The sequence below is a fragment of the Nycticebus coucang genome, chromosome 1, assembly GCF_027406575.1.
Source record: "Nycticebus coucang isolate mNycCou1 chromosome 1, mNycCou1.pri, whole genome shotgun sequence".
NCBI lineage: Eukaryota > Metazoa > Chordata > Mammalia > Primates > Lorisidae > Nycticebus > Nycticebus coucang.
In genome coordinates, this window is record NC_069780.1 from 171,174,199 (window position 1) to 171,246,287 (window position 72,089).

Consider the following 72,089-nt stretch of genomic DNA (forward strand, 5'->3'; position numbering starts at 1 on the left):
AAACCTATCACTTGATGAAGTTGAGTTTCCAGGCCCCTCTTTGATTTTTTCTGACTTTTATTGTTTGAGCTAAATTTGGTACCCTAGTGACAACATTAAAGGAATGCCCATGTGTGCTTCTAAAATGGGCTGCAGCTGCTTCCCAAACTAACATCTTGGCTTAGTTTCCACATCTTTTTTTTTTTTTTTAGTTTTGGCATGAAATGTTATTGGAGTCCCAAATACTATTCATTTCTCACCTAAAATATGGTGCAACGTTAAAAATCCAAATAATTTGCTTGTAAATTTCTTTCACTCACTTCATTTGGTTAGCGATTGTTTCTTTTATGTAACTTGACCTAGAATTTTTTTTCCAGCTACTTTATAGGAAAGGTAAGTCTGCTGATACTTAAGTCCACAGTTTTTTCCACTTCCAATTGTTGGAAAGTATAGGCATTTGGAGGTAGAAAGACAAACAATGTTTCAAAAGCAACTGATGCTGTACATTGATGTGTGGTGTTTGGACATTTTATAAACCACCTCTTCTGTTTATACTGCCATTTTGAAGTGTAATATAGTTTGGAAGAAGGTTCTATAAAGTAAATTTCTAATCAGACCTAAGAAAGGTCAGAAAAATTTTGCTTATTAAAAACCTCCATCAAAGTGTAGAATGTTGATCAGCATTGATTATTATAAAGGCTATGGACATAATTAAAAGCCAGTTATTACATCAATATTTTAAACAAAAATTGTTGTTTAAGAGTACGCCATTTTCATACAATAAAATAAATACACACTATTTCATATTTATTTTTTGTATGTATTATGACATTCAGATACTACTTTCCTAGTTATATGAGCTAGAAGGGACAAGGGAATGTAAATTCTCTAGGTCGTTACAACATTGTATTTGAAGATAAATGAAAACCAGTGAAGTGATTCCTAGCTGGTAACTTTGCATGCCTTATAGAAAGAACTTAGAAGACAGTAAAAATAGGATACCAATTTTAAAGTCCTATTATTTCTATAATGATAGATTTTTCATATTTGACAGATTTTTCATATTTGAAAGTCTTATAGAAAATGCAAAAAGATTATTTGACATATTTATTCTGGAAATTCAACATTAGATTAATATTCAAAAGTCAGTCAGTATTATTTACCATATTAACACAATAAAGAAGAAATATCATATGATCCTGGTAATAGATGCAGGAAAGGTACTTGATAAGATGTAACACATTTTCATGATAAAACTTTATAGCAAATTACAAATAGAAGGAAATGTCCTAATTTCGATAAAAGATAACAATAAAAGCCAATCATAAACATCCCATTTAATGGTTAAATAGTGAAAGCTTCCCCTTCAGAAAACTGAGATAAAAATGCCACTATCACCACTTCTATTCAACATTGTCTTGGAGCTTTTGGCCAATTCTATTTAAATAAATAAATAGAAAACTATTATAAGAGGGGGGAAAAAGTCATTATCTGTGTACAATGCAATTGAATATTTAGTAAAACTTAATTGGTAAATTCAGCAATGTTTCTGGATGTAAGAATAACATATATATCAAATATATGTGTAAATATAAGCAAATTAAAAAAGTTTAGATTTATAACCTTTAGAATAGATTTAAAATACATAAAACACCTAGGAAGGAATCTAAGACAATATACTCAAGCTTTGTACAAATAAAACTATGAGGCATGAGGGAAGTTAAAGCATAAATTTTATGCTTGATGGAAAAATGGTGTTACATTCATGTACTGGATGGTCCAGTGTTGCGATGATATCCAATATGCCCTAATTGATTTACACATTCAATGAAGTTCTAATCAAAATTCTGTCACTTTTATTAACAAGCTGAATCTAAATTATATATGGAAAAGCAAAAGACCAAGAATGGAATGGAAATCTTAAAAAGAACACAGCAGGACTTTTACAATGCCAAATATCTAGACTTATAAATCACCAGTAATTGAGAGAGTGGAGTGATGAAGAAAGATTAGAAAAATAAAGCAATTCACAAGGTCCAGATACAATCACCTGGGTTCCTACCAAATTCTCCTCCACTGTAATTGGGTGAAGGTGTTCTTTTCAATAAATTGTTCCAAGATATTTGTATATTATATGGAGTAAAAATTATTTATCTTAAGCTCTATACTTCAAGTGATTGAAAAAGAAATTGTGTCTCAGTGGATTTGTACATCGAAATGTAAAGGTAAAACAATACGTCTTGAGAATGATAACAAAGAAGAATATCTCCTTTGATAAATATTTCTTAAATAAACTACACAAACAATTGCTATAACAGCAAAATACTCCTAAAGTGGACTTTATTAAAATTTATTGACAGTCTCTAGTAAGAAAGAGCTAAGTCTCAGAGTGAAAGAATTACGTACAGATACTTGAGAAAGAACTCACTTCAGGAGTATAAAATTAACTTCTTTAAGTTATTATGAAAAATATAGAAAATTCATTTTTTTTAAATGGGCAAAAGTATTAAGAGGTACTTCACCAAAGAAGATATTCAAATGTCCAATATATGTAGGTAAGGTTGCTCAACATACTTAGTCATCAGAGACATTCAAATTAAAAGTAAAATGAGATTATGGTAAAAATGAATCAGAATGAATTAACTTAAATGAAAGTAATACATTTAAAAAACTGAAAATGAAAATTCTTTTTTAAACTATTTTAATTTCAGCTTAGTGTAAGGGCACAAACAAAAATTCTTGAAGTGAAAATGAACATTTTTGATAAGGGTGTTAAGCAAATAGAACTCTTAGTTCAGGTGGTGATTATGTAAAATGAGCTAGCCACTTTTGAGGTCTGGCATTATTTCCTAAAGCTAACATTCATTAATTTTATGACCCAGCCATTCTACCATCATCGTATACCTAATAGAAATGAAAATCTATGTGCACCAAATGACATGGACAAGAATGTTCATGACAGCAGTTCCAAACCTAATACCCTGAATAACTGTATCATAGACCCACAAAGTGATTCTATACAGTGATGGGTAAGAGGGCAGCACTGATGCAGACAGCATTGTGGGTGAAGTTCACAATGTTGAGCAAGAGAGGACTCATAGAAGACCAGGCACGGTATAGACTTAGTTCCAGAAAGCTCAAACCAGGTAGTACAAGAAGATGGCCAAAGAAGGCAGCCACTGGTTAACATTTTGGGAGCAATGCAATAATTTGGAGCAGACAGGAACGAGGTTTCTGTATTACTGGAATAATTCAATTTATTCATTACAGTGCTAATTGTCTTCACTTTGTAAAAATTCCCCCAGTTATACCTGTATAACTGCTTACCTTATGGTGCATAGGACAGATTTTCATTAAAAATGTGATCAAATAAGAGAAATTGTATTTGCCATTTCTACAAAGAAGCAGCCATTGAATCTTATTTCCTTAAAATACCGCAAAGAAAAAGTGTATCTCAAACCAGAGAGTTGATATCCCGGGCTACACGCTGGAATCATGGGCAGGATTATGGGAATTATTTGGCAGATAAGCAGAGCTTTTAGGTTTGTACATCCTAACATAATTTCTTCAGTGCCAGAAACAATTCTGCTCCTTGTTCACAGATGCTGAAATAGGTTAAGGAACAAGTTCCTAATCATCTCAATCAGTGGAATATGAAAAAAAGAGACAGAATTATTTAAATCCTACAATCATTCTTTATTCAGTCAGAAACTCTGTCAGCAGCTTTTTTCATTTTAATTGACATTCAATTATTTTTTTTTTAGTTGTGATCTCAAAGAAAACAGTGCCCAAATAGGAGAACAATGTCCCACAGATCAACCTGTAGAGATTTTGTAGTTTGTAAATTGATGATGCTTTTTGAATGTCTTCTGGTTTTGAACTTCAGAATATAATTATCTAAAATCACACTGCAGACGGGGCTCTTCCCCCTGAACAGCCCCATTGTACTCAGCATTCTGTGGCTGTTCTGTGCTTTGCACTTTATGTGGTTTTAATTATTATTGTTTATTATGATGATGTTTTAATTGTTGATGTAGTACCCTAAGCATCTTGGTGAAAGCCTCGTGATAACTAAAAAATATTATTATAATAGTTCCTGGAAGGTAAAGAAATGACTAGTGACCCTCACGGTGGAGTTTTCATGAGAACTAATTGCACCAAGAATCAACATACTTCCTCAGGGGTGGTAGGAGGTGAGATTAAAAGGCGGACTTCTTTGCTATCCACTGCCCTCTCGGCTGCTCCCATTGCCTTTGTGACCAACAAGGTTTACTTTCTTGTGTTTAGATTTGATCACTCAGTGGCAGCCCTGATATCCCCACAGTCTCAACGACATTATCTCAGCCCGAGAAATGTACGGTACCCAGGCATGTTTCACTGGTGACATTTCTTTTTGATGGGCATTTAGCTTTGCGTAGCATTACTATTTATTACTATAGCAGTTTAAATTTATTTCTTAATTTATTTCACAGAGAAAAAATATTTGCAGGATGTGTAACACTTCTGTGAATTGAGCTTTGTTTATCTTTTACTTTTATGTCATAACAGTCTTCATTGCTATACAAGTGATTTAATGGACATTTGCTATCTTTGAAAGGGAACAGTTAATTAATGCATTTTTTTGTGGTCGAAGAAGGGATGACAGGTGTTTATATCCTTTAAAATACCTTTCTGCATTTTCCACTAACGTACATAGTACATACGTTAAATATTTCACAAACTTCATTGGACCGCATAGATTAAGCAATTCTTATGTTTCTTCTATTATTAAATTAATGGCTTTGCCATTAATGGCTATCATCATATGTACATCAATATTCTTACTTTTAAAATTGGTTTTTATATTATCCATAAGAAAGACAAGCTCTGTCTAATAGTTTTCATTGACTATATTTCTTATAGGATATAGAATATAAACTATCACAGCTGATCAAGTTTCATAGGCCTCATGAAAGTGAGAGTATGAGAAATAATTTCATGGTTTTTAGAAATTTTATGCTATAATCAGGTCAATCTCAATTAGAGAATTCTATGAATCTGCCAATTCTTTTTCCAGTCTTTGCATAGTGCCCAACTAAATATAATTTACTTCTATTGGTGATTACTTTGAGAAACAAAATGGTAACTCAGAATGAAATTTGCAAATCTAGAACATGGATGTCATCAAAAATCTTTTTAGAGAAAGCATTAGTAATTAATACTACAGTGCTGCAATTTTACCCTAAATTTGTTTGAAGGATTAAATCTGAGAGGTGTTGACAGAAACGTGTCCTTCACTGAGATTTAATGTATACTTTTGTGTTTTCTATTGATGGAATAATTTTAAAGCATGCATTTTTAAAACAATAACTTTTAAAGAAACTAGAATATAAAAAAGCCTCCTAAATATGACTCTGAGATGTAAAAATGCATGATATGCATAAATTTAATTGATATTCTCCTCAGCTGGCATGGTGGCTCACATCTGTAATGCATTCTGGGAGGTCAAGGCAGGTGGATCGCTTGAACTCAGGAGTTGGAAGACCAGCCTGAGCAAGAGTGAGACCCCCATCTCTATAAACAGTTGGGTGTTGTGCCACACACCTATAGTCCCAGCTACCTGGGAGGCTGAGGCAAGAGGATCACTTGGGCCCAAGAGTTTGAGACTGCTGTGAGCTATGATGAACTTTACCCTGGTGACAAAGTGAGACTGTGTCTCAAAAAGAAAAAATTGATTTCCTTCTGAATTAGTACAGCCGTTAACCATTCGCTGGAAAAATTACCTTTACTAGGTTCTGACAAGGAGATAAAACACAAAGATCAAAAGAATGGGAGTTTCTAGAACAGATACTAGAAAACAAAAGCTTTTTTTATTTCCCCAACTGAGATCAATAGTTTGCAAACTATAAATTCACTTTTTGCTTCTGGATATGAAGGAGGGAAAAGTTCTGGAGAGCACACTGAATATGTTTGTCTATGAAGTTATACATTCAGAGTTTTAGTTTAATAACACATATTTTAGTGGGATAGGATATTTTTTAACGGTACTTAAGGAATTCTTGACCATTTCTTCTCTCTAAGCAGAACTGACTGTTGTCCTTTCCTTCTGCTCAATCTCTTTCACAGTATAATATCAAATTTTGTACACATGCTGGTTTATACGTTATCTCATTACACCAGGTTGTGATGTAAATAAGTCATGTCTTCATAGCTCGTGGTCATTCGTATTGCCTCACCATAAATATTGTTCATTTAGTGATTTTAAAGTGATACAATGAATGAATAAATGTTTTTGTAAACCATACTTCATTGACCCAGAGATGTGTACATAACACCTTATCATTAATTTGGGAGGCATTTTAGAAGACTATCCAAGAACTATGTATAATCAATTACTCCTGGGGCGTTGGAATGCATCTCAGAATGCAATCCTGTGGAAGTAATCAGAAATTACTGAGAGCATTTGCATAATGCCAGTTGCAAATTAATGAGCCGCCCGTACCTTTTGGCTTTCAGAGTATTAAATTAGGAGTAACATTGCTTAGAGCCAGAGCAGTTTAATATGCCAATTCCACATAGGGACTGCGAATTGAAAAATGGATGTCAGAAATAGTAAGATTACTATGAAAATACTTATCCCAATGTATATCACAAATATTAGGAAATGCTCAATATGTTATTAATACATATAATAACATATTGGTGATAGATAATGACTGTATGGTGGATATAAAAGAACTGGGAAGTTTACTTGCGAAAAGCATCTTGATAAGAGTGAGGTAGAGGCATTTTTTTTTTGCAGATGAGGGGTTTACCAACTCTACAGGGCTAAGGTGCTAGAGTTAATGTATGCCCTTCACTATATGTGTATTTTTCTCCAGATCACCAATAATTATACTTTTATTCTGGAATTTTGATATATAACACAGAGAGATTTTTATGATATTGAAGATGCAATTTTAATATTTCTCTTTTCAATACTAAGCCAATTATTTCTTTCAAAGTCTCACATGACAGTTAAAGGAGCAACTCATTAGTGTGGTGGTTAGTAAGAGAGAGTCAGAAATAATCCCTCTGGTCTTTGGAAGTAGAGTTGGAGCATATTACAGTGGGCACGGCATCAAGGTCGCTGTGCACAATCCTTAATGGGTGTTTTGGGTTCATAGTGGTAGGAACGGGGCTGACTATTCAGGCCATTTGGACGTTCGCCTCTGCCTTCCAGTGCTGTTCTTTCAGCACGAGCTGCCAGGACTGCCAAATGCTTTCCAAGTTTGCATCTGGGCACTGAGAGGACTGTTCTTCTTATTCTTTTCCATTTCATCTTTCTCTTTATCATGGTGTTTTGGATAAAGTCTTTCTTTAGGTTCTGCAATTAAAAACTTTAATGCTCAATCACAAATGAATTTTAAGATTCAACCCAATTCCCTAACTCTCTACTACATCCTTTAAATTCTATCACTTTTTTTTTCTTATAACAAATTATGCACCATACACGTACAGAATGATAAAATCAATGGTAAAAGGGAGAAAATGCCTAGATCTGACCGGTAAAATCCAGACTCCTTCCAATTCCCTGCACTTCAGTCTTTCTCTTCACTTTGGAGACATTCCCTACATTTCATTTCACTTTTGTACTTTGGCAGGCACACGAATTCAGTTGCAGATACTTGTTCCTTTGACCTTAATAAGAATGAATCCCAAATTCCTATACAGAGGAAATCAGAGTATCCAAATTATAGGGGTTGTGTTTAGTTATGAACACACAAAGTTATAATGAAAGGAATGAAAGGAATGAGGGAGCAGGAAAAGAGAATAAAACATCTTACAGAATCAATGAAATAAAATGTTAAAGTATATGATAAAGTCATAATTAGGTGATGTTAACATAGTCAGTATAAGTTAGGTGATATCTCCCCTCATCTCTATGAGGCGGTCAGGTTCAGTTTGCTCTAGTTACTGGGAGCTGATTACGAGTTCTAAAACCCTATCCGTCATTAAACCGTCTCAATGTATTATTAAAACAGCAAAATGAGTTTTCCTTCAGGCAAACGGAATAAAACAAACTGCAACAACTTCATGCTGTGACTATACAACACAGAATAAAATGGAAATTTCTCACTTTCCACTTACGCTTGATCGGTGTGCATAAGTAAATGAGAGACCCAGAGCCACATTTGTATTTTCTGGCCTGCAGGAACCTGCATGCTTATCATATTGATCTGATCAGAACCTAAGAGTCAAACTATTTTGGTTGAATCGGGCCCAGTTGTATATTTTAGAGGAATTTTATCCTTTTAAAATTGGTTATATTTTATTTGGACTTTTTAAAAAACACATTCTCCTATGGAATAATATCACAAAGAAAACTGAGTATGTTTGGATGAAAATAATGTAAAGAAATCAATGATTAAGAGATTCTTAGATTGATAGCCAAAAAGATATGGAAGAATTATAAAGAGCCCTTTGGGGATCTATTTCACATACCCTCATTATTTGTTCATTCATAAAGATGAGAGGTATCAGGTACCCTGCAGGTACCTCTGCAGATACAAATAGAAACTATGGTTATGCGGGAGAAGACTGTCCAAGAACTATGTATAATCAATTACTTATGAGTCATTGGAATGCATCTCAGAAAGCAATCCTGTGGAAGTAATCACTCCTTTACACAGGAAGCTTAAAAGATGAGAGCGAGAAAGGGGAAGGGACATGATTGCTTATGACAGAATGGGAAAGAATGATGTATGAATCATAGGGCATCGTACGATGAAATGAGATATATACCAGGACACTTATCTGACACTTGGGATTCAGAAGTTTACCACTGAAATCAGTAATGGTAGTGATCATTTCCTGAATACCCATGATGTTCTTAGGCACTGGATTAAGCTCTTTGCATGAATTAATTCATTTATTCTCTGACAAAATTTCGAAAGGTACTGTGAGTATTCTTATTGTACACATGAATAAACATGTTTTCAGAGACTCTTTTCCGAACACCTCTTAGTAAAAACACATCTGAACTTAGATCTGTCTGCTTCTACAGCTGGTAGCTCTTAAGCTCTAGGCTTTATGTTAAGCTGAGTACTGAAGGATGACCCGTGATTTTTTTTTTTCACTGGGGATTGCACTTCAACGCATAGACACCAGGGGGCGCCCATATGCGCACATGAAGAGGCTGAGACGTGGATGTTTGTTAGCAATACTTCCGTTAAAAAAAAAGACTTAGGGGGAGACAAGATGGCGGACTGAAGCCAGCTTTCAACAAAGGCTCCCGTCCAGAAGGAGAGTTAAGGGACAGGAATTTAGTAAGTATCCTGGTGGACTTGAGCCTCACCAAGAGAGAAGGCTGAAGAACGCACATCAACACCGCTGAGGCAAGTTGTGATCACAAGGACGCAAACAAAAGGTACAAAATCCACCACCAAGCGGACGGGAGTCCCCCTCCCCCATGAGACCGGCTCTGTAGCCCCACAATTGAACAAGCGGGCAGAAATTAAAGCCCCTCCCACTACACTCCACGGGAGAGACCTTCTAAAAACTGGACCTACCTCCCCTACTGGGGTGCCGTGGCGTTCTCCTGCCGGACATAGGGCTGAATAAAACTTTGGGAATCCTTTGCCGGCAACCCTGAATCCCCGGCGCTCCCCTCCTGCCCACTGAGGTCCGGAGGCCTGTCCCCCAGGACTTCGGATCCTTGGGTGATTTCTCAAGGGGAGTGGACAGTCCCCGAGTTGCGACTGGTCAGCATTGACTCTGAGGCGCGCCGAGTGAGGAGAGGGCACCGGGCTGAGGGGGAGTCACGCCTCGCGGCACTTCCCTGCGGTGCAGTGCACCAACCCTCCCCGGGCATAGGGGACCCAAGACTGAATCAGACTCTGGCCTCCCCGTTGAGAGCTGAGAACCCCTACTCTCACTCGGGGTCTGAGGGCCTATCCCCCAGGAGTTCGGCTCCTTGGGTGATTTCTCCAGGGGAGTGCACAGTGCCTGAGCTGCGTCAGGTCAGCGCTGACTCTGGGACACGTGAGCGAGGAGAGGGCACTCCGCTGAGGGGAAATCAAGCCTTGGCGGCACTTCCCTGCAGTGCAGTGCAGGAGCCCTCCCCGGGCACAAGACTGAATAAGACTCTGGCCTCCCCGCTGAGAGCTGAGAGCCCCTACTCTCACTCGGGGTCTGAGGGCCTATCCCTCCGGAGTTCGGCTCCTTGGGTGATTTCTCGAGGGGAGTGCACAGTGCCTGAGCTGCGTCAGGTCAGCGCTGACTCTGGGATACGTGAGCGAGGAGAGGGCACTCTGCTGAGGGGAAATCAAGCCTTGGCGGCACTTCCCTGCGGTGCAGTGCAGGAGCCCTCCCCGGACCGTAGTATTGCGTGAAACTGAATGAAACTCTAGCTTCCCCCCGCCCCACTCCCAATCCGGGTCTGGGGGCCCATCCCCCAAGAGTTCTGATTCTTGGGGGATCTCTTAAGGGGTGTGGACCCAGCACAAACTGCGGCCGCTCAGTGCTGACTCTGGGGCGCGGGACAGAGGAGAAAAGGGTCGCCTGAGTGCCCACACCAGAGCAGCAGTTCCCTGGAGGTAGATCAACAGCCGTTTTTTCTTTAACGGCAGAACGCTCACTTCTGGATATTCTGAGGCCACACCCCCGTCTCCCTGAGCAACCAGAGGAGGCCACCGGTGACACGGCTCACAAACCCGGAAGCCTCCAGGGCGGGGCCGACCCAGAGAGCTGTTCAGACGCAATTCTCCAGCAGCAAAGACGTTTGAACTCAAAACAGCCCGTCTCCTGTAGGCGACGACAGGAACAGAGACAGAACCTCACAAAGTTGTCTGTTCTGTTCTGTTCTGTTAGCAGCATCCATCAGGGACGGGGCTAAGCCTGAGTGAACACCTCCTTCCCATCACCTGCATCAAACACTCAAAGATGTCAGGCCCCATCTCCTCCTGCTAGATAGCGGCAGTCTGCGGGGGCCTGGCAGACTTCCTCGCGATTCAGGCAGGTGCAAACCCCTGGAGTGTCTGTTCACTGCAGGCAACTGGGTTAGCCATCTGCAGAGATACCAGTGACTGGGTCCGACGGAGGGGCAAAGTGGGGAAGGAGACGTCAACCTTCCCAGACTGCTCTGTTTGCGGGGTGGCTCCTCCTGACTCCACGCTGCACTGGGGTGAGCTGTGTCAGAGGAGTCACCAGGCCCCTGTGATCCAGTTCCCAGAGACCTCTTGAACCCTTCCACCTGAGACAAGTGCCGATTGAGACAGTTGATTCGGACCTTTTGAACTGGGCTAATAGACTGAGGACTTTTCAGGTGGTGCCCTGGGTGTGCGATTGTAGGAAGGTTTGATTCTCCTTTTCCAACTGGGGCCAGAGGTGGGCAGGCGGGGTGACTTAATTGCTGATTTTTCCACACAGCTGAGACTTCAAGCCAGAGTAGAAGTTGCAATAGGATCGAACAGAAACCAGCTGAAAACAAGACAGAACCACTTTGCTCCACCACACCAGACAGGGCCCCAGTTTCTCAGGCCACAACACTGTACGGGCCCTCGATAAAACCCCAGGGGAAAAACCAAAGGGAGTAAACCATGGGGCGGAATCAGCGGAAAAACTCTGGTAACATGAATAACCAGAATAGATCAACCCCCTCAAGAAAAGATACGGCAGATGTGATTGAAGATCCCATTCATAAACAACTGGCTGAGATGTCAGAAGTCGAATTCAGAATTTGGTTTGCAGACAAGATTAATAAAATGGAATTAGGAATTCGAGGAGAAATTCAAAAACTGTCTCAAGAATTTAACGAATTTAAAGACAAAAGACTTAGACACACTGAAACAAGAACTTACAGCCCTCAAAGATATGAAAAATACAGTAGAATCCCTCAGTAACAGAATGGAGCAAGCAGAAGAAAGGATTTCTGACATTGAAGATAAAGTCTTCGAACGCTCCCAATCTCTCAAAGAGGAAGAGAAATGGAGAGCAAAAACGGATCACTCACTCAGAGAGCTCTCAGATAATTCGAAAAAAAATAACATAAGGGTTATAGGAATTTCGGAGACTGATGACGTGGCAGCCAAGGGCACAGAGGCCCTTCTACATGAAATTATGAAAGAAAATTTTCCAGACATGCCTAGAGAATCTGAAATTCAGATAGAAGACAGCTTCAGAACCCCAGCACGATTCAACCCCAAAAAGCCATCTCCCAGACATATCATAATTAGCTTCACTAAAGTTAACATGAAAGAGAAGATTCTCAAAGCAGCCCGGCGAAAGAAAACTATAACGTACAAAGGTAAGAATATTAGAATAACTGCAGATCTCTCTGCTGAAACTTTTCAAGCAAGAAGAGGCTGGTCATCAACTTTTAATCTCCTAAAGCAAAAAAACTTTCAACCCAGGATCTTGTATCCAGCTAAACTGAGTTTCATCTATGATGGAGAAATTAAATACTTCAATGACATTCATATGTTGAAAAAATTTGCCATAAGTAAACCAGCTCTTCAGGATGTTCTCAGACCTATCCTCCATAATGACCAACCCAATCCTATACCACAAAAGTAAACTCGCTCAGAAACCTCGGATCAAACTCCAACTTCCACACTGGCGAAAGGATTAAAAATGTCCACTGGACCTTTGAAAAACTCGATACCCAAAATTCCACCAGACGTATCAATACTCTCCATCAATGTGAATGGCTTAAACTGTCCTCTAAAGAGGCATAGGTTAGCTGACTGGATACAAAAACTTAAGCCAGATATTTGTTGCATACAAGAGTCACATCTCAACTTAAAAGACAAATACAGACTCAGGGTGAAAGGATGGTCATCCATATTTCAGGCAAATGGTAATCAGAAAAAAGCAGGTGTTGCAATTTTATTTGCAGATACAGTAGGCTTTAAACCATCAAAAGTAAGGAAGGACAAGAATGGTCACTTCATATTTGTTAAGGGTAATACTCAATATGACGAGATCTCAATTATTAATATCTATGCACCCAACCAGAATGCACCTCAATTTATAAGAGAAACTCTAACAGACATGAGTAACTTGATTTCCTCCAGCTCCATAATCGTTGGAGATTTCAACACTCCCTTGGCAGTGTTGGATCGATCCTCCAGAAAGAAGCTGAGCAAAGAAATCTTAGATTTAAACCTAACCATCCAATATTTAGATTTAGCAGACATCTACAGAACATTTCATCCCAACAAAACTGAATACACATACTTCTCATCAGCCCACGGAACTTACTCCAAAATTGACCACATTTTAGGTCACAAGTCTAACCTCAGTAAATTTAAAGGAATAGAAATTATTCCATGCATCTTCTCGGACCATCATGGAATAAAACTTGAATTGAGTAACAACAGGAATCTGCATACCCATACAAAAACATGGAAGTTAAATAACCTTATGCTGAATGATAGCTGGGTCAGAGATGAGATTAAGAAAGAAATCACCAATTTTTTGGAACAAAATGACAATGAAGACACAAGCTATCAGAACCTCTGGGACACTGCAAAGGCAGTTCTAAGAGGGAAATTTATAGCACTGCAAGCCTTCCTCAAGAGAACGGAAAGAGAGGAAGTTAACAACTTAATGGGACATCTCACGCAACTGGAACAGGAAGAACATTCCAACCCCAAACCCAGTAGAAGAAAAGAAATAACCAAAATTAGAGCAGAATTAAATGAAATTGAAAACAAAAGAATAATACAACAGATCAATAAATCAAAAAGCTGGTTTTTTGAAAAGGTCAATAAAATAGATAAACCTCTGGCCAACCTAATCAGGAAAAAAAGAGTAAAATCTCTAATATCATCAATCAGAAACAACAAAGACAAAATAACCACAGACTCATCAGAAATCCAAAAAATCCTTAATGAATATTACAAGAAACTTTATTCTCAGAAATATGAAAATCTGAAGGAAATAGACCGATACTTGGAAGCACGCCACCTTCCAAGACTTAACCAGAATCAAGTGGAAATGTTGAACAGACCCATATCAAGTTCAGAAATAGCATCAACTATACAAAACCTCCCTAAAAAGAAAAGCCCGGGACCAGATGGTTTCACGTCAGAATTCTACCAAACCTTTAAAGAGGAATTAGTACCTATATTACTCAACCTGTTCCAAAATGTAGAAAAAGAAGGAAGACTACCCAACACGTTCTATGAAGCAAATATCACCCTGATCCCCAAACCAGGAAAAGACCCAACAAGAAAAGAAAATTATAGACCAATATCACTAATGAATATAGATGCAAAAATATTCAACAAGATCCTAACAAACAGAATCCAGCAACACATCAAACAAATTATACATCATGACCAAGTTGGTTTTATCCCAGGGTCTCAAGGCTGGTTCAATATACGTAAATCTATAAATGTAATTCAGCACATAAACAAATTAAAAAACAAAGACCATATGATTCTCTCAATTGATGCAGAAAAAGCTTTTGATAATATCCAGCATCCCTTCATGATCAGAACACTCAAGAAAATTGGTCTAGAAGGGACTTTTCTTAAACTGATAGAGGCTATCTACAGCAAACCCACAGCCAATATCATATTGAATGGAGTTAAATTGGAATCATTTCCACTCAGATCAGGAACCAGACAAGGCTGCCCATTGTCTCCATTGCTTTTCAACATTGTAATGGAAGTTTTAGCCACTGCAATTAGGGAAGAAAAGGCGATCAAGGGTATCCATATAGGGTCAGAAGAGATCAAACTCTCGCTCTTCGCAGATGATATGATTGTGTATCTGGAAAACACTAGGGACTCTACTACAAAACTCCTAGAAGTGATCAAGGAATACAGCAGCGTCTCAGGTTACAAAATCAACATTCATAAATCGGTAGCCTTTATATACACCAAGAACAGTCAAATTGAAAAAGCAGTTAAGGACTCTATCCCATTCACAGTAGTGCCAAAGAAGATGAAATATTTGGGAATTTACCTAACAAAAGACGTGAAAGATCTCTATAAAGAGAACTATGAAACTCTAAGAAAAGAAATAGCCGAAAATGTTAACAAATGGAAAAACATACCATGCTCATGGCTAGGAAGAATCAACATTATCAAAATGTCCATACTACCCAAAGCAATATATAATTTCAACGCACTCCCTATTAAAGCTCCACTGTCATATTTTAAAGATCTTGAAAAAACATTACTTCGTTTTATATGGAATCAGAAAAAACCTCGAATAGCCAAGACATTACTCAGAAATAAAAACAAAACAGGAGGAATCACACTACCAGACCTCAGACTTTACTACAAATCGATAGTGATCAAAACAGCATGGTATTGGCACAAAAACAGAGAAGTAGATATCTGGAATAGAATAGAGAACCAAGAGATGAATCCAGCTACTTACCGCTATTTGATTTTTGACAAGCCAATTAAAAACATTCAGTGGGGAAAAGATTCCCTATTTAACAAATGGTGCTGGCTGAACTGGCTGGCAACCTGCAGAAGACTGAAATTGGACCCACACCTTTCACCATTAACTAAGATAGACTCTCATTGGATTAAAGATTTAAACTTAAGACATGAAACTACAAAAATACTAGAGGAGAATGCAGGGAAAACCCTTGAAGAAATTGGTCTGGGTGAGTATTTCATGAGGAGAACCCCCCGGGCAATTGAAGCAGCTTCAAAAATACACTACTGGGACTTGATCAAACTAAAAAGCTTCTGCACAGCTAAGAACACAGTAAGCAGAGCAAGCAGACAGCCCTCAGAATGGGAGAAGATATTTGCAGGGTATAACTCTGACAAAGGTTTAATAACCAGAATCCACAGAGAACTCAAACGCATCAGCAAGAAAAAAACAAGGGATCCCATCGCAGGCTGGGCAAGGGATTTGAAGAGAAACTTCTCTGAAGAAGACAGGCGCATGGCCTTCAGACATATGAAAAAATGCTCATCATCTTTAATCATCAGAGAAATGCAAATCAAAACTACTTTGAGATATCATCTAACTCCAATGAGACTAGCCTATATCACAAAATCTCAAGACCAGAGATGTTGGCGTGGATGCGGAGAAAAGGGAACACTTCTGCACTGCTGGTGGGAATGCAAATTAATACATTCCTTTTGGAGGGATATATGGAGAACACTCAGAGATCTAAAAATAGATCTGCCATTCAATCCTGTAATTCCTCTGCTGGGCATATACCCAGAAGACCAAAAATCACAACATAACAAAGATATTTGTACCAGAATGTTTATTGCAGCCCAATTCATAATTGCTAAGTCATGGAAAAAGCCGAAGTGCCCATCGATCCACGAATGGATTAATAAATTGTGGTATATGTATACCATGGAATACTATGCAGCCTTAAAGAAAGATGGAGACTTTACCTCTTTCATGTTTACATGGATGGAGCTGGAACATATTCTTCTTAGTAAAGTATCCCAAGAAAGGAAGAAAAAATACCCAATGTACACAGCCCTACTATGAAACTAATTTGGGACTCTCACATGAAAGCTATAACCCAGCTACAACTTAACAATAGGGGGAAGTGGGAAAGGGGTGGGTGGGTAGAGGGAGGGGAATCGGTGGGATCACACCTGTGGTGCATATTACAGGGGTATTTGCGAAACTTGGTAAATGTAGAATATAAATGTTTTGGCACAGTAACTGAGATAACGCCGGAAAGGCTATGTTAACCACTGGGATAAAAATGTGTCAAATGGTTTATGAAGTGAGTGTATGATGCCCCATAATCATATCATTGTATACACTTATGATTTAATAAAAAAATTAAAAAAAAAAAAAAAAGACTTATAGTAAGCTAAATGTTCACTAGTGAGGAAATATTAAAATTATGTTAGACATTTATAAAGGAGTTTGTGAAATATAGTAGAGAAGAACTGGACCATCTGGATTCAAAACCCAGCTCCTCTGTTTCCCCACAGAGTGACCCTGAGAAAATAGCTAGACTTCTCTGCGACTTTATTTTCTCATCTATAAATTAAAAATGATAACAAGAGTAAGTAGCTCATTGGAGAGAATTAAATGAAATGAAAGAATGAAAATACTAAAAATGCCTTGTACGTAAGAGTATTTAATTAATATTATCTATTATTATGTAGTGTATAGTTTAAAAAAACGGTTATGTGTATCAGCAATGGAAAGCTGTTTAAGTCATATTTCTGAGCATAACCATGTAAGTTGCAGATGATTGAAATGAACAACATATTTATGAAACCAAATGTTTTCATGAAGACATATCATGTATAAAAGCACATATTAAACAGGACACCTGGCAGTCTTTTATTTTTCTCTCTCTATAATACAAACAGCTCTTTAAAGCATCAGCTTAGCGATCACAATTATCTTGGTCTTTACTAATTGTGTTTATTCATGTCTGTCAGAGAAAAAGTGACTTGGGTTAGAGAAGAAGGAGGAACATCTGTTAAAGTTATAGTTTTCATTTGCTTTGACACAAACATGTACACATATGAATATGTGTTTGCCTTTCTAAAATTGGGGAAAGGCCAAGTTCTGTTGTTCCATTGAGAACAAAAATGTATTCTGGAAAGATTTCAAACATGCTCCTGCCAAATATGGCTTTCATCCTATTTTCAAACAAATATTGATGTTTTTGGCTAGTAGGATTCTTTAAAAGGATAATGAAGTATAAATGTTTTTCCGTTATTAAAATGATATGCCTCCTTAGGAGATATTGAAATTTTCTTAATTTCTTTGGAATTTGGTAGCATTATATGACTGTTTTTGAGTCATGGGACCGTTTCCTTCAATCTTGCCATCTTTGAGGGTACACTGCTATCATCTCCTTTGTCCAAGTGCACTATCTATCTGTATTAGTTTTCTCAGACCTCAGAGCTCAGTCACCTTGCTACACTTCCTATAAGAGGGCATGGCTGGCCTAGTGTTTTTTTTTTTTTTGTTTGTTTGTTTGTTTGTTTTTTGTTTTTGGCCGGGGCTGGGTTTGAACCCACCACCTCTGGCGTATGGGGCCGGCGCCCTACTCCTTTGAGCCACAGGCGCTGCCCTGGCTTAGTGCTTTTGATCTTCTTTTTCTCAAGCCAGGGCAATCACTTTGCTTGCACTGCAGAAGCAGTCTCAGGAGATTTTGAAAAGCACCACCTCTCCAGAAGTGTGACAGAAGTGTGAGAAATGACCAAGTTCCTGGACTGTCATGAGAAAGATTGGGCTGGGGGAGTGTAGAATTCTGGTATCATACAAACTTTTAGAGAGTCGAGCAAATGAACATGTGTCTCTTGATTCTAAATTCATCACTTTTGGGGTAAGGAATAATGCATTCTCTTTTCACTTATATTAGATTTATTTTTCAGATTTTCAAAATTATTGATTTTGGCAGAGAACGTTCACATGAATATATGTGTATATATGCATAAATGCACGTGTTTTCTATCTATCTAACCTCATCTCTTTATCAAGGGCAAAGCATAGCATGTTTTTAAAACCAGGAATACATTCTTTTTTAATTTTATAAGTTGACTTTTTCCTTAAAACAATAGTAACTTTTTTTTTTAGATGTACCTCTCTGCCAGAAAGTATTAGCACTTCCACCCTTTAGAGAGTTTGGGATCTTGCATTAATTAATTGAGAAATTCTTCACTATTTGACATCCTAAAGGAAGAACTATTCCATCTTAAATATTTTGTATACAATTGGTAAAATAAATAGGCGCAGATTTTGCAGTTCATGAAGCTCTTTCACATTTATTTTATATCTTTATCTTTCTATAAGATACATACATCATACAAAATAGATGAATTGCTTTTCATTATATTGGAGACTATTGATCATATTTTCAAGGATGGTCAAACTTGTAAAATTAAATGTGATTTTGTTCCAGTATTTTAATATTTCTAATAAATCAAGAAATGTTTTTAAATTAAATCCTGGCTATTCATGCATATGTTACTAAAACAGAATCCTTTTAGGTTTACATGAATCTACAAAGAGCACTCATTTTAGACCAAAAGGTTTGTGTTTGTATTTTCCTATAACTAGTTGTAGGCTTTTGCGAGTTTCATAACATCTTCCATTTAATAGTAATTTTTTCAATCATTGATATTTCAATCATGTTTTTAGAATCTATAGTAACATGACGTTTATTTTTGTAATTTTTATATGTCAAGCATGCAAATCTTTTTTTCTTAGAAAACTTAGAAATTATATAATAATATAATGGAAGAAAAAATTGTCAGAATTCTAGTATCCAGACTTTGTAAACAGTTAACTTTTTGTTTTATGTGTTTCCAGACTTGTTTATAGAGTTACAAACATAGTGCCTACATTATTTCAAATAATAATATATTATTACTTCTTTAAAGGTCATCAGATGCATTTTAAAATATGATTTTCAAATTTCCTAGTATTTCTTGTATGCCTATGTCAAAGTTACTTTATTAACCCACTATTCTTCATCATTTAGACTGCTTTCTGATTTACCTTATAAATCAGTGCTGCAATAAACATCTATACACAGAGATGGTCCCAGACTTACAATAGCTCAACTTACGATTTTTCAACTGTATGTGGTTCATTGAGACATAAATCTATCATAAATCAAGGAGCATCTGTATTCACCTTTTCCCATTTGTCCAATGTGATTTTCTACAAGATAAATTCCTAAAAGTTCTATTGTTGAAATAAAGACTAAGATCCTCAAAAGACATTTTTAACATATGGCTACATTATTTCTTTAGAAAGACTCCACTAATTTATGCTGTTGTCATCAGGTTTTAAATACCCTCCTCCCTTCGCCCACTCTCTCACTGGTATAATCATATTTTTTAAAATCTCGTACAGTATTTATGGGAATAACTGAATTATGCTATTACTCAATTACATGTCTTTGATCTTTACTGATTGTATTTATTGTTAATTTACTTCCAACTCAGATACTATTTTTAGTTTTTTCCTAAAAATCTTTATAATATTTATTGATGTGCATTATAACTTATTTATTTACTTTCCATTTTTCCCTATTAGAACGCACTCTGTCTTCTTCTCTGATATAGTTATTGCCTTATCAAAAACAAATCAAACAGTGCCAGACATTTAATAGTTTTTCTAACTATCTCTGTTGAATGTAAGAATACACTGTACTTTTTATGGTCTGTGAATTAATGGCTCATGCTCTTTTATGCATTTTTCTTTTGGGGAAATATTTTGGAATTCTTCATAAGATATTAATGTGTAAGAACTAATTTTATTATTAGTTATTGCTAATAATAAAATTGTTATCTGCTTTGTATGTCACCTATATTTCTATTGTTGTTTGTATTTTATTGGAACATTTAAGTTTTTAAAAGTTAAATGTTTTCAAAATATTTGCATATTGAAATATATTCTTATTTGTCTGATATTTTATTTTAATGTTTATGAATACCTTTTCTACACTAATGTGAAATTTAATTATTCTTTCTTCTAGTTCTTTTAGAGTTGGACTCATTCTATTTGGCATTTTTGTTGATATATGTTTTGAGGCATATATATTGGTAAAGGAGAAAGAAGGTGGCAAATTTCACAAGAAAGTAACTACTTGCATTAAGGCATAGGTAAAATTGATGAGGATTGGGGAAATACATTAATTATAGTTGCTGGGGTTCTTGGAAATTGGAGAGATGTGATGGATGCCCTTGGTGGATAAATAAATATTAGGACATATGAGAAATCTGTTATCTGAGAAAGAAGAGAAGAAATTATCTTGAGAAAAAGCACTTTTTAAACTGGAGTGATAAAATCATGTGACTTCTAAGTGAAGTAGAAGGTGAAAGAAAGATTTGGATCTAAGGGATCTGGACTTATGGGCTGAGTAGTTCAGAGGCTGGTATTTCCATAGTGCTATAGAAACTCCACGCCGTGAAAGAAATATGAAGACAGCAGAAAAAGGCATCAATGAGTGCAGCTTTTATTATAAAGATTAATTGATGTTATAGTTGTTCTAACAGAGCTGACGAGGATCTGATAAAAACTATAAATTCTCTTCTCAGATAAATGTGTGTTCATATTGTCTTGGAATAAGAAATAATGTTAGCCAATGAGATGGTTCCTCTGCCCTAAGTAAAGGACTATCACTGTATGGAACATGTAGGACTTTATCCCTAAATTTGTTTTCAACCTGTAGAAGCTTTACATCTGAATGGAAACATTGAATCTTAAAAAAACACAATGGTGCCATCAGTTCTAGCTTGCAGATTATAAATGTAAGGAATGAAAGAAGTGCAAATAAAAGAGGCCTGCTCACTTTCTCCGCTTACTACTTTGCTGTGTCTTCCTTCTGCTCCTCAGACTGCTCTTAGGGTATGTGATGGTTAATTATATTTCTCAACTTGACTGGGAGGCAGGGTGCCCAGATTAAGTATTATTTCTGAGTGTGTCTATGAAGTGTTTCAACAGATGATTGTTATTTGAATCAATGGACTGAATAAAGCAAATTCCCTTCCCTAATATGGATACGCATCATCCAATCAATCCACTGAGCACCAGAATAGAGAAAAATGGCTGAGAAAGGGGGAATTCACCCTCTCCGTCTGACTGCTTGATCGAGAACACTAGGCTTCTGCCTTCAAAAGGGACTTATGTGGCCCTCACCCTCTAGTTCTCAGAACCTACCCCTGTCTTTCTTTGATCGGCTTGCAGATGGGAGATCATGAGTCTTCCCAGACTCCATAATCACATGAGCCGATTTAGTAATAAACCATACATTTTAAAATCACCAGTAGGATATACAGATGACCTTTGAACAGTGTGGGGGCTAGGCGTGTATAACTTTTAACTGCTCTAAGCATAACTACTAATAGCTTACTGTTTACTGGAAGCCTTACCATAAACAGAAGATTAGCACATATTTTAATATTTATTTTATACTGCATTCTTACAATGAAGTAAGCTGAAGAAAAGACAATGTTACTGTGGAAATCATAAGGAAGAGGAAATATACTATTTACTATTCACTAAGTGGAAATGGATCAACTTGAAGGTCTTCATCCTCATAGTCCTCGTGATGAGTAGGGTGAGGAGGAGGAGGAAGAGGATGGCTTCCACTTGCTGTCTCAGGAGTGAGAGGGCCAAGGTAGAAGAGCTGGAAGGAGAGGCAGGAGACGCATGAACACTTCATGGAAATAGATCATGATTTCTATCTTACTTTTGCATTTCTCTAAAAATGTTTCTATACTGTACCAATTCTTATTCCACCATTTGCTTTAGTTTTGGTGTCTGTGTCAAGGAAGGATCCGTAAAAGAAGTCAAAAGCAGTATCAAATAATAAGATCTCTTCTGCCAGATTGTCTAACTTCAGTTTGTTTCCTGGCCCTTCTACATTTTCTTCCTCATCATCTGGCACTGATTTGGAAAAACTCATCAAATCATCTTCTGTTAATTCTTCTGGTGTGATTGATGACTAGTAGCTCTTAAATTTCTCCAAGATCCATGTAGTAAGCCCTTTGCTCCTACCTTTTTTCTTTCTTTGCCGTATCCACAATCTGTTTCATGATTTCCATGATTAGCTACATCTTACGTCCTGGGAAGTTATGGATAAGGTATGGATGCAGTTTTCTCCAGCAGGAATTTTTGGTTTGGGGTGTGGTGGCTTTCATGGATTTTTCTGTAACAAGGATAGCATCTTCAGTAGTGTCATCCTTCCAGATCCGCATGATGGTTTCTCTGTTGGGGTTCTCTCCAAGAGTATTGACAATCCTTTCTAAAGGGACCTGTATACAATGAACCTTAAAGGGTCATAGGGATGACCCCCTGATCTTGAGGCTGAATTAGAAACATTGTGTAGGGGAGAAAGTAGACCAATTTGATGACCTCAGTGCTGAAATCATGAGGGTGGCCAGGAGCATTGTCCAATAGGAAAAGGGTTGTAAAAGGCAGTTTTTTATTGGCATGGTAGATCTTGACTTCAGGAACAAATCATTGATGAAACTAATTCAGAAAGAGGGTTTCTTTGGTTCAGGCAGTCTGGTATAACCACAGCATGGCAGCTGGTATTTACCTTTTCCCTTTAGGGTTTAGCAGCTTCATAGGTAAGGTCCTTCCTGATCATAGAGCAACTGCAGTTGCACAAAACAGTAGAGTTATCTTCTTTTCTTGCCTTTAATTATAGTGTTTACTTCTTTTTCTTAATAATAAATATCTTTTATGGTATTTGTTTTCATAGAAGAGGACACTTTGTTTTGGACTAAAAACCTATTCAGAAAGATATCATTTCTCTTCTGTGATTTTCTTAATGTCATCTGAGAGTTAATCTGCTGCCTCTTGGTTGGCAAAAATTGCTTCTTCTGTTATCTTCACATTCATTAAACCAAACCTTTTTGGAAAAATTATCAAACCATCCTTTGCTTTCATTAAGTTCTCTTGCATTCTAAGCACCTTTCTTTTGCTTTAAAGTCATCATACAATAATTTCAATTTTTATCAAATCATATTGAAGGCTATAGGTGTGCTTTTCTTATAGTGATCCCACACCCACATACCAGCTGCGTACTTTTATGAGATTGAAAGTAGAAGGTTTTTGTGCTCAAAAAGTACAAGATCTTTACGCTGGGAAAGCTAGGTTTCAGCTTCACAATTTTTTTCGTACTTTTTATTTTTGTTTTACAATGGTAGGTAGACTGGATTCATTTGCTTGAAATAGCATGCAATTTCCATCTGCTGACTCAATCCAGGGTACAAGTCAAAAATCAATTTAACTTTTTCTTGTAATGTCATGACTTTTCTTTGCTTCATAAGAGCACTTCCACCATCACTAGTGGCACTTTGTATGGATCCCATAGTGTTATTTAAGGTTTATGATATTGCACTAAACATGGTGAAAAAGAGGAGAACTGAGAGAGATCACTTTCTACTGTGTATGCGATTTACTGGAGAGACAGGCTGCTCACACAGAGATGATTAGTCTCACATGGTGCTTTAAGGGGATGTTTGTCACACCTGAATTAGCAAAAGGAGATGGCTACAAAATTATGATAGTAGTCCAATATGAACTACAGTTTAATTTTATGCAATTATGATTAAATACTATATCTTTACATTTTTTACATGTCTTTCCACTGCAAGGGTTTCTATGCATATGTTTTAGTAAGTTGAACTCCTTGTAATAGATTTGTGTATATTTTATGGTACGAAATAATACCATAGACTTGTGGATACATATATTTTATGTATTCCTGATTATAGCCTTTTCTTAATATTTTTTGATATTTCTAGGCTATACAGTCAGGGAGTATTTATTTTTAAATTGTTATTGCAAATCTCCAAAATTTTTCCAGTACATTTATTGAAAAACATCCATGTATAAGTGAGCCTGCTCAGTTTAAAGACAAATTATTCAAGGAGCAACTCTCAATCTATCTATCCATCTATCTACTGACATTCTATTGGTTCAGTTTCTCTGGAGAATCCTGACTAGTACAAAGTGGGCCTTTTTTCTCTTCCCTCTTATCCATACTTCTAATACATGTGGATATATTCCTTGATTGCCAATTGTTTTCATCCTTGAAGGCTCAGTATGAAGTAGGACAGCTATAAGATGAAGGATGGACTATTTCTCTCAGGGTGTTTTCTACTAGGGGCCATAAGCAAAAGTCCAATAATGGTTATTCAGTTTCATATATGAGCTCAATCCAGATCCTTATGACACAAGTCCAAGTAGGCACACAGCAATCCAATATGGAGTACATTTGTCTCTTACATTTACTTCAAATCTAGCAACGATTGCACTGAGAATTGGTTAAAGAAATGACTCATACTGGGAATTTCATTCATGATAAATCCCTTCTCTTCACAAAGGATTCAAAGTAAATTAACTCATCAAACTGTTTACTGAAAATCTTTGTCTCTTGTCTCAGGCTGTGTCTATCCAACTGAAAAAGAACAGACTCCATTATTTTTGGCTATACTAATGCCAGTATTAATGTCAGTGTAGATTTGTTCATGGTCAATTCGATCATTTCTTTGGAGATGAGCTGTTCTTATAAAACAACTGGCAAATGAAATAAATCATACTGTATTGACAAGGTTTATTGTCTTTTCTGAAATTATTTGGGAAGATAGACGTGAATTTCACTCAGAAGGAAAAAACCAAATTTAGTTATAAAGTCCTTCACATTTGTATTATTAGAAATATGTTTTATGTATAATGTGAATAGGATGTTACATGTATTGCAGATACTCAGGTAAAAATGAAAAAAAAAACTCCATAAAATTATAAAACTAACAAAAAGAAAGCAAATATATGAAATGATAATCTCAAATTAATTACAACTGAAATCATAATTTCGAGCATCTAGGTGCTCTCTAGACATTTAGTGCTAAATCGTGTGATTATTGCACCTTAATAGAAAGTAAGACAGCCTGAAGAGATTCTATGAAAGGTGGACATGCAAGGCATAATATTGGGAGATGGGAACTCCTCTGATGAGCAGCTTTGATTTGAAGACTCACTGATAGCCTTGCCAAACTTTCTTAAAACTGTAGTGCTGCATACAACCCTTGCAACCAACTTGTCTTTCCTTTCCTCTCACTAGGGTCATATCTGCATTAACACTGTCAGCACTTCAGTTTCCATTGTGATGCTTCCCGTGATACATGTTTACGTATCTAATTCCATCTCAGTATCATCTTCTCCTTACACTACCCAAATTACACACATACTATCAGGGGTTATCCCCCAGGTAATAAGTGAGCATGTGAGACTTAAGTAAGCTTACTTACTTATTCTTGCCTTTGAATTTTCTTTCTTTCTTCCCCCCCACCTTCTTTCTTTCTGTTTTCTTTTCTATTACTGTCGTCAAATAACTCTGCTGCTCCCAGGCATATTGTGTTCCATGAGCCATTTTCACAGCTCCCTGTGGGTCAAGCTCATTGGCTGTCCCTTTGATGCTGCCATTCTTTAAAATAATTTGTGGCCTCCTGGTATCTGGTGCTTAAGCTTTCTACCACCTGGCCTCTGAAAACTGTATCTGCCTTTCCTACCATTAGCCTTGACCTGCAGAGGAAGCCTCCACTGAACTTCTTGGAGATGCTGACACCTTCCACACCAGCACGTTGATGCGGATAATGATGTGATCTCTGGGCCTTCCTGTGGAACAGAAAGATTTACTGGCTCTTCTGGACTCACACATTATACTTAATCCAGCATGCCTGCATCCCCAGTCTCTATATTACAGCTTTAAACATTTGACAAGGTGATTCAGACATTTCTGCTTCACTGAATGTTCTCTATCTCTTTGTTCAGCCTTCCAAGTATCACCCAAGCAGTGAGTTTGCCCTATCTACTACAGTCTTATGAGGATATGCCTTGTCCCAAAAAGTTAATTAATTATCCCAAGGCAACAGTGCTTGTTTACATAGTTTTACATTCTAGCTCTTTTGATCAAGCGCCTTTGAAATCTTAACCAAGGGATATGCCCATAGCTCAAGTCAGTACATGGTAACTAATTCTTCCAACTCCACCAGTGTATACACTTGCTTCTTTATTAGGCTGAAAATTAGAAGGCAAGAATGAAGAAGGAGGAATGTGAAGACAATTGAGCCAATAACAAATCCTTGCTCATTTACCCATACTTGAACCACTTTGTAGATACACAAACCATTTTCTGAATTGGAGGCCCACATAACCATGGCAAGTATACACAATGATGATCCCTCTGTCTTACCCAAAGGAATCTGTAGCTAAATGTATGACAGACTTTACACTGGGAGGGGGAGTATAGCCAGACATTTTAAGGACTATTGGACAGAAATTGGGAGTTAATATTGATACCTGGAAACCCACATATGATCATGTCCCTCTATTGGAGTGGGTACTGATGGGGCCAGTTAATAAATAGAATCCTAAGATTTTAGCATTCTAAGTAAATTTTAATATACATAGGAATGTAAAAACATTTAGAGTATCATGTTAGTGAAATTTGTAGAACTAATCCAATCACCTTCCATTTTAGACAGAAGAAAAGATATGTTATGGAATAAGACTAAATATTAGGAGTTTAGATAACCATAGAGAAGTGTACCAAGGACTATCTCAGGATCTGGTCTATGGAGAATGTAGGCTAAGGCACAGGTGAAACCATTCTATGAGCTAATTTTGATAAAAAACTGATCAGAGAGAGAGAGCGATGCCATAGCACCCACCCTAGAAATCTTACTTTAGTTAATTGAATGTGGAAATATTGAAATGAAAAAAGCTTTTCCTGGGACAATATCCTCTAGCAAACTCTAGCGTGTATTTACTTTCCTGCATTTTGGAGCGTCACCATTAGCAGTTAGCTTCGTGACATGTCGGAGAAGAATTGTGTACTCACAGAGGGCAGCGGTTTCTGTTACGGTTTTCCCTCAGGTCTATGTTAACCCTGTGGTACTCTCCTGCCTCTGTCATGATCTGGATGGCTGGGACATCGCCCAGAATCACACTGACCCATGATGATGTCATGCTGACTGGACAAGGAAAGTCAAAGAAGGCCATTGTGCTGGAAACTTTGGGAGGACTTATGCACAACAGAGTATGGTCAATAAACCTTATGAAAACTCAGAGCCCTGGAATTCACAATCTGGCAGCCTTTATGATGCTGGATGTATCAGTGGTAAGAAAGATGCAGTGTGGAACTTACGGCAAACTCTAATGGGAGATTCACTGCCCATGCTCCAGGTCACCTGAAGAAGGAAAATGTACCCCTTTGAGAAACTGCTACTTCTGTGTTAAGCTCTGGCAGGGATGGAATTCTTGAACACAGAATGCCAAGTAGCAATGCATCTAGGACTGCCCATTGTAAACCAGATTCTATCGGATTCACAAAGTCACCACACTGCACGTACTGTAAGTATGCAGTACATAGTATCCATACAAAGATAAAAATATGTTTGTGATCAAACTAGGGCAGTATCAGAGAATACCAGCTAACCATCAGCCACGTAGCCCTCCATGACACTCACCAGAATTGTGCCAGTGCCCTTCCTCTGGGTTATTCCTATTGTCACATGGTGGGTCCTGTACCATTGAAACAGGACAGAAAAGGTGAACTAGCTTTATGCTTGGATCTGTTCAGTCTCTGAATGGAATCCAAGAGTGGATAGTACCTTATTCTAGCTGCTGGAAAGCTGTGTAGAGAAAAAGTTTCCCAATGGGAAAGTCATGTGTGATGTACTTTCTGTGGGAGGCAGAGTAAGCCAAATTATTCCTGGGCAGTGGCCCATGGCCTGGTCATTTTGTCCAGGATCTAAAAGGAAAAGGATTGAATGCCAGAGATGAGGAGGTCTGGAGCAGATATATGTGATCATGTATGTGAGGCTGGGCACACATTGTGAAGAGTTTTGTTTCATGTGCTAATGTACAATAGAAAATGGAAAGGACACTGAATAATGAATTAGAAAAATAGACCTCAGCCAGCTGACTCTACCCAGCCTTCTTTATCAGCTGCTTCAGATTTGGTGTGACGGGCATGTGCAGAGTGGCTGTGAGGGCAGAGACAGAGTCTACAGACTGGCTCAACAGCACAACATCCCTACTGACCAAGGCTAATCAAGGTAGAGTGCCTTCTGAATGCCTAACCTGTCATCAAGAGACTGCTGACTACTGAGACTCCAGGGTGGCACTTACCAACTACATTGGACCCCTTCCATCATGAAAAGACCAGCATTTTGTTTTCACAGAACAATAGTCTCTTCTAGGCATAGACTTGCCTTTTGTGCTTGCATAGTCTCAGCTAACCCTACTATCTGGAGTGTCAGAGAAGCTTAATCCACAGGCAAGGAATCTTACAACGTAACATTTGGCAAGAGGGCATCTTTCACAATGAGGGAGGTGGGGTAAAGCCCAGACAACCAGAGGCCCCACTGGCTATGACACATACTGCACCATCTAGAAATGGCCAGCCATGCAGAACTCTCAAATATCTCCCCCAAATCCAGCTAAAGTGTTAGCCTGAAAGCAACATTCTGAAATTATGGGTAATAATCCTTAGAATGTGGGATATGCCTTAAACCAGAGACCACTATTGATGTTGTATCCCCAGTGGGAAGAATATATGGATCTGAGAACCACAGAGTGCAAGTTTGATTATTGCTTGTGGTCCTGAGATCAATTGCATCAAAACTACCTTTCCCAGATTTTTTTCTTTTCTTCTCTTTGCATTGTCTTCCTTTACTCACTTACTAGCACTCACAAAGACCTGCTTGGAGATCCTTGTCCCCATATACTCTGTAACTCTAGGTTTTCCAGAGTTAGAAGTCCTGGCAAGAAAAGAGGACATCCTCTTTCCAGGGAACACAACAGAGATCCCATTGAAATACATGTTACAGCTGCTGGCTAGGCACTTTCCCTTGTGCTCCGAGACCGTCAGGTAAAAGAGAAGTCATCACTCTGGCAAAAGCATTTACATGAGGATACTACTTATACAGTAAGTAGGTGTGGGGAAGAGTGCGTGTGACAGCCTAGTGATTCGTGTGGGCAGCTCCTCGTTCCCATCTGCCCCATAGTAACTGTGAATGGATGTGTACAGTAGCCCCCAGCAGAGAAGGGTATGAGTGCCACAGACAAAGACCTCCCAGGGTATGCTGCCAACTGCTCAGCCAACCACTGCGTGTTAAGGCTGTTCTGAATGCATAGTGTACACTAAAGGAGAGAGAGTCTGATTATTGCTGTGGTCCTGAGATCAATTGCATCAAAACTACCTTTCCTGAAAATTTTCTTTTCTTCTCTTTTCTTTATCTTCCTTTCCCTTGTGCTTTGCATTCTTTGATTTTGTTTTTTGTTTTGAAACATAGTTTTGATCTGTCATTCTCAGGCTGGAGTGCCATGGCATGATTGTAGCTCACTGTAGCCTTGAGTCACTGGGTGCAAGAGAACCTCCTGTTTCAGTGTCTTGAATAGCTAGAAGTACAGGCACCTACCACTATGCTTGGCTGATTTTTGTATGTTTTGTAGAGATGCAGTCTTGCTGTGTCACCCAGGTTGGTTTTGAACTTCTGACCTCAAGCTTCCTGCCTTGATTCTCAAAGTGCTGGGATTATAGGTCGGAGCCATTGCTTCTGACATCTGCTGAGTTTCTTCACAGGAAGACAGGCCAGGGAAACCACAGAGGAGCCACTTCCGGGACCTCTGAGAAGTAGCTATACATGCTGCAAAGGCAGGCCCATGACAACTATCCGATTTTGCCTCTCCTAGTTCCAATAGAGAGGAGTGTAATTGAGCAACCCCTCTAGCTGCTGAGCTCTTAAATCCATCACCACTGTGATGCTAAGACCGTCTTTCCCAGTTTCCTTTCCCAGAATATGCCAAGTTCAGTGGCAAGACAGTGGAAGATGGGGGAATCCTCTGACAGGACACTTGACTGAAGTCCATCCCATTGACTACTGACCTTGACAAACTTTCTTAGAACTGCCTTCTTCCCTCAACCTTCCCTCCTCCTCTCCTTCACAACAGTCAGGTAAGTTTCTTGGTCTGAGGGCTTTCCAAGACTCTTCCAATGTTCCCTCACAGGCATTCCCCTAATAAATCTCTTGCCCATTCCATCCTGTCTTAACATGGGCTCTCTGAGAGCCTGCAACAACGCATCTGTGCTGGCACAAGCCAAAGTGTGGAATTTAAGTAAACTGTATACTGAATCGAGACTGCTTAGTAGCAGTAATGAGGCAAGTATTTCTTCCTTTTCATAAATGCCAATTGGCTCCTCTCACCCCCATTCGCTAATGATAACTTTTGCTCCTAATCCACCCAGGAACCTTTCAATTTGTCTTTAACATAAGACGGGGAAAGTTAGCCAACAAGAGAATGTGAAGATGTACAATTTCTCCATGGAAGCATCTCAAACACATGTCCTTGTTCAATAGAATATGACTAAACCATGATCTATATTCAAAAGCAAGAATGGGATGGGGATGAGGGATGGGTAAAAACCTAACAGGTACAAAGAACACTGTTTGGGTGACACTTACAGCCCTGACTTAAGAATTATAAAAGCTATCCATGTAACAAAAACATTTGTACCCCCTTAATATTTTGGAATTAGGCTCGGCACCTATAGCTTAAGTGGCTAAGGTGCCAGCCACATATACTAGAGCTGGCAGGTTGGAATCCAGCCCGGGCCTGCCAAACAACAACAACAACTACAGCCCAAAATAGCTGGGCATTGTGGCAGACACCTGTGGTCCTAGCTACTTGGGAGGCTGAGGCAAAAGAATGGCTTAAGCCCAGGAGTTGGAGGTTGCTGTGAGCTGTGACGCCACAGCACTCTACCCAGGGTGACAGTTTGAGGCTCTGTCTCAAAGAAAATATATATATTTTGGAATTAAAGAAAATATATCCAAAAAAGGGTCCACTCTTTTGGACTCAAATTAAAAGAACATGTTAAAATTTTTTAAAAAAGGGAGTAAAATAGAGATATGTAGGAGACAAAAAATACTGAAAGTTAAGACCTCCACTTCCTTCCACATTCTGCCGTGTTCACTTTGTTTAGTGTTTTAGTTGGCTTCAAATTCTGATAATTAAAGAAGCTTACAAAACGATTTGCAGAAGGAGACTATTAACTGAAGGATTACTGAGTACTTCACCTTAAGTCTGTTGAAGAGAAAGCATACATCATATAATGCTAACTAATTTCTTAAGCAAACAGATGCCTGCGATTGGATGGATTTATAAATTCATGTTTACACAACTAATATTATTATCAGAATAAATATTTTATAGCATTCTTATAGCAGCTTTTGGTGATTGATTCCTCCAGAAATATTTGTCATATGAAATGAAAATATTCTCGAGAAATGGGTTTGATTACCTGCATGCCATAGAGGTGACACGAACTCACTAGGTGGGTGTGAGAAAGAAAGAATGACACCAGAGCATCATCCAGTGAATTCTTCTCATTCCCTCCATGGGAGAAGCACTTCACCACCTAAGCACTCTTGCCAAGGGTGATTATAACTGACAACCACATGGACCATGTGAGCACCATGTTATTGTCACAGCACAATAGAACAGTCACTGTGAAGAAGAATAGTCACTGTGAATGATTCAGGGTGCAACTCAGTCAGACGGCTCTACGAAGTTCAATATCACAGTTTCCAGCTTAGGTAGAAGGCAAATTTCTGGCCTTTGCATGTTTCGACACTCAGAGTGAAAAAAAAGTTCTCCAATTTTATCCCATTTACCACTCATCACACGTGTCCCTTACGGTGGATGTTAAAGTTAGTTACAGGGAATTTCTGTTAAATATGGGAAGAGATGAAGAATGAAAGAAAAATGATGGCACATGCCGAAATTAAGGGTACCAAAATCCTTTTATGGATGTGCTCTGAAGAATCCAAACACTTTTGCGACATTTTAGACAGGAGAAATCATTTTTATACTGAAGTAATGTAGGGTTGTGAAAGCTTCATATCAGCTGATAAAGAAAAATATTACTTTCATAGGTTCACACAAGAAGTTCAAGTATTTCATCTCAGCTTCGATTTTAAGCCATTTTCCTGCAAACTGGCAAATTTCTGCCTACAGCAAACTGATGAAAATTCATGGATGTTTTCATTCCTCCGGTTTAGGGCAGAATAGTAAAACTTTTGCCTTAGATCAAACTTTTGAATATTTGAGGGGACGAAAAAAAAACAACCCACATCACTTTTCAAATGTGAATACCCAAAGTAAAATGTGGCCGTTTCTTATAGTTTTAGATGCCTGGAAGTTTTCCACAAACTTCTATAACAGTCATTCTGCAAGCTTCTGCTATAAATGTTTCAGGAACTATCTAGGGAAATATTCTATTGAGAAGGAAGGCAGGATTATCTAGCAGATAGAGCGTGGAATTTGGACTTAGACAACCATCTGAGCTCTGCACCTGCCTCCTCCATTGCCTTATGGTGCAGCTCTGTATAAATGATTCAGACGTTCTTTGCTTATACTTTTCCCTGTGGCAATAGAGGGAAATGGGCTAAGCATTAGCCCCTTCTCAACTGTCAGAGAATAACCATAAAGGTAAATATGACATTGTCTGCAAAGTGCTCTGACCTCTAATGTGAAAAAACAGTGCAGATACCCGAGGCCAGAGAGATCGTATAAACATCACTGAATCTCGGCGTGGAAAGAGGTACAGCCAGCTCTCACTTTTGTACGCAGCAGGGGTCCCTATGACACATAATCAACCCCACATATTATCAATTGCTAATTCCCTCAACATGATTTTTTCCTTCTGTGTCTAAAATATATTAGCCTTCTTCTCAAAAACCCAGGGGAAGAAGACTAAGAAGCCAGTCACCAGGCGTCTATTTAAAGTCTAATACGCAAAGCGAATTCTGCTGAGTATTAGACCTCTGATGAGAATGTATTAGAACTATAAGGATTTATAAAACATAGTCATGACTCTTAAAATTTATAGAGAGAGCTTAGTGTGAAGAAAGTACTTAGGTATAAAGACATTTCTCTTGTCATTATGAAAGGGAAATGTCTGAATTATTAAAAATTATGTAAGACAGACATCGATGACAAATAATCGATACAGGCCATGATTCTAAGAGGTTTTAAGGAGGGAAGCTATAGCTTAAGACAGAGGATTATAGGCTGGCTGCTTTTAATACTATTTTAGTTTGTAATTGGGACAAACACACTTCCAAATACAAAAGAAAAATGTGTACATACCTGTAAGTATTAAAAAATAAAATGATGTCTATAGCGATTAACATGCTGAGAAAGTGATTCATTAATACCTCTGGCTGCTATAACTTATTTCAATATTCTAAATGATTTTCAGCAATTCTCACCCATCCTACTGATTATTTCCCTTATGTGCCAAGTTTAAGGAATGTTGATAATTCATTTGTAAACCCCAGTTCTGTCAGTCAATATAGAGGAAACTTGAGAAATAATTTCAGAATGAAGGCTCACTTGCACTGTTGGGAAAGGAAATGGTTGAGGAACACAGTAATTTTGGCCTGGAACCCTAGGCCCTCACTTCACCAGTCAAAGACATCTGTTGGCTCATTTGTAAAATAAGAGAGTTAGAGTAGATTTCACGGGCTAGTTATAAAATTCTGTGGAAAATAGCATTGCTTAAAAGCTTTACCTGTGTTTCCTGGTGCTGCTGAAAAGCTCATTTTGCATTTGTATTTTGTCAGACTCTACAATCATTTCTTGTCATTAAGAACAATATTTCAATTTTATAGACCATGGATGCTTCAGGTAGAGAAGAACCAGATGGTAATATGATGCTCTCAAAAACACACTGTCACTGTAATTCTTAGTTTAATCATAGTCAAGCCGGATGTTCCCAAGCTCTATTAAACTTTTAATATTCAACTCAGTAGTGCTTTGCTCTTGCCTATAAGTACTAACTTAGACACACAGGCTGGTTTTTGGTAATTGAACTCGTACTACAGTGAATAAGGGTTACTCAGCAGAAAGGAGGCAGGTCACCTTTTCTGGGGAGTACATTGGCATCATGCCTCTATTTTATAGAATATTGGTAAAATAATTTTTAAAATATGATAATACGTATCACCAAATGGTTTAACAATGTCAAAAACCTAGCCAAATCAGAAAGAAATAGTAATTCAATATAAAATATGAAATGTCATTTGGTTTATGAGAATACTTATAAATTTTGATTTTTCTCCAGAAAATTGTCTAATATTTAAAGTAATATATGTTTCCAAATGGCCAATGTTATGAACTGACAATAAACATTGTGGCAAGAAACAGGAACATTAACTGATTATGGACTATGTGCATTTATTAATCTGAGAATGTTTGTTGGAAGTCTATCTCAGGGTATGTACAGTCTAAATCAGTGTTCTCCTTTAGAACTATAATACAAAGCACATATGCCATTTTAAATTATGTAGTTTCTACATTCAGAATAGTAGAAAAGACACAGGTAATTTATGTTTCACAATCTAAGAAAATATTATCATTGTAACACGAAAATTATTGAGGTACTTCAATTTATTTTCTACATGGCTGTCAGTGTCCAGTGTCCTGTTTTACCTCCAGTACAGTTGAATTCAGGTTAGGCCCATTTCAAGCGCATGGCAGCCAGATGTGGTTAGCGACTGTTTGGTGGTGTGGATCTCGATGGTGGGAATAAAACAGTATGAAACACCAGTGTGATCACTACCTTCTTACGGTTTACAGTCTAGTATGGAAAACAGACTCTAAAAAATTAATCAAAAGTGTGAAATCTGACGATATAATTTTTAAAATCATTGCAGTCATGTTCTGCATAAGAACATTTCCATCAACAAACAACTGCACATGCAATTATGGTCTGATAAGCTATAAGACCACATTGTATGTATGTTTAGATACACAAATGCCATTAGGTTACAGTTGTCTACAGTAATTAGTACAGTCACATGCTGTACAGGTGCGGAGCCTGGGAGAAACAGGCTATACCAAATACCTGAGGTGCTTAGGAGGCTGTGCCATTTAGCTTTGTGTCAGGACTCTCTGTGACGTTTGCACAAAGATGAAATCACTTTAAGAGGTATTTCTCACAATGTAGCCTCATCATGAAACGATCGGTGGCTGTACGTGAAACTAATATTGCTGAATACATGCCCTCCATTTAATGAATTTCCACTTTACATACGCTAATGCATTAGGGAAATCACTGCTGACATTTTCTATGAAAATGCATCCTAAATTAATATACTTTTGAAGTCGGTTAACATTCTTTTATCTTTGTGCTTCCCGTTTTCCCCATATCAGGATTACATTGTAAGTTTGAAGTTGAATAAGCATGAATGAGCCACAGCATAATAAGCCCTTAATACAGTTGTATGTGATTTAAAAACTGAAATAGTTTGGGACCAAATAAAGTTATGAAAGAAAACTCCACTTAGGATTAGAGAAAATTCAATAATCGTTCCATGCACTTTTTATAGCTTTATAATTTCTATAAGTTCTGTTGACAGGTGTCCACAAAAGCTTCTTACTAAGCACTGTAGGTCTCTTCTAGACGTATACAGAAAAAGTTCATCTTTTATGACATCTTACAGTTATGCCTTATTTATAGAGAAAGCTTAGTGTGGAGAAAGTACTTAGGTATAAAAATAAAAGAAGCATAAAACAATTAAAAATATAAAAATAATAGTTATACATGAAATGATCTTATTTAAAGATGTGCCCATATTGATTTCAGGTAGCTCAGGTTTAATCGTGATGGTGCAGGAAATGGTTATCTATTTATTGAGATTTGAAGAATGCCAAAAAGCACAGATGAACCAAAAGTTTAGTGTTCACTCTTGTGACTAAAAATATGTCTTCTTCTATGTTGTTTCTTAAACTAAAATTGCTATAGATGTTCGTACAGACAAGATTGTATGGTCAGGGAGAATGAACTCCATGAGAGAAACTTCCTACACCAGAATTTAATGACCAGACAGAACTGGATTTTTCAGGAAGGAGTAGGCATTTCTTTCTCATTTTGAAAAGCAACATCAATAAAGTAAAAGAGTGAAAAATGACAGGATTTGTTGGGAAGCCATAAAGCAAATGGCTTATGTTTGAGACAGGAGAAATTTACAAAGGAAGAGCAATCTAAGACTAGTTAAGTGAGGCTTGGAATCTTAAATTTGATTTCAGTAGGTGAGATGTTACCGACATAGCTTTAAATCAGGAAAGTGGAATAATGAAAATGCCATTTTTGTGAGACTGGTCTAGCAAAGGTGACAGGATTGATTCAAAGACACTGAAGAAAAATATCAAGACCATTGAGTTGAGAGACCAGATCCAATAATAGATTTGGAAGCTCTGAACAAGACTTAAAATGGGAAGCTCATGCTTTACTGACAGCATAGGATATAGAGCTGGTAAAAAGGGCTAGTAAGAGAAGGATGAGAAAAAAATAGAATACATGTAGGATTACTTTGGATTCAGAGCTGTGGTGGTGGAGTAGGGTGATATAAAAAGAAGGAAAGACAACTCTTCTACTGATAGTGGATTATAAGGCAGTGCTATGCTGAACTGCAAGAGTGAGTTCTCTGCAATTTCTCTTGCTCAGCATACAATATAGGGGATTACATTTTATATTATTCATTCTACAGAGCTGAAGTAAATTGAAAGTTGGTTGAAATATTACTACGTGAACTATGACAATACTTCCATCCTTTTTCTAAAAGCATACATATTTTGGTTTGAATTATTTAGCAAGTTATGAAACAAAACAGGATTTATGTTTGCCTTATTTCTGACATATGGTTTATATTTTGAAAACTTTGCCCAAGATGACATTAGATAAAATTTTGATGATAAAATTTGGCACAGCTGAAGCAAAATCACAACATTCTGAACAGTAATAGACTTTATAAATCATGTAATTATATGAGTCAAAAGCAATAAATATTTATTATCTATTAGGTGCCAAGGCCATTGAGGACACTGGCCATACATATTTTAAAAAAGGAAAAGAAAAAGAAAAAAAAATTGTCCTTTTGAATAAGTTTACAGTCTGATAGGGAAAAAATGTTTGTCCAACAAAGGAATAAACACATGTATAATTATAAATTTTGATATGTCCTTGATACTGGTTGGCTTGTGTCTCCTAAAAATTCTTATGTTCAAATCCCAATTCCTAGCACTTCAGCATGTGTGGGATTATTACAGATGTAATTAGTTAAGATGAGCTTATCCTCATTTAGGAATAGGGAGGGCCCCTAATCTGATGGGACTAGTGTCCTTACCAAAGGGGGAGGTTTGGAAACAGACGTGCTTCCTGGGAGAAAACCGCGTGAAGCTGGAGAGAGAGGTCAAGGTGATGCTTCTGCCAACTAAGGAATGCTGAAGATTCCCCACAAACCATCAGAACAGGGGGAGAGGCTGGGAACAGATGTCTCCTCACAGCCCTCAGAAGGAGCCAACCCTGTTAATGTCTAAATCTCAGACTTCTAGTCCTCAAAACTCTGAGATGATAAATTTGGTTGTTCAAGCCCCTGGTTTGTGGTATTTTATTACGGTACTCTGAGAAAAAAAGAAAATTGTAGAGAATACTGGGAGTGGATAAGGTTATAAGGCTTACTTTAGGTCAGATGGACAAAGGAGACTTCTTTGAGAACATTACAGTGAGTCTGGGACCAGAGGATGGGCAAAAGTCGGCCATCTGAGGTATGAGAGGACAGTGATGGGGCAGAGGAAAGACCACGTGCAAAGGCCATGTATTAGGAAAGAAACTGGCCTGAGTAAGAAACTGCAGAAAGACTAGAATGGTTGGTGCACAGTCAGTGAAGTTGAGAGAGGCACAGATAAGGCTGGAGAGTTCCTGGCAAGGAATCTGACTGTTAGCGTAAGAGCAGTCAGGGGACCTTAGTGGGTTTTAAGCAAGTGGTTAAAGGACTTACCTTTTAAATCCATTCTATACTATATAGAGAATGGTATAGAGGAAAACAGTTGGAAAAGGACAGCAGTGGGGTCGGTAATCAGACTTGGATTAGGGGTGATAACTAGAGCAAATGTTCCTATTGGCCGTTAGGGTGTTTAGTAAAAAATAACTCTCAGGTTTTTGTCTTGAACTACTGGGGGGTTTTCTTTTCTTTCTTTCTTTCTTTTTTTTTCATTGAGATATTGTCTATCAAGAGGGTGGAGGAGGCAGACACTGAGGAAGGGTAGTATCGGGGGGGGGGGTGATTGTAGAACAGAGTTCAGCCCTGTGTGTGTTAAATTAGATGCCATGAAAGAGATGAGTAGAGATACTAAGAGATCAATTTGTTGCTCCAAAGAAAGATGTAATGGGGAGGTGGAGAAATGCAAGTTAAGTGTGTTGCGTTAAGTGTGTGCGAAGTTAGCAGCTCAGCTTAAACTGAAGCTGAAGGTGCCCGGGTTCTTGCAACCTCATTTAAGCTGTGACTTCATAATATCCTGTGACTTCATAGTATCCTGTGACTAAGTTGTAAGGCAGTGCTGGCTTGACAATTGGGAATAAGTGCACATGCACTATTGCTACTTGTGTAGCAAATAAAAACCACAGGTGGATAGAGAGTACTGATGCAGTGTCAAATGCACAGAAATAAGATTAAGAAGGCTTGGGGTCTGCTCTTAGCTTTGCCACAACTGTAATAGGTTTAAATGTGTCTCCGTGAAGTGAGTGTATAGTATTAGATGACCCCTAAAACACCTATTAGGTTTTAATTTATGCACTCCCCCACTATTGAACTATTAGGTACCTAATCTAATACTATTATTGCATAAGAAAGCATATGTATAAAGTTCCAAACTTACACATGGTTTAAACATAACAAAAGAATTGAAGTGTCCATCAGTAGACAGTCATAAAATATTCTGTGTTTATGTGACAAAATTCTAATTATGTTTAAAAGAACTAGATCTTGTGTGCATATATAAAGATCACAAATATTGAATGTTGGATGTCAAGAAAAGTTAGTCTCAGAAAAATACTTTAAGTAATTTATCTTTTATAAATGCACACATATGTAAAAATGCTAAAAATAAGAATGAAATTCTAGTTAATTATTGGAAGGGGAGAAGGAAACAAGAACAGTGATGGGCTATAAAGAAAACTTCAAGCTCATGTTTCATAAAATTACCTTTGAATCATACATGACAGGATTAAATATTTATATTACATGAATTTTATGACTCTAAACATAAGTCAAAATTGATTATTTTCTTTTTTATTATGTAGAATAAAAAAATTCATTTCAATATATTGACTAGTTTGATGCCATATCATTAATTTTCTATATAATTGTATACTTTGCAACATTATGTTTTCATTTTTTCTTTTTTAAATTTGCATTTCAATTTCATTTAACAAACTGTGGAGTGTATGCTTCAGGTGTGTTGGGCACTGTGGCATCCATATTCATTTTAGGTTAATGACTTTCTAAGAAAGCCATTAGAAATGAGTTTCATTAGAATGAAACTTCTAAGGGAGGGGAGACAAGATGGCGGACTGAAGCCAGCTTTCAACAGAGGCTCCCGTCCAGAAGGAGAGTTAAGGGACAGGAATTTAGTAAGTATCCTGGTGGACTTGAGCCACACCAAGAGAGAAGGTTGAAGAACGCACATCAACACCGCTGAGGCAAGCTGTGATCACAAGGACTCAAACAAAAGGTACAAAATCCACCACCAAGCGGACGGGAGTCCCCCTCCCCCATGAGACCGGCTCAAGAACCCCACAATTAAACAAATGGGCAGAAATTAAAGGCCCTCCAACTACACTCCAAGGGAGAGACCTTCTAAAAACTGGACCTACCTCCCCTACTGGGGTGCCGTGGCGTTCTCCTGCCGGGCATAAAACTGAATAAAACTTTAAAAATCCTTTGCCGGCAACCCTGAATCCCCAACACTCCCCTCCCGCCCACTGAGGTCTGGAGGCCTGTCCCCCAGGAGTTCGGATTCTTGAGTGATTTCTCAAGGGGAGTGGACAGTCCCCGAGTTGCAACTGGTCAGCATTGACTCTGAGGCATGCGAGTGAGGAGAGGGCACCGGGCTGAGGGGGAGTCACGCCTCGGCGGCACTTCCCTGTGGTGCCGTGCAGCAGCCCTCCCCATGCATCAATACGGCCAGGCATAAAACTGAATGAAACTCTAGCTTCCCCCCCACTCTCACTCGGGGTCTGGGGGCCTGTCCCCCAGGAGTTCGGATTCTTGGGTGATTTCTCAAGGGGAGCGCACAGTGCCCGACCAGCGTGACTGGTCAGCGCTGACTCTGAGACACGCGAGTGAGGAGAGGGCACCGGGCTGAGGGGGAGTCACGCCTCGGCGGCACTTCCCTGCGGTGCAGTGCAGCAGCCCTCCCTGGGCAACATTAAAACTGAATAAAACTCCAGCTTCCCCGCTGAGCGCCCCTACTCTCACTCAGGGTCTGGAGGCCTATCCCCCAGGAGTGCGGATCCTTGGGTGATTTCTCGAGGGGAGTGCACAATGCCCGAGCTGCGTTAGGTCAGCGCTGACTCTGAGACACGTGAGCGAGGAGAGGGCACTCTGCTGAGGGGAAATCAAGCCTTGGTGGCACTTCCCTGTGGTGCGGTGCAGCAGCCCTCCTCGGGTGGGCAACAGTACGGCCGGGCATAAAACTGAGTGAAACTCTAGCTTCCCCCCCACTCCCACTTGGGGTCTGGGGACCTGTCCCCCGAGAGTTTGGATTCTTGGGGGATCTCTCGAGGGGTGTGGACCCAGCATAAACTGCGGCTGTTCAGTGCTGACTCTGGGGCGCGAGACAGAGGAGAAAAGGGTGGGCTGAGTGCCCACACCAGAGCGGCAGTTCCCTGGAGGCAGAACAACAGCCATTTTTTCTTTAATGGCAGAACGGCTCACTTCTGGATATTCTGAGGCCACACCCCCTGTCTCCCTGGGCAACCAGAGGAGGCCACCGGTGAGCGGGGGATTTCCTGACACTGCTCACAAACCCAGGAAGCTTCCAGGGCGGGGCTGACCCAGAGAGGTGATTGGACGCAAGCCTTCAGCAGCAAAGAGGACACAAACCTCCAGCAGCAAAGACATTTGAACTCAGTACAGCCCGTCTTCTGTAGGCGATTTCGGCAGGAACAGAGACAGAACCCCGCAAAGTTGTCTGTTCTGTTCTGCTCTGTTAACAGCACCCATCAGGAACGGGGCTAAGCCTGAGTGAACACCTCCTTCCTATCACCTGCATCAAGCACTCAAAGATGTCAGGCCCCATCTCCTCCTGCTAAATAGTGGCAGTCTGCGGGGGCCTGGCAGACTTCCTTGTGATTCAGGCAGGTGCAAACCCCTGGAGTGTCTGTTCACTGCAGGCAACTGGGTTAGCCATCTGCAGAGATACCAGTGACTGGGTCCGACAGAGGGGCAAAGTGGGGAAGGAGACGTCAACCTTCCCAGACTGCTCTGTTTCCTGGGTGGCTCCTCCTGACTCCACACTGCACTGGGATGAGCCATGTCAGAGGAGTCACCAGGCCCCTGTGATCCAGTTCCCAGAGACCTCTTGAACTCTCCCACCCGAGACAGGTGCCGATTGAGACAGTTGATTTGGACCTTTTGAACTGGGCTAATGGACTGAGGACTTTTCAGGCGGTGCCCTGGGTGTGCGGTTGTAGGAAGGTTTGATTCTCCTTTTCCAACTGGGGCCAGAGGTGGGCAGGCGGGGTGACTTAATTGCTGATTTTTCCACACAGCTGAGACTTCAAGCCAGAGTAGAAGTTGCAATAGGATCGAACAGAAACCAGCTGAAAACAAGACAGAACCACTTAGCTCCACCACACAAGACAGGGCCCCAGTTTCTCAGGCCACAACACTGTACGGGCCCTTGATAAAGCCCCAGGGGAAAAATCAAAGGGAGTAAAATAACCATGGGGCGGAATCAGCGGAGAAACTCTGGTAACATGAATAACCAGAATAGATCAACCCCCCCAAGAAAAGATACGGCAGATGTGATTGAAGATTCCATTCATAAACAACTGGCTGAGATGTCAGAAATCGAATTCAGAATTTGGATTGCAGACAAGATTAATAAAATGAAATTAGGAATTCGAGGAGAAATTCAAAAGTTGTCTCAAGAATTTAACGAATTTAAAGACAAAACCACCAAAGACTTAGACACACTGAAGCAAGAATTTACAGCCCTCAAAGATATGAAAAATACAGTAGAATCCCTCAGCAACAGAATGGAGCAAGCAGAAGAAAGGATTTCTGACATTGAAGATAAAGTCTTCGAACGCACCCAATCTCTCAAAGAGGAAGAGAAATGGAGAGCAAAAATGGATCACTCACTCAGAGAGCTCTCAGATAATTTGAAAAAAAGCAATTTACAAATTATTGGGATTTCTGAGAATGATGAAGTGGCCTCGAAGGGCACAGAGGCCCTTCTGCATGAAATTATGAAAGAAAAATTTCCAGACATGCCTAGAGAATCTGAAATTCAGATAGCAGACAGCTTCAGAACCCCAGCACGATTCAACCCCAATAAGTCATCCCCCAGACATATCATAATTAGCTTCACTAAAGTTAACATGAAAGAGAAGATTCTCAAAGCAGCCCAGCGAAAGAAAACTATTACGTACAAAGGTAAGAATATTAGAATAACTGCAGATCTCTCTGCTGAAACTTTTCAAGCCAGAAGAGAGTGGTCATCAACTTTTAATCTCCTAAAGCAAAATCACTTTCAACCCAGGATCTTGTATCCAGCTAAACTGAGTTTCATCTATGATGGAGAAATTAAATACTTCAATGACATTCATATGTTGAAAAAATTTGCCATAAGTAAACCAGCTCTTCAGGGTATTCTCAGACCTATCCTCCACAATGACCAACCCAATCCTATACCACAAAAGTAAACTCACTCAGAAATTTCGGATCAAACTCCAACTTCCACACTGGCAAAAGGATTAAAAATGTCCACTGGACCTTTGAAAAACTCGATACCCAAAATTCCACCAGACGTATCAATACTCTCCATCAATGTGAATGGCTTAAACTGTCCTCTAAAGAGGCATAGGTTAGCTGACTGGATACAAAAACTCAAGCCAGATATTTGTTGCATACAAGAGTCACATCTTAACTTAAAAGACAAATACAGACTCAGGGTGAAAGGATGGTCATCCATATTTCAGGCAAATGGTAATCAGAAAAAAGCAGGTGTTGCAATTTTATTTGCAGATACAGTAGGCTTTAAACCATCAAAAGTAAGGAAGGACAAGAATGGTCAATTCATATTTGTTAAGGGTAATACTCAACATGATGAGATCTCAATTATTAATATCTATGCACCCAACCAGAATGCACCTCAATTTATAAGAGAAACTCTAACAGACATGAGTAACTTGATTTCCTCCAGCTCCATAATCGTTGGAGATTTCAACACTCCCTTGGCAGTGTTGGATCGATCCTCCAGCAAGAAGCTGAGCAAAGAAATCTTAGATTTAAACCTAACCATCCAATATTTAGATTTAGCAGACATCTACAGAACATTTCATCCCAACAAAACTGAATACACATACTTCTCATCAGCCCACGGAACTTACTCCAAAATTGACCACATTTTAGGTCACAAGTCTAACCTCAGTAAATTTAAAGGAATAGAAATTATTCCATGCATCTTCTCGGACCACCATGGAATAAAACTTGAATTGAGTAACAACAGGAATCTGCATACTCATACAAAAACATGGAAGTTAAATAACCTTATGCTGAATGATAGCTGGGTCAGAGATGAGATTAAGAAAGAAATCGCCAATTTTTTGGAACAAAACAACAGTGAAGACACAAACTATCAGAACCTCTGGGACACCGCAAAGGCAGTTCTAAGAGGGAAATTTATAGCACTGCAAGCCTTCCTCAAGAGAATGGAAAGAGAGGAAGTTAACAACTTAATGGGACATCTCAAGCAACTGGAAAAAGAAGAACATTCCAACCCCAAACCCAGTAGAAGAAAAGAAATAACCAAAATTAGAGCAGAATTAAATGAAATTGAAAACGAAAGAATAATACAACAGATCAATAAATCAAAAAGCTGGTTTTTTGAAAAGGTCAATAAAATAGATAAACCTCTGGCCAACCTAATCAGAAAAAAAAGAGTAAAATCTCTAATCTCATCAATCAGAAACAACAAAGACGAAATAACAACAGACTCATCAGAAATCCAAAAAATCCTTAATGAATATTACAAGAAACTTTATTCTCAGAAATATGAAAATCTGAAGGAAATAGACCGATACTTGGAAGCAAGCCACCTTCCAAGACTTAACCAGAATCAAGTGGAAATGTTGAACAGACCCATATCAAGTTCAGAAATAGCATCAACTATACAAAACCTCCCTGAAAAGAAAAGCCCGGGACCAGATGGTTTCACGTCAGAATTCTACCAAACCTTTAAAGAGGAATTGGTACCTATATTACTCAACCTGTTCCAAAATGTAGAAAAAGAAGGAAGACTACCCAACACATTCTATGAAGCAAACATCACCCTGATCCCCAAACCAGGAAAAGACCCAACAAGAAAAGAAAATTATAGACCAATATCACTAATGAATATAGATGCAAAAATATTCAACAAGATCCTAACAAACAGAATCCAGAAACACATCAAACAAATTATACATCATGACCAAGTTGGTTTTATCCCAGGGTCTCAAGGCTGGTTCAATATACGTAAATCTATAAATGTAATTCAGCACATAAACAAATTAAAAAACAAAGACTATATGATTCTCTCAATTGATGCAGAAAAAGCTTTTGATAATATCCAGCATCCCTTCATGATCAGAACACTCAAGAAAATTGGTCTAGAAGGGACTTTTCTTAAACTGATAGAGGCCATCTACAGCAAACCCACAGCCAATATCATATTGAATGGAGTTAAATTGGAATCATTTCCACTCAGATCAGGAACCAGACAAGGCTGCCCATTGTCTGCATTGCTTTTCAACATTGTAATGGAAGTTTTAGCTACCGCAATTAGGGAAGAAAAGGCGATCAAGGGTATCCATATAGGGTCAGAAGAGATCAAACTTTCGCTCTTCGCAGATGATATGATTGTGTATCTGGAAAACACTAGGGACTCTACTACAAAACTCCTAGAAGTGATCAAGGAATACAGCAGCGTCTCAGGTTACAAAATCAACATCCATAAATCGGTAGCCTTTATATACACCAACAACAGTCAAGTTGAAAAAGCAGTTAAGGACTCTATCCCATTCACAGTAGTGCCAAAGAAGATGAAATATTTGGGAATTTACCTAACAAAAGACGTGAAAGATCTCTATAAAGAGAACTATGAAACTCTAAGAAAAGAAATAGCTGAAAATGTTAACAAATGGAAAAACATACCATGCTCATGGCTGGGAAGAATCAACATTGTTAAAATGTCCATACTACCCAAAGCAATATATAATTTCAACGCATTCCCTATTAAAGTTCCACTGTCATATTTTAAAGATCTTGAAAAAACAATACTTCGTTTTATATGGAATCAGAAAAAACCTCGAATAGCCAAGACATTACTCAGAAATAAAAACAAAACAGGAGGAATCACACTACCAGACCTCAGACTTTACTACAAATCGATAGTGATCAAAACAGCATGGTATTGGCACAAAAACAGAGAAGTAGATATCTGGAACAGAATAGAGAACCAAGAGATGAATCCAGCTACTTACTGCTATTTGATTTTTGACAAGCCAATTAAAAACATTCAGTGGGGAAAAGATTCCCTATTTAACAAATGGTGCTGGGTGAACTGGCTGGCAACCTGCAGAAGACTGAAATTGGACCCACACCTTTCACCATTAACTAAGATAGACTCTCATTGGATTAAAGATTTAAACTTAAGACATGAAACTATAAAAATACTAGAGGAGAATGCAGGGAAAACCCTTGAAGAAATTGGTCTGGGTGAGTATTTCATGAGGAGAACCCCCCGGGCAATTGAAGCAGCTTCAAAAATACACTACTGGGACTTGATCAAACTAAAAAGCTTCTGCACAGCTAAGAACACAGTAAGCAGAGCAAGCAGACAGCCCTCAGAATGGGAGAAGATATTTGCAGGGTATATCTCTGACAAAGGTTTAATAACCAGAATCCACAGAGAACTCAAACGCATCAGCAAGAAAAAAACAAGGGATCCCATCGCAGGCTGGGCAAGGGATTTGAAGAGAAACTTCTCTGAAGAAGACAGGCGCATGGCCTTCAGACATATGAAAAAATGCTCATCATCTTTAATCATCAGAGAAATGCAAATCAAAACTACTTTGAGATATCATCTAACTCCACTGAGACTAGCCTATATCACAAAATCTCAAGACCAGAGATGTTGGCGTGGATGCGGAGAAAAGGGAACACTTCTGCACTGCTGGTGGGAGTGCAAATTAATACATTCCTTTTGGAAAGATATATGGAGAACACTCAGAGATCTAAAAATAGATCTGCCATTCAATCCTGTAATTCCTCTGCTGGGCATATACCCAGAAGACCAAAAATCACAACATAACAAAGATATCTGTACCAGAATGTTTATTGCAGCCCAATTCATAATAGCTAAGTCATGGAAAAAGCCCAAGTGCCCATCGATCCACGAATGGATTAATAAATTGTGGTATATGTACACCATGGAATACTATGCAGCCTTAAAGAAAGATGGAGACTTTACCTCTTTCATGTTTACATGGATGGAGCTGGAACATATTCTTCTTAGTAAAGTATCTCAAGAATGGAAGAAAAAGTACTCAATGTACTCAACCCTACTATGAAACTTATTTGGGGCTCTCACATGAAAGCTATCACCCTGTTACAACCTAACAATAGGGGGAAGTGGGAAAGGGGGGGTGGTGGGTAGAGGGAGGGGGATCGGTGGGATCACACCTGTGGTGCATCTTACAGGGGTATTTGCGAAACTTGGTAAATGTAGAATGTAAATGTTTTGGCACAGTAACTGAGATAACGCCGGAAAGGCTATGTTAACCATTGTGATAAAAATGTGTCAAATGGTCTATGAAGCGAGTGTATGATGCCCCATGATCATATCAATGTATACAGTTATGATCTAAAAAAAAAAAAGAATGAATTTCTAAGAAAGGCACCATGTTATACACAGTATAAACTCTACTTATACGAAATATTCATAATTCCTTACAATATAGATATTTCATTTACTCAACATATAGTCTAAATATACAGAAGACAGCCTCCATGTATTTTGCATATAAATGCTATAAAGATTACAGAAATACATGTTAAGATGTGGGGAAAATTAAGTGACATTCAGAAATTCCATCTTATTTTAAAAATAGAAAGACTATTTTCTAAATTGATGCTCTAGCTCTCTTTTCTAAATACTTTAAAAATACTTATTACAATTTTGCTCTTATTGAAATCTTGATAATGTGGAGTTGTTTTGAAATGGACAAAGATTTTGCTAAATTTACAAATTTTTCACTATTATAGCGTGTGGAATTTCATTGGTTGATTTTCTCATAAAGAAAAGAAATATAAGACAACTTCCCAAGAAACAATGCAATAGCTCAGGTAACCGCTGCTCCAGTGCAGCTCCCTTCCGGCCAACCGTCCTCTCTCCGCTCCCGTACCCCAGAGTCTGCACTGACCGGCTGCAGCCCAGCACTGTCTACACCCCTTAAGCAATTGCCCAAGAGTCTGGACCCCTGGGGGACAGGCCTCCAGACCTTGGAGCAAGAGCAGAGGGGAGTGTAGGGAGCACGGGGAGCCTGGGGTTGCGGGCAGAGAACACACACAGCTTTACACAGTTTTATGCCTGGCCATACTGTCACCAAAAGACAGCTGTCGCACTGTGCCTCAGGGAACTGCTGCTCCAGAGTGGTCCCCTCTCCACCTTCCGGGACTGGCCTCCAGACCTCAGTGTGAGTGAAGGGGAGCGCTGGGAGCTCAGAATTCCAGGTAGAGACTATATACAGTTTATACAGTTTTATGCCTGGCAGGAGGACGCCGTGGCACCCCAGTAGGGGAGGTAGGTCCAGTTTTTAGAGGGTCTCTCTCATAGAGTGTAGTGGGAGGACCTTTGAACTCTGCCCAGTTGTTTGTGGGGCACTCTGAGCCGTTCTCATGGGGGAGGGGACTCCCGTCCGCTTGGTGATGGATTTTGTACCTTTTGTTTGTATCCTTGTGGTCGCAGCTCATCCCAGCGGAGTTGACGTGCGCTCTTCAACCTTCTCTCTTAGTGCAGCTCAAATCCACCAGGTTACTTGCTGAATTTTTGTCCTTTAACTCTCCTACTGGACAGGAGCCTCTGTGGAAAGCTGGCAGGTGTGTGGCCTTCAGACATATGAAAAAATGCTCATCATCTTTAATCATCAGAGAAATGCAAATCAAAACTACTTTGAGATACCATCTAACTCCAGTGAAACTAGCCTATATCATAAAATCCCAAGACCAGAGATGTTGGCACAGATGTGGAGTTAAGGGAACACTTTTGCACTGCTGGTGGGAATGCAAATTAATACATTCCTTTTGGAAAGCGATATGGAGAACACTTAGAGATCTAAAAATAGATCTGCCATTCAATCCTGTAATCCCTCTACTGGGCATATACCCAGAAGACCAAAAAGCACATCATAACAATGATATTTGTACCAGAACGTTTATTGCAGCCCAATTCATAATTGCTAAGTCAGGGAAGAAGCCCAAGTGCCCATTGATCCACGAATGGATTAATAAATTGTGGTATATGTACACCATGGAATACTATGCAGCCTTAAAGAAAGATGGAGACTTTACCTCTTTCATGTTTACATGGATGGAGCTGGAACATATTCTTCTTAGTAAAGTATCTCAAGAATGGAAGAAAAAGTACCCAATGTATTCAGCCCTACTATGAAACTAATTTAGGGTTTTCACATGAAAGCTATAACCCAGTTACAACCTAAGAATAGGGGGAAGGGGGAAAGGGAGGGGAGGGTGGGGGTAGGTGAGTAGAGGGAAGGGGATTGGTGAGATTACACCAGCGGTGCATCTTACAAGGGTATATGTGAAACTTGGTAAACGGTCTGTGAAGCTAGTGAATGATGCCCCGTGATCATATCAATGTACACAGCTATGATTTAATAAAAAAAAAAAAGAAAAAAAGAGAAACAATGCAATAAACATATTTGACAAGGAGTTCACAATGTAACTTTACTGTTGTTAAATGTTTGCTTCTTTCTTTCTTGTCTTAGTCTATTGTTCCCATTCTTAATCTTATGATCCTTTTTTGTTACATTTGAACCATGCACCCAAAGCGTGAAAGCTGTTGTTTTTAACCTTTATTAATGTTTCCCAACTCATTTCCATGCTTGCCTGCGGACAACCTGCCAAAATCACTCTCTGGTGAATTGTGGAAAGATTGGGGTAGCAGTTGGGGAACCCAAAATCTGTTGCAGATAATTAGAAAATCAGAACTTTATCACACCAGATACTTTGCTACCCACACATCTCTATTTTTAAGCCTTATGTGTCACGTGGTATGTGCTCCTCGTGTTTTCTAGTGTGAGTAGCACATCTTTGCCTTGCGCAGCGGACAGCTGAGTTGAATAAGACATTTTATTATCCTTTTGTCATTTGGTATTGTCACTGGTTATACATGAGATATACATATTTGCTGAATAACGGAAGCCACCAGTAGGCTTTTAAATAGCTTTAGACAAGAGAAGAATTGCTTATTCTGCTACTAACTAAAGTAATCCAATCACCATAGTCTTTATTTTCTAAAAAAAAAAAAGGCAAGAAACAAGAATCTCCTTAGATGATCACATTTGCTATCATGTTAATTAATTGATTGGCAAGAATTCAGGGTCGGATTAGCTCTTGAATTGCCAAGAATTAAAAAGCTTTTATCGTGTGAGATAGGAGAGGTTAAGTTGAGGCAAAAATAGATTTTTGGATGATGAAAATGATAGGGTTATCAGTAGGCTTTCATAGGCATCAACTGGTGAATTGTAGGTAGCGAATTATTATCTTACAATCTGCTCTCTTCAAAATGTTAATGTGTGTACACATGTGCATGTGTGTGTTACATTAACAGATGCACTGAATCCCCACTCCATTCTCTTAACTTTCAGCCCATAAATCAGATAGATGAAAAGTCACGTATGAGAATATGCACCCAACTCTGCTGGATCAGAGGCAGTTTACCCATTTGCAGTTTAAGTGACTGTGGTCTCAATGTATGGGTTATGTAGCCACAATGAAATGGATTGCATGATTGTAATATTACAATCAGAGATGACTGATTCTTAACAGAGTAATAACATCTGTCTTAAAGTTCAAAAAATGTGAAGAAGATAATGCTTCTTCTCATACCTAAGAAAGTTGACTTGGAGAACATACACACAGCATCTGTTTTACAGATACAGCATCTAAAATTTTCAGATGCTGTATCTGTAAAACAGGCAAAAAAAAAAAAAAAAAAAAAAACCCCTGCCTACCTGGTAAGATTCTTATTAGGTAGAAATGATTAGATATAGATAAAATCCCTTTGAAATTTCTGAGATATTTTTATGTTTAAGACATCATTAAGAGTAAGCTAAATATTGACCATTCTTTAGGAAAGAAGAATCTTCTCTAGATCAGAATTTACTCATTTATCAAATGCAAATATGTCCCGACTATATTTCAATATGGACTATTCTAGGCATTCGAAAGTTAAAAAAGGAAATTTTGGATTGACCTCACCCCCACCCACAAAATGAATGCACCTTATAGTAACACAGGTTCCATAGAAAGCAGATCTAGAGGTAACACCTTATATTGACACAGGTTCCATAGAAAGCAGATCTAGAGGTAAAACCTGTATGCTAACATTTCTGTAAGGAGAGCAAGCGCAAGCAAGCAGAGAAAGGGAAGAAAGGGGAGTGAGGCAGGGAAGAAGGGAGGGCATTACCAAATTTTCCACAGTCTTAGGCACAACCAGTGTTTTCAGGACATATCTTCGGCTACTGTGTATGAATTTCCAAGAGTTCCCATGATTCTATTGAGGTGGAGGGTGGAGAGGAGTGAATATGTTCAAATTAGGAACTGAAGAGATGTTGAAGTATAGGCCAAAGTGACAACTTGGCTACTGGACAGCAGGGCCCTTTGCATGAGAAGCTGCCATGTGTTGCTTTTGAGAAGAGAAGGTCAGTAGCAGATGCTGAGGAACAGAAATTAACACTCAAGACACAGTGTCTGTCAAGACCTCGGAGCTAAGTGGAGGTCTCCCACCAAGCCATCAGATCATGGAGGGAAATAGAAGAATAAACAAAGGGGATGAAATTTTGGAATAATGAGAGTGAGCTAATGTAGAATGATTCAGCTAATCAGAAGCATTTTAATCACCTTAAAATGGAAAGCTCAAATTATTTCCACTATGAATGTGAAAAGGGAGATTTGTGAACAAGTCCAGTTATACAGAAATAAATTCAAAGACCTTCCCCTTTAAGTGGGGGCATTAAATTTTAAAATACTTTATATATATATGTGTGTGTGTGTGTGTGTGTGTATACTATAAGCAAACAGAAAGCAAGTATATTAAACCAAATGCCAAATGTTAGGAGTAGTAATCTTAAGTACTGAGTGTATGGAAGCCTTCTATTTCTTTAATTCTTGCATATTTTCCAAACATCCTCAAATGAACATGGATCAGCTTTGCAATGAGAAAGAAATTTTATATTAGAACAGATGCATTTGTGCCTTCATCCATTCTGTGCTTGCTGAAGCTTGTTAATCTGAAAATGATTCCACTTGCAAGTGTTAATGGGCTGGTAAGTCATTTTGGGGTGAGTTACTTTTCAAAACTGTTGAAATCACACCTCTAACTGCACTTGGAGTCTGTGTCATGTTAGGGAGGGCCTGGCTGTAGCTGATACAGCATAATAGAAGGAAACAGTGTAAATATGCTTTCTGTCTGCACAAATTCTTATAAATATCTAAGTAATTGAAATAGTCTCATTTTAAAAAGTTGGTAACTACCCTTTGAATCCATCATTTCTCTATATGAGGTCTTTATAGAATGGAGCTTAGTCTTTAATAAAGTGGCAATAGAGTTCAAATACTTTCGTTTATTTTTAGAAATTTTTCCAGGTGTTAGTGCAGAGTTTTAAATCTATTTGATTAATTAGAATTTGAAAACATGAAATATAAGCTAAACTGTGAATAACTGTACAGGAGAAGCTTGCAGTGAACTGAGGGTATAACATCATATGTGCCTGATTCCTGCCATATAAATCTTAGACCTAGCCATAATATTAGAAAACACATGCAGAGTACGAGATGTACAAAATACCAGTTGATGCGAACATTAGCTTTTGGAATGAGTTAGCTGTTTGGAATGAGTAACTTATGAACTGGTGTCTGCCCATGCACACACACAAGCAGACGTACACACACAAGTAGCTATATTAATTTCAGACAAAGTAGATTTCAGAACAAGAAAAATGATGAGATAAAGAGATATGTTGCACAATGTTAAAAAGTGAATTATTCAAGGAAATATAATAATCCTTAATATGTATGCTTATAGCAACAAAGCATCGACATACAAAAGAAAGAACTGATAGAGCTCCAAGGATAAATGGGCAAATCTACTATTGTAATTGGTAACTCAATACCCTTCTTTCAGAAATCAGTAAAGATATTGGCACTAAAAATCAATTTGATCTAATTTGCTTCATAAAATAATCCATCCAACAACAGCAGCATACATCTTCTCAAGCTTTAGTGGAATATTCATAAATGTAGATAATATTTTATGCCATAAATACACTTTAACAAATTAAAAACAAAATAGACGTTGTAGGAAGTATGTTCTCAGACTATAATGGAATACAATTTTAAATCAATAAAAGAAAGATAGCTAAAATGATAAAATCATTACCAAATATTTGAAAATTGAAATAAACATATATATAACACTTGGATCTAATAAGGAGTTTTAAGAGAAATATGAAAACATTTTTCACTGAATGAAAATATTATATTCCAAAAGTTAATAAACAAAACCTAACTGATTACTAAGGTACATGTATAAGAATAAATAAGTAAAGTTTGGAATTATAACAAAATGCCATTTATAATTCTACCAATAAAAAACATATCACACCTGTGGTGCATATTACAGGGGTATTTGCGAAACTTGGTAAATGTAGAATATAAATGTTTTGGCACAGTAACTGAGATAATGCCGGAAAGGCTATGTTAACCACTGTGATAAAAATGTGTCAAATGGTTTATGAAGTGAGTGTACGATGCCCCATAATCATATCATTGTATACAGTTATGATTTAATAAAAAAATTAAAAAAAAAAAAAACACTTAGGTATAAATATAACAATGTATGCATACTACTCATATGTAGAAAACACTAATAAAAGAAATGAAATCAAATATAAATAATAGACCTATATTCATGGATTGATTGAAAGATTCATATTGTTAAAATGTAAATTTTTCCAAATTTGGTCAATAACGTAATTTTGACCTAACTCTCAGCAAGCAATTAGTTACTTATCAATAAACCAATTTTCGTATTTTATATGAAAAATAAAGGACCAATAGTAAATAAACTAATTCTAAAAATGAATAAGTTAAAGACTTTTATTCTCCTTTTTCAAACTTACTGAAAAGCTACAATGAAGACGGTGGTATTGGAAATAGAATGGTAACATAAAACAACGGCCCTGAACATACATCCCAGAAAGAGTTATACACATATATAATCGAATGACCTTTAATGATGGAGGAAATAAAATTCAATGGAAAATAGATAATCTTTTTAACAAATGGTGATGGAAAAAATAGAAATCTATATGTGAAAAAATAGATCTATACACAGACCTAGGATCTTTCACAAAAATTAACTCAAAGCGAATCATAGATTTATATGTACAACGCAAAATGACAAAAAACAGGCAGAAAAAATATAGGAGACAATTCATATGACTTTGGTTTGGTACTGAGCTTCTATTTTTTAAATTAAACATTGTTTTTCTTTTAATTATTATGAGTGATACTAGTTGTATACCTTTATAGGGTACATGTGACTTAACACAGGCATACAACGTGAATTAATCAAATCCGGTTATTTGAGGTATTTTTACTAACTCAGCTATTTATTATTTCTTTGTGTGAGATATATTCTAATCCCGCTCTTTTATTTATTTTGAAGTATACACTAATTTATTGTTGGGTATAGTTACTTTGTTGCCTGATTAAATATTGTTCATACTATCTATCTAACTGTATTTTCTTACCTTTTAACATTCCCACTTACGCTCTCTCTCCACTACTCTCCCTCTCCTCTAGTAACCATCATTCTATTCTTTGTCTCCATAAGATCAATTGATTTTCATATTTTTCTTCCACATATGAGTGAGAACAAATGAGATTTGTCTTTCTCTGCTTGGTTGATTTCACTTAGCATAATGTTCTCCAGTTTCATGCATGTTGTTGTGAAAGGCAGCATTTCATTGTTTTTATTGTGGCTATGTAATATTCCATTGTGTATATAGACCACAATGTCTTTATCCATTCATCCATTGACAGCCACTTAGGTTGATTCCGCATCTTGTCTATTGTGAATCATGCTGCAATAAACATGATGCATCTATCTTTTGGGTATGCTGAGTTCCCCTCCTGTGAACGTATACCTGTGAGAGGAATGGCTGCGTCTTATAAATAGCTCTGTTTTCAGTTTTTTGAGCAGCCTCCCCACTGTTCTCTATGGTGGTTACACTAATTTACATTCTCACTGACAGTAATATCAGAGGTCCTCTTTCTGCACATCCTCCTCAGCTTTTATTATTGTCTTTTTGATACAAGCTGCTAATTTAATCCCCACCAATAGTGTAGGATTCCCTCTTTTCCACTTCACCAGCATGTCTCTCCTTTTGACACAAGCCATTTTCACTGAAGAGAGATATCTCCTTTGTGTTTTGATTTGCATTTCTCTGATAACGAATTCTGCTGAGAATGTTTTTATACACCTGTTGTCCATTTGTATATCTTCTTTTAAAAAATGCTTATTCAGATTCCTTGCCCACTTTTAAACTGGATTATTTGATTTTTTCCTATAGAGTTGTTGGAGCTCCTTATACATTGTGGCTATTAGTCCCTTTCCAGATGGGTCATTTGCGAATATTTCCTCCTGCTCTGTGGGCTGTCTCTTCCTTTTGCTGATTGTTTGCCATGCAGAAGCTTTTTAGCCGGATTGATCCCACTTGTCCGATTTGATTTTGGATGCCTGTTCTTCGGGGGTATTATTCATAAGTCCTTGCCCAAACCAATGCCCTAAAACATTTCTTCAATGTTTCCATTAAGATGTTACATAGTTTGGGGTCTTAAATTCAAGTTTTTAATCCATTTGGTTGGATTTTTTTATATTGTAAGAGATAACGGTCTGCTTTCATTCTTCTGTATATGGGTATGCGGCTTTTCAGCACCATTTATTAAAGGAACTGTCCTTTCCCCAGTGTATATTCTTGGTAACTTTATTAAAAATAAATTCCCATAAATGTATAAATTTATATCTGTGTTCTCTACTCTGTTGGTTTATGTGTATTTTTACACCAGCATCATTTTGTTTTGATTACTGTAGCTCTGTAGTATAATTTGAAGTCAGGTAACGTGATTCCTCTAGTTTTTTTTTTTTTTTTTTCTTTTATCTTTTTTCTTCATAGAATGGCTTAGTCTATTCTGGGTCTTTCGTGGTTCCATATATATATATATATTTTTTGCCGGGTCTGGGTTTGAACCTGCCACCTCTGGCATGTGGAGTCGCTCCCTACTCCTTTGAACCACAGGCACCGCCCAGTTCCATATTAATTTTAGGACTGTTTTTTCTATTTCTGTGAAGTATATTGTGGTTAATTTAATAAGAGTTGCATTCAATCTGTAGATTACTTTGAGTAATATGAACATTTTAAAAATATTGATTCTTATAATCCAAAAACATGGAATATTTTCCTATTTTTTTCCTCTTCAATTTCTTTCATAAGTGTTTTATAGTTTTCCTGATAGAGATCTTTTACTTCTTTGATTAGGTTTATTCTTAGGTATTTTATTTATTTGTAACTACTGTAAATGGAATTGAATTTTTGCTTTCTTTTTCAGATATTTGCTGTTAGTGTATAAAAATTATGTATTGCTTCTATAACCTGAATCTTTACTAACTTTATGATTTATAATAGTTTCTTTGACGTGCAGTCTTTGATTTTTATCTTACTAACTGCAAATAAGAACAATTTGAGTTCTTTTAAAATTAGGATGCCCTTTCTTTCTTTCTTTTGTCTAATTACTCTAAAAACAAATAAAATATCTCAAAACAAATGAAAATTAAAGCACAAGGTATCAAAAATATGGGATACAGAAAAAACAAAACAAAACTGTACTCTGGTAAATAAAGTAGATTCCCATCTGGAATCAGGATTAACCACTTTGCTATTGGTATATATGTGTATTAGAAGTACACAGGTAAGCAAGTAGGTGGTAGATGGTAAGAGCCAAGTTTCTTTCTGTTAGTGAGTTTACAGTGTACAGACGAGGCTAGAAATCCATGCAGAAATCCATTAGTATTAAGACATCAATATAAACTCATGTTTAGCTTAATATAGATACAAATATTTGTATATGGAAATATGTGTAGATACGTGCACGTACACAGGTAAGTATACACACGTGTTTCCTGTCTCCATCAGCTAAGAAGGTTAAGTAGCAACAATACCCTGAGAGTAACCAGCATATCAAGCACAGAGACCTTGGTTTCTATTATCAATCTTCAATAAAAAAGAAACAAGTCTCTGATAAATAGGAAGTTCTTCAACTGAGGCAGGAAATATGGAAGATGTGCATGGAATAGCTTGTAGCAGAAAGTGAGAAAGTGCTTAAGAAAGAAAAAGAAAAAAAGCATAGTGATGAGACAAGTTAAGGTAACACAGGAGCCAACTGAAAGAGCTCCCTGTGGAGCTCCACCCCTGGAAAAACGTGGGCACTAAAATGAATAAATAAATTTTGGATAATAATCCAAACTGCAAAATAAATATCCATGAGAATATTCTGAAATAAATAAATAATTGAGTAAATAATTAAGTGGTAGAAAAGAGACAACTCTCATACTCAGTAGAATTTAAAATAGGGAATGTAGATACTCCGCCTTCTAGGTGGTGAGGCATAACTCTCTACTACCTAACCATGGACTGCACATAAAAGATACCTTTCTAAAGGGTGTGGTAAAAAATGGTGGAAATAGAACAATAAGTTTGTGGTGGTGGAGAAATCTGACAAGCACGAATTCAGCTAGGTGTTGAAGGTCAACAACAACAATGAGAAATCTTGTTGATTGACTATGTTCTTGTTATGATGTTATGAAAATGATATCTTAATATTATGGTCTTCCTCTCCAATCTCTCTCTCTCTCTCTCTCTCTCACACACACACACATACACTCATACAAACTGTAATAAATATGCTAAAAAATGCTTAACTACCCCTCCTTGAAACTGTCAAGATCATCAAAAACAAGGAAAGCCAAGGGGAATGTAAGGAGACATGACAACTATTGTAATGTCGAAGAGATGGTGTAACAGTAAAGGACATTATGTAAAACTTGAAGAAATGTGAATAAAATATGGACTTTAGTGAATAATAATATATTGGTATTAGTTCATTAATCATATTAGTACAGTATGTTAATAATAGAGGAAACTGGAACTGGAATATTTCAAATTGTTTGCATTATCTTTGCATTTTTTTCTGTTAATCTATTCTAAAAAATAAAGTTTATTTAATTGTCTTAAAGCAAATAACTCTGAATTTAGAGTTCCTAATTAGCATTAAAGAGTGGGGTAATAACAGGCATATTTCAGGAAAAAAGGACCTCAGAGAATTTAGCACTTATGAGCCCTTTTAACATGTTTTACTTGAAGATGTTCTTAGTAAAATGAATTAAAATAATTCAAAATGCATAAGCTTTCAATATAAAGAAACAGTAGTGTGTGAAGAAACAAGCAAGCTCAGAATTGCAAATAATTTTTGATAATGTAAAAAATTAACAAAAATGTCAGATGTCCTAAAGTGCTAAGATGCTTCTGATATTTTCTAGAGATTTATTACATATTTTAAATATTAAGGTTACCAATAAAAGAATAGAAAAAAAGAATATTTACTTCTAAAAAAATAGAAAAAACATAAAATCATAACAACAGAAAACTAATAGATCAATCAGAATATTGAAAGAGAAAAAGCATGAATTAAAATAATTGTCAAAAATAGAATATATAAATTAAATGACAGTGCTATATACATGCATTGATTACTCAAAAATATTCCACTAAATTCCACTTTCAAAATTCATATATATATATTCACCTTAAAAATTCCTCAAGCAAAATCCTCAAGCAAAAGCCATACTTGAAATTAAAATACACAAAAAAGATTGAATGCAAAAGGTAGAAAAATGTAGTGCTAACAAATATTAATCAAAAGACAGAAGCTGAAGAAATGTTACCATCAGACAAAATATAATTCAAAGCGAACAATTTATATGAGGCAATGGGAAATATTTCACGGTGGTAAAATAACAGTACACAAGGTGATATGACAGTCATGAAATTTTATATATAGCTAGGTGTACAGTTGTTAGAAAGCTAGGAGAAATTTACCAATACTAATATAAAGAGATTTTTCACCTGCGTTAGGAACTAGCATAGCAAATAAACAAAAATAATGAATAAAACATTTTACAAACTTGTATGTATGTGTATATGTATGGTTGTGCATATGGTGTTGATGTATAGGTTTTTATATATATTCTCAAAAATGATAAAAAAAATTTCTTCAAACATACACAGAATATTCAGAAACAATCATTATGCATTAGAGCGTGAGCAAAATCATTTTGGTTGATTATCTAAAAAATCTATTCTCTCTTCACCACTTCTAAATAAAACAATAGAGACTTGGCTGGCCTGGTGGCTCAAGCCTATAATCTAGCACTCTGGGAGCTGAGTGGATTGCTTGGGCTCAGGAGTTGGAGATCAGCCTGAGTAAGAGCAAGACCCTGTCTCTACAAAAAGAATAGAAAAATTAGCCAGGAGTTATGGCAGGTGCCTGTAGCCCCAGCTACCCATGAAGCTGAAGTATGAAGATCACTTGAGCCCAAGAGTTGGAGGTTGCTGTGAGCTCTAATGCTATGGCTCTCTACCCAAGGCGACAACCTGAGGCTCTGTCTCAAAAAAAAAAAAAAGGCTTTTAATCTTTTTTTTTTTTGTTTGTTTGTTTTGTAGAGACAGAGTCTCACTTTACTGCCCTTGGTAGAGTGCCATGACATCACAGGACTCACAGCAACCTCTAGCTCCTGGGCTTAGGTGATTCTCTTGCCTCAGCCTCAGAGCAGCTGGGACTACAGGCACCCCCACAACGCCCAGCTATTTTTTTGTTGCAGTTTGGCTGGGGCTAGGTTTGAACCCGCCACCCTCGGTATATGGGGCCAGCGCCCTACTCACTGAGTCACAGGCGCCGCCCCAAAAAGGCTTTTTAATTTTAAAGAAGAAAATGAATGAACTCAAGAAAGTGGACTGCATTTCAGAAAACTTGTTTGTGTTACTTAATATGATGATGAGAAACAGAAACATAAGGTAGTAGTTTAAGGATAGTACGGAGTTCTGGAAAGTGTTTCTTTGAGATAGTACATGCTTTGAGATAGTCCATGTTTTGATGCTAATGGCATGAACTGGAGAAGGAGAAATTCATGAGCCAGTCTACAAGGTTCAATTCTTCAAGTGAAGTCTTTCCTGGAATCATAGAACTTATGACAAAACTGTACTTCCTTCTACAAATTTTGATTTATTAATTTCATAAATATTACCAAATGACGCTTTTTTATTAAATGGCTATTGGCAAAAGAGAAACTTTTAGCAAGAATCATGAAACATTTTATTGGAGGTAAATGTAAACTATCAGGTTGTAGATTAATTGAAAAAATGGAGCAATGATAATGAGCTAATAATTTTCAAAAGATGTTAGCTGAAGATTGTTTCTGGAAAATAAAAGTAGAAAAAGATCAGATGGAACTAAGTAGGAGAGATGCCTTGGTTACAATTTAAGTGTTGTAGGTTATAGAAACATACTTCAAGTTCTTTTTTCAGGATTTTATCCTCCTGAGCAATGTCATTGAAGAGGACCAGCATTTTTTCATCTTCATGGCCGTTTTTGTGCTTTTTTCTTTCAAATGAGTGAGGGGAGGATGTGCCTTTTTAGAAATGAAAGAGAATAAATAAAATTTCCAGAGAGAATCATTTGATACCCCTGTAACTGCAATGTAACTTCGAGTGCCGTTGACTTATGTTTGAAGAAGCTTTCTCAGAGTCCATGTGAAGGGATGTTCCTTTAAGACCCTCCAAAGTGATTAGAAAGCTAATCATGTAAGAGGCAGGCCCTGAAGGCAGAGTCTGGCTGTCTGTGGAATGTTCTGGAAGGGACCTTGACGTGGAAAACAAGGTAAGTTAATGTGCATCTCAGTTACAGGTTGCACCTGTTTTACACAGACGAACAGCTGAATCAGATTTTGTGTGGTTCTGTATAGTTTCTTCCTACTCTGCCAGGGGTCCTCAAACTACGGCCTGCGGGCCACATGCGGGGGTGTGATTGTATTTGTTCCAGTTTTGTTTTTTTACTTTAAAATAAGATATGTGCAGTGTGCATAGGAATTTGTTCATAGTTTTGTTTTTTTTTTAAACTATAGTCCGGCCCCCCAACGGTCTGAGGGACATTGAACTGGCCCCCTGTTTAAAAAGTTTGAGGACCCCTGATTGTCAATTAGTTTTAATATTAGAATGTGTACGTGCGGAACTTAGTGTTGTTAAGAGTATATGAGCTTGCAAGAAATAAAATTAAGGGCTGGATGCCTGAGCGAGCTGCAGTTCTCTGCTTCTCCACAATTCTGACTGCTGGTCTTATCTCTGTGACTCCGCCTGACCGTTTACCACAACGTACCCCATCCTCGGCAGTTTTCTATAAAGTTTTTACTCCTTTTCCTCCTATTATGTCTCCTCTTCCTTTCTTTTTCTTATTTTGGGGATTGGTGTAAAGGCTAAAATATATATAAAACAATAGACCTGGATATTCTTCAAAACGTGGACTACTGAGTCCAGCTGCTTGAGTCTTTGCTGAATGACTTACTTCTTTGGGTGAAGAAAAAGAAAAAAAGGAAAGAGAAAACAAAACATCAGGTGGTTGACGGGCTGACCAAGAATAAATTTACCTTTCGGAGTCACTAGAAGGGAAACTGACTCACCATTTCTTGTAATTTAACAATAGCGGAATCACCTACTGCATTTCTACCTAGCCAAGTTTTGCTTTGTGAAAGGTCACACAGAGGTGACACATTTTCCAGAATTTGCCTAAGGAAGCACGCATTGTTCAACCGAGTGAAATACTACATTGCTGAAGCTTCTTTCCATCCAGGTTTTCTACATTGTCTGTTTTCCTATGATGTAGAAATTCTCATTTTCCAAAGAAAATGTTTGAATCTTCCTACTTTTAAGTAGAATGATGCTTAGGGAATTGACAAGACACAGTCCTTGCACTCAAGGAGGGGATGTTAAAAACTTACAAGATTTTTGTACACAGCTATGATTTAATAAAATAAAAAAATAAAAAAACCAAACAAACAAAAAAAAAAACTTACAAGATTTATAGTTGACTCTTAAGTCTTTCTGGGGATTGAAAATGCAGCAAAAAAAAAAAGAAAAAAAGAAAAAAATGATAATACTAGAAGTGAAATTTATACTATAAATTGAATTATAGGCAAAATACCTGATTGGGAGTGTTGACACTGCCTCTGTTTCAGAGACACTAGCTCTGCGTGCAGAAGAGCTTAGTAAAGGCAAACTTACTGTTGAAGATGAAGAAAGTCGTTGTAATAAAGAAGGTGAATATGTCTTAGAGACATCAAAGAACTCATGGAGCTACTTCCCAACATTGAAAGTGCGAAAGATAAAATTTTGGAAGAAGATCCAAACATAGAAAGAAATATGAAAAATCACTAAGGCATAGAAAAGATGCTGGCTCCGTATAAGTCGTAAGATGAGAAGCAAGGCAAACACATGCTTCAAACTACTTTTGATAAGATTTTTTACAAAGATGTACCCTCGTAAGATGCACTGTAGGAATTTACTAAATGTGGAATACAAATGTCTTAACACAGTTAAGTAAGAAAATGCTGTGAAGGCTATGTTAACCTGTTTGATGAAAATATTTCAAATGGTATATAAAACCAGCACATTGTACCCCACAATTGCATTAATGTACACAGCTATGATTTAATAAAAAAGATAAAATTAAAAAAATATTTTTTACGAAGAAAGAAAACACTTAAATTCTCATTGTTCTAAATTACAGCAAAGAAAATAAATATTATTTTTACATATTTCTTCTTATCCTCTGTATTTATAACTGACAATAAGAGAGTTTTTAAGGTTTTTAAAAAAATGTTTAAAGGTCACAGAACACTTGTAGGTTTTCCCACTAATTTATTGAAGGTCATTTTGCCTGTGTCAGGTTGTATGTTCATTTTTACGGCACCACGCTACTGTGCAAAATGAGCACTGCCTATATTATGAAATAAATCCATCTATTTTAAGCTCTTTGTGAAGTAAAGACTATTTTATCTGTACTTTTGAAGTATAAAGGTGTCAGAAAGTGCCAACTGGTTTTCCTTCACTTGAAAGAGATCATTTAGAACATGATGAGATGAGAATGATTCAAGAGACCCACATTTAAAGAACAGAGAACAGTAAAAGTACTAAGCACAGTGACCGGATTTCTCACATTGATTTTTTTTCATTTTAATAATTCTTCTTTGGACCTGATCACAAAAATCAAGTTCTGTGAATAAACTGAATTCACAGAATTAGTTCTGTATAACTACGTGTAAGTGGGAGCTGAAGATTCTGTTTCAGTGACCTGTAGGTAGAGAGGCTTTTAATTCATCACCAGAGACACCATCAAGTGTGAAAAGATGCTAAAATTAATGAAAATTGTATAATTTTTGAAAAATTTCTTGTTAATCAATGACTTTCATTATATTTGTGAATCTCGAAAATATTCTTTTCAAATTTTATTTTTAAATCTTTCTAAAAAGTCAAAAGGAACACATCTTTCTGTAAAGCAAACTTTAAAAACAACTTCAGATTGGGCATCTAAATATTAAGAATTAGCATAAGCAAAATAATTTTATTTTACTTGGTACAAAGTGACTTTTGTTTACTTTTTAAATTATTCTTGCCTCTAATAAGAGGATACATTTTATAATAAATATAATCTAAAAACAAACCTTAATGTTTTAAATAAAGGTATTCAAAGTTAAATTTGGGGAGCGATACATTTAAAATTGTTAATACTTTTGAATTAATTCATCTATGCATATTATAATATTTGAATTTGAAAAAATATACTATAGTTGCTAAAGTCCCTGGTAAATTCAGAATATCTACTGGTAGATGGGGATTATTGTAATGTTGCATTTTTAAATTTAGATGCGTAAATATTTTATCTGAAATAAGTTCAATTTTACTGTCTGTTCTTTATTCAGTGGAAATTTCTTTGACAAATGAGACAAATAATTTTTTCAAACAGCACCCCCCCTTGTTTTAAATGATACTTTGCTAGTTATTGTCAAATTAAGATGACATAAAACCCAGGGCATTTTCAGGTCATTCTATTTTTATAGAGATTATCAAATTATCCAATTGAAATAACTAGAGAAAGAGAGAGAATTTTTACAACTACCAGTACCATTTATATTGTATTATATCCATCAAAACTAATTACAAGTGCATGCCTACTAAACTTCTTAACTTAGGAAAAAAAGCCTTACTTTATCTTGAAAATGTGTTCCATCAAAACTTACATGCTAATAGTTCAGCAAAATATGATAATAAAAATGATTTTAAGATTATTGTTGAACTTTTGAACTGAATATATAATAACATTCATAATAATGTAAAATATTTCAGCTACAAGTGAACGTATTTCCAAACCTTTATACTATTTGGGTAAAAAAATCAAAACTATTGAAAGTAACTGATTTTTCTATTTAAATCACCTATGTCATTGATAAAATTCTGGTATCCGTCAACTCTTTGTAGAATTCTTATGTGAATGAAATGAGACCATTGATAGTTACAGCTTTGTTTTTAGCATATGTACTATCAATTTTGAATAGAAAGTGAGATATCAATTTATAAGAAAGTCTAAATAACCATTTTTGATCTAAATGAAAAGTTGTATTTCATAGAGAGATAAGCAAACATAATTTTACGTAAAACTGTGATTTTTTCATCCAAACTTTTTAAATAAAAAGCTACTATCTTTTTATGTAAAAAGCAAATTTGTTCCTTCTGTTTTATATCTCTCTGTATCAGCATGACTGTAAAGGGGAGAGAGAAAATGTCAATAAGCAGATTGTAAATATTACATGTTCATTATATTTCATGAGAAATGGAAATTCAGTACATAGCTTTTTAACTTGTACTTTCATTTTTTTAGAACTTACTGCTGCTAAAGCTCATGGAAACTCATTGCATTTTAACTTAGCATAATGAAACATGGGATTAAAAAGTAATAAGGATAATTTAAACTTACACCGTCTAATAAAAAATAAATGAAATCACAAGGAGATTCAAAATATTTTCTACAAACTGTACAACATTATCATTTGACCCCTATTTGCCACATATATATCCTATGCTATTTGTTCATAATTGATTACTTTCGCTCTGACCAGTGGGAGTCCCAACAGCTTCAGGCAGAACAGAATTTCTCACACTAGAACCTGAGTCTGGAAGTTCTTTAGCTGCTGGGGTCCTAACTCACTTAATTTAATTATCACCCTGCCTTCTGTTTTAATGAAAGGAATGAATTACCTAGAATAGGTCAGGAAATAGAGTTGGCTTATCATTGGTTACTTTCAGATATAACAAAACATGTAAGACAGTTAACTAAAAGAATCTACAGTTGAAATTCTGATGAGTTCATAAAGAAAAGAGCAACATATTAGCAGAAAGATTAAAAGGGGGAATAATTTGGAATAAAAAACAGAGAATGCTGTTATGAAGCATTAAAGCTTTAAAAACTGTAAAATTTTCCCCATATCAGAAAAGCCTGAATCAAGATTTAAAAATTTTGCAATGCCAAAGAAAGCATTTTTTAAATTAAAAGAGTTAATGTTACACAAGATCTGACCCACATCTCTATGTATCTGGGAATAAAACTTTAAAATAAAATTTAAAGATTGTAGGAAAAATAACAAAAACTATCACAACATTGAAAGTCTTGAAATTACTTCTCAAGCCATAAAAATCAACTTGAGAATCAACTAGGAGAATGAAAATGAAGTCTAAACTAGATAAACTATTAACAAGCCCATGGATGTTTTAATAATTTTTAATGATGGTTAAGTTTTCATGATATTAAGTGACAAAAAGCAAGGAGCATAACTACAGGTACATCAACTTTACTAGGCAAACTGACCGGATGGAATATATATCAAATGAATGTAAAATATCTTAAAGGAAACCCCCAAGTTACTATAACAATTTTCTTAGAGTTTGGGTCATTATTTTATTGTCTTCTTCTTTTTCTTTACACTTACTGTTTTACACATAGTAAATTATATTATGATCAAATTAAAGACTAGGTTTTCATTTTTTAATAGGAAGAATCACACAGCTTTTTGGATAAAGCATGGGTATCAGAAAACAAACAAACAAAAAAACCCATCAAAGTCATGGTTACCTGTGCAGTAATGAGGTACATTGTCTGTTAGGAGATGCAAATCTCCTAACTACCTTTGTCCACAATCTTTCTTTGAAGGTTTTCCCATCAAGAGATGATGTCTCCTCACCTTAAATCTAGACTGGTCTCTAATTTTAGCAACAGAAATGACTGTGCACTATTTCCAAACCTGGGAGTCAAAAAGCTTCGAATGTTTCTGTGTTGTTGTTGTTGTTGTTTTTTTTTTCCTTAACTTGGACTATGGCTTTACCATGAGAACAAGCCTGGGCTAGCACATTGAAAGATAAGAGAGACACATGGAGAAGGGTAGCCAATAGGCAGTAAAACTCACAGATAAGAGAGAGCCCACAAAGATCGCTCAAGCTTCCAATTTGACCTACAGCTCACTGCAGATGTATTGGTGAATATAATCAACGCCAAGAAGCCACCTGGCCTATCCAAAATTTGTGAGCAAAAATAAACCTTTGTAGTTTTAAAGGTTTGTTTTAAATCTTTAAACAACCATTGTGTTGGGGGGGGTGATTTATTACAAAATGAAATTGTGGCAATAGAAAGCTGAGACAGAAATTGACACCTGACAGAGGGTGCCAGCACATAACTTACCTTTTTAGTTCAAGAGATACTAGAAATATGAGGCATTGCTGTTGTGACTGGTTGCAGGTGGGGTTCGAACTGTTGCAAACTGTTAATAGAGGCTGGAAGCATTATAGCCCGGAAAGATGATGACACATGTAATGCCATCACAAGATAATTGACAAAACTGCTGCCTGCAGTAACTTGGAAGATGGAAAATGTATCTAATGAACTTTTGGATTTGCCTAAGGAGATCTCTAGTCAAAGTGTTGACAGTGTCGGCTGGATTGCCCTAATTGCTTGTAGGACAGCAAGAAAGTGATGAACTAAAGCAAAAACTGCACAGAATTTAGAGGGTAGATGAAGGGGTCAGATTTATGGGCTGTAAAATAAAGAAGTTTCTCATACTTAGCTTGTCTAGTAAAAAAAAGTCAAAATAAAGTAAGATGCTTCTTGGCATATAGTGGGGTTATATCCCAATAAATACATGGTAAATTTAAAATTTCATAACTTAAAAATGCATTGAATGCATCTAATCTACCAAACATCATAGCTTAGACTCTTCTACCTTAAATATTCTTTGAACACTTGCATTAGCATACAGTTGGGCAAAATCATCAAGTGCAAAATTTACTTTATAGTAAAATGTGGAATATCATAACTACCCTGTTTCCCCGAAAATAAGACAGTGTCTTATTTTAAGGTGTGCTCCCAAAGATGCGCTAGGTCTTATTTTCAGGGGACGTCTTATCTTTCCTGTAAGTAGGTCTTATTTTTGGAGGATGTCTTATTTTCAGGGACACAGGGTAACTAATTGAAGACTGTACAGTAAGTGAAAAACAGAATGGTTGTATGTGTACTCACAGTATGAATTCTACACAGTGTGTATGCCTTTCCCACCATCCTAAATCTCAACCATTTTATGCAGTCTAACAATTCAGTTTGCAAACTCATCCTAGGAACAGTGAGGCATACTTCACTGCTAAATATCACTATGGTCACTTTCGAAGTAATCTCCTTGGAAGCTATGCACCAACCCCAGTGCCTAGTCTACCCTTCAAAGCAATTTTGAAACTCTTTTTCTGGAATGGCCACCAAAGCTGTCATATTACCCTTGATGTCCTGAATGTCCTCAAAACATCTTCATTTTAATATATCCTTTATCTTCAGATAAAGAAAAAAGTTATTGGTGGCCAAATCAAGTGAGTAGGGAGCATGTTCCAATATGGTTGTTTGTTTACTGGCTAAAACTCCTTTATAGACAGTGCTGTGTGAGCTGGTGCATTGTCACGATGCAAGAGCTACATCTTTCTCATGCCAAGATTTTCAGTTAAGAGTTTCCTGTTTCTGTATGGACATTTCCTTGGTCCACTATGCTCCTCACATCAAGTGACAATTTTGATGAACAATTCAATGAATTTTTGCATCAGTTCTGCTCATTATAGCTATGTGGGCCTTCATCAATGGGGATTTCTCTATCCTCAGACATAACTGTGAGAACTAAGGTTATCAAACCTTACCAATGTTGGTGCTGTTAATGTAAGTGTGTGGTGACATGTTCACGAACTTATCTGTCAGACCTCTCCAATTTATAGTTGTTTTGTGTGTGTGTGTGTTCATGGAGTAACGGTGGGTATTATAAAAATTCTCAAGATGTCTTCACTTCCCATTTAATCTTCACATTGCTTCTTTAGTACAGACTTGGAGTTAGTCTCTTAGCTGCACTATGCCATAATTTTCAGTTTCTTTGCCTGGCTATCATTTCCTGAGGTTTATGGAATGAGGTTGTATGGTTGTTCGTGTTGAATTATGGGTTCTTTCCCCCCTACTGCCTCTGTTGTTCTTACTCATTCTATAACCACTGGAAAAGGGAAATTATTTGCTTCAGCTTACTTTTCCATCATTACCCCCCAATTGAGACTTGCTTCTGAAATAAGCATTTGATTTCTGAACAATTTAAACCTTCACTTGAATGTAATGAAATACAGGTTTTTAAAAGCAGATGTATTCTTTTGATTTTTCTACATAAAGAGACCTATAAAGAAGAGTGTTTCCAGGGGAGGGCGATAGAAAAAAAGGACTAAATTTCTTTTCACCATGTTGTGACATGGAAATGCAAACACCACATATTTAATCAATCAAGCAAGCGAGCAGGCAGAATCAGGCTGCCAACAATGAATTTGATTGTATAATAGCCTGTATAGAATACATGGTACTTGTTCAAATAAATTTTCCTTTTACTTAAATTTTTGTAAAAGAATGTATAATCCAATTAAAAAGTTGTCAGGAGGGAGAATCTTTACTCAAGTCAATGAAGTAGATGAGAATGAATTCCCAAGACTGTTCCTTTCTGTTCTATCTCTTCACAGACCTGTATCAACCAAGGGTTATCTTTGCTTTTGAAAGCTCCTCTCCTTTGGGTAGGAATTCTCTGTTGTTGTTTTGGATGACAATTTACTCAATGCCACTATCAAGAATAAATGAACTCAGCCAGAGGCCTTCTAAGAAAGGGACAATAGTAACAGGAAAGAGAAATGCATATGGGTGTTTGCAGAATTCATATTTTTTAAATACCTAGGAAATCTTCATACTTTAAGACTTCTGAAAATGCATTTTTGCATAGGCCCATTCATGAATGAACTTCTGATTATTTATATTTAAAGTCATTTCTGAGTATTAATGACATTTGGGCCAATTTCTACAGTTGGAATAAGAGGATATTTTAGTTATGTTTCTTACTTCTGAAGGAGCAGTTTTCTTTCTGCCTGTTATTTTTTTCACTCTGTTTTTATAAGAGCCTCCAGGGTTTTAATGCTTGAAAAGGAAATAAATTCTTTCTTTCCACGAGTAGCTCCTATAATACATTTATATATTTACTTACTTTTTTTCCTGGAAAACATTTCACCTGCCTGGATATAAGCTTGGATTTGTCCTTTCAATTGATTACATAGTCACTGCAGATTTATTGATATATTTGCACAGGATTGTGTGGGACATTTTCAAAGGAATTCATAATCTACCTGATCAAACAAGGCTGTATTTATGAAGAGATTTTATTATATTGTATACAATCTCAGAGAAGGAAGTCATCACTGTTATATGGAGGAATCTGGGAAGTTCCTGTGGAAGGGATGAAGTTTGAGTTAGGAACTTTATGCAGGAGATGTGTTTGGACTGGACACATGAAAATGGCAAATCTAATTGGTAGACAGGAAACAGGGTCTCAGTGGGAAAGGAGTCAAAGGTACCTACTTTAAAAAAAGCAAGTCCTATCGAGGGTTTGGAGGAGACCTTTTTACCAGAGAAAACACCTCTTTCAGGTGCATGACAAGAAATACTATTCTATGTGCAGTAGATTGTATTTGCTATTAATTTCAAGCTGCAGGGTTTTGTTTTGAGACTATAATAGACAGTAAATCACTAGTTAAATAAAACTATCAAAGTATGAAATAGTTTTATAATAATTTTGATAGAGTTTAAAAGGTAGAGAGGGAATTCAAGAAGGCCAACTGAGATCCTGGTTTAAATATCTCATCCTGACAGAAGTAAGACTTTCACTAGGACTGTAATGGTGGTGAAGGTGGTAAACGGAAATATTTAGAATCTGGTGGACCTCAGGTGAAACGTGTTCTAACTGAGGTAATTTTGATCATGGTGATTTGGAAGAGAAAGTAGACTTTTCCTCAACATCTGTAGGGGAAAATGTTCCTTATAGTAAAAAGAGTCTTCAGAATTGAGTATTTAGGAGTTGCCTAAACAGCAATTATTATTGGTTAGGTATTCTGCTAAATCCTATATATTCATTATCTAAATTAAAAACCAAAAGAATGATTATATAGTATTATTTTAGTAAGACGTGAATATTGTGTCTCAGTTTTAAATAGATACTAACTACCCATTTTAAGTGGTTAGCAAACTGTCTCAATACCATTTAGTATATAGTATATAATGTATACAGTGGCTTTGATATAAAATGTTGGTCCTAACATACATTATTAAATTATGTTCTACTGCTAGGGTAGTTTCTGGACTTTCATCTCATTCCTATGATTTATCTTTCTGTTTAGTTTATATATTCACTCACTATTTAAAATTTATTATGATTTCTAAGTCATAAATAAGAAATCTATTTACTCTTTGAGGTATCATACTGTATCTAGTTAGCTTACAAAATTATTAGTAATTAAAATAATTTGTAGTTGATTTGGGGAGTTTTAGTATTAAAGTATTAAATCATATCCTCTACAAGTAATGAAAATGTAATCTCTCTTTTTGAATATAAAATTTATTTATTTTTGTCTTATTAGCTTGACTAGAACTTCAAAAATTATATTAAGTAGTGAAAATATTTTCAGGCATTCTTTTTTATAAGAATATGTTTCAGAATTAAGCATGTTCTCAATTATTTGAGAATGAAATAAATTCTGAGATGTTAGAATGGTTTTTAATTAAAAGATATTTACTTTTATCATATGAATTTTTGACAATTAACACGATAATTTTGTTTTCCCTTCTTACCTGCCGAGATGGTTAATCACAGTAAATGAATTGTATTTCAAACAACCTTGAAGTAAAATCAACTTAGTCCTGGTGTTTTATTATTCTCATGTATTGAATTAATAACTGGATGGATTAGCTATGATGGAAGATTCCTCTCATTGATATTTCTTTTTAAATGATGTCCTCAAAAGTCCCACTAGTGAAATGGATCGCAAAGTTTACTATCTAATCCTGTGTTCTGGAACTCAAAAAATACTCTTTTTAAAGACCTGAAAGAAATCATTGATGAAAGTTTCTGAATCTAGCAAGAGTTTTGGATCAAACTCATTGACAAAGCCTTTTTAATGCTTTCAGACTTTTTCTTCCTAACTGAGTTATTTATGTTTTCTTATAAATTATCCACTTAAATTTAATTTTTAAATGTATTAGGTAGCATTTTTTGTGTTGCAGTTTTGATATCTTTGTGTGCTAATATTGTCCTTTTTATTGAACTTTTTTCAAGAAGATACTCTACTTTATTGGACTTTTCTATAATTGTGATCAATAATTTCTATAATTGTTTTCTAATTCATTGATTCTACTTTCAAATTTTATTCTTCCTGAAATTATTTTGCTGTTCTCATTCTAACTTCTTGATGTAAATGTTTATTTCATTTATTATTTTCTTTCTGGTTTAATAACTAAAACAATGAGAGAAGTAGGAATGAACTTAAGTACAATTTTGCCAAAAAATCCACATTTTAGTATATATTCTTAATGTTTAAGGAGTCTATAATTACAACTTTAATTTACCCTTTAAAATTTAAAGAGTAAGTTTTCATTGCCAAGTGACTTGATTTTGAAATTATGTAATCTGTTATTCAATTC